The sequence below is a fragment of the Salmo trutta genome, chromosome 27 (genome assembly GCF_901001165.1).
Source record: "Salmo trutta chromosome 27, fSalTru1.1, whole genome shotgun sequence".
NCBI lineage: Eukaryota > Metazoa > Chordata > Actinopteri > Salmoniformes > Salmonidae > Salmo > Salmo trutta.
Window position 1 is genome coordinate 19,117,010 of NC_042983.1, and position 61,176 is coordinate 19,178,185.

Genomic DNA, 61,176 nt, shown 5'->3' on the forward strand with positions numbered 1-61,176 from the left:
GAAAGTTGTACGTTGCTAGGCGGGATTTACTAGTCTGGCACAGAGCTGAGAGTTGCTAGGGTTGATTCATTAGAATCCCATCACTGTTACAAATACCACACTATGGACTCGGCGGGACAGTGGAAAAAACAGGCTACAGTTCCCATCCCTCCAAATATAATATTTATCACTGGAGGGAGGTACAGACAAAATGACAGTGATGGAAAGAGAAATGTGTATGGGAGAGAAGAAGAGAGGGAGGGGGGAGTGTGTTTGTGAGAGAGGTGCTGGGTCCTCGGCCAAAGCAGCAATCACCTCTTGCACCTCATTGAGCCACAGAATGACAGGGTGTAAGATTGGGTCACAGCGGGGGACTGTGCCCGCCTGACTGCCCTAACTGGGCCCTATAGCCTCTTCCACTACAGCACAAACTATCCAGAAGTGTTCCTTCTTCTAGGGGTGAAAAACAACATTTTCCTTTGGCAAAAACTATCTCTGGAGCAGCGGTGCAGACTCAGTAAGTGGACACTGCCTGGTATTTGCCTGAGTTTCACTGTCCCAAGCCAGACCGCTGAATTATTAAAAAAGAGCTGACTACTTCGATTCCAACCTGAAACTGTCCGAGGCATGGGGCTTACACACGCACACACACATACACAAACACACATGCACACACACATACACACATTGCTTACCAAATCATTTCTAGTTTTTAGCTGGTCTGACTGGTTAAAAGTTTAAAGTGCAATAAAGGTGAGTGTACCTGCAATGTGAAACATGTAAAGGCTAACTCAGTACCTGAGACATATGAGACAGAAACAGTTATGTCAGCATGTAAATCTTCAGGTTTGTGTCCTGTTTGGCAAACACTGCAGACAACCTGGAAAACATAGTTCTAATTTGCCATGTATGGTAGCGAGAACAACTGAGGAATTTGAGAGCATGTGCTTCACTCTGCTTGTACTTTAACACTGTGTAGTTCCGTTTACTGTATTCTCTCATGTACCTGTTCTATGGTCTGTGTGCTCCAAGGGCTATGTATTTTGAAAGGCAATCTAGATATCTGAATACAGAATCTCTGGATGATTCAGTATATCAGCTGTCAGTGGTTGAAGCAAATTCAAATGGATTCACCTCCCCTCACATATAGTTTCTCTCTAGTCATCGTGCCCCTCAGTCTAAGCTGTTGTAGCTGGATATAAATGATCTGGCGAAGGGCAGGGGATGTGAGAGAGAGAAGCTCTGTATGTCTATCTGTCTGTCTGTGTCTGAGTGAGGGAGTCAAGTGGTGGGTCCAGTGTCAGTGCGATCCATTGGGGTTGACCACCTCAAAGACTACTGATGTCAGGGGACCCTCAGAGAACCCTCCTGGACTGAGAGAGTTATTCTTCTCCCCTCCTCTTCACTCCCCTCTCTCTTTAACTAGAAAGAGACCTGCCCTGTATGTGCCCCCAGAAAAGACACAAACAGCATCACAAAAGAGAGGGAGTCATGGGAGAGAAAGAGAGAGTGGGTGATAGAGCGAGGGGCTGTGTGGGGTATTGGCGAGGTGGAGGTGAATAACTATTAGCATTCCCCTTTGGTTAACCCTGCGCTGTGTGAAATATCACCACGATGAGCACTCTTCATTGAAGAAGCCCCGCGCTGACAAGCCAAGAGGAGGGTGCCTTTTGAACAGGGTCCAGGGGTTGCCATGGCAATGCCTGTCAACCGGGAAGTCCTTCACAGGAGGAGGTAGTCCAGAGAAAGAGAGAGAGAGAGAGAGAGAGAGAGAGAGAGAGAGAGGCAGTGAGTGAGCGAGGTAGTAGAGAGGGACTGCCCACAACATATTGGGCTTACATGCATCACGGAGAAGATAGAACTTTGAGAGCTGTGTTGTTCCCTGGGATTCTTTATCAGAGGTGAGTAGCCTAAACTTTTCCCATGCTGAGGCAGTAGGATGAAATAACTTTAGATACACTTGTCAACATAGTTACTGTGTAAAATATCTGGCTAACTATGTGATCATGGGGCTGTGGTAGGTTCTGCTTTGCTCTGTTTTTATTGAAGGGTTGAGTAACCTGCCTGTTTGCCTATCTACTCCGGGCTTACTTGCTTGCTTCACAGGATTAGTGCAGCAGACTTTCCCAGGAATTTGTCAGTGTTTATTTTTTAAAGAGACTCTCAGCAAACCGAGAGGATGGCCACACAGCGAGATCCAGTACAGTATAGTGTACCTGAAGTTACGGCTGTCTCATTCTGACAGAAGAAGGCTATTTTATTCTGCTACCCTCAGTGATGAGGTCTGTGCTGTGAACTGTCCTGGAGAAACAGTCTTAGTTGTGGTTTGTGAATGAATGGAGGAGAGGGCAGCTCTGATGCACCCCTGCCACATTACAGGAACACAGAGGGTGGGAATGAGAGAAGGGGGCTGTGTTATTATGGTCATTAATCACTGCTCTATCCATGGGTTTGGGTATACTGTACTGTAATCATGGGGGCTACCTTATTAACGGTGTGGAAATAGATATCCCTGTCAGGGACAATGCCCTAGGACACTGCCCTTAACACAGGGCTCCTTGGCCCTCTGGCTCCAGACATGTTCACCCTTCATCTTGGGGCTTATTGTGGATATCGGGATGATTTCTATACCCTGCACTGATCCTCTTTGAGCTCTCCTGATATCTCTTGCTCCATCACTACAGCCTATACTTACTCCGCTTTGCATATATACAAAAAGCTACCCATATGGCTGTGTGAGTGTTTTTGTGTGCACTGTGATGGCATATTTGCCTACACTGTGTAAGGTTGTGATTGTTCTTTTGTAGTTGTGTAAGGGCTGAACTACCTTGCATAGCACTGCGTGAGCTCTAATGTGAGTACAGGAACCTCCCTGAAATCTCCAATCCCTCTCTAGTTCAGCAGTCATATTATTATTGGCCCCCTCAAAGTGAGGCTGTGTAGTGTCTCTATTGACAAGTAACACGGAAGCCCTGGCTCCCCCAAGCAGAAGGCTGAGGGGAGGGAGCACCATACAAGGAGGCAGAATAGTTTCTTTCTGATAAATGTGTGTATCCCTCAATAAGCGCATGTAATAAACAGGACGGGTCCAGGTCCTTGTATGGTCTATGGCAATGTGTTCACATGTGCCAAGTTGTAGTCTGGAGACAAGGCAGGAGTGTGTGATTAACCTTTGGAGAACATCTTTATAATAACAAGCTGATGATGAGTCACCCCTCAGGTTTTTGAAAAAGATCAGATTGTTTGTGATTATCCTCTAACATCCTGTTCAAGTAAAAACATACTAATGATCATTTCAGGTTTATTGCTTTCTTACATAATTTATCCCCTGGAATTTACTACATTGTGTGAGATTATGTGATAAGGCATTACCTGCCTCCCACTCATCTGGAGAGTAGTAGTGGAAGGCCAGACATGAGTATGTTGTTTCCCCCTAAAAATGAGGTATCTCCTTTAAAGGATAGAGATGAAGGGATGTTGTGCGGCCTGATATTAAGGAAAGGCCAGAAGTTTTTAGGACCTGTATTCCACTACAAACAAAATCACCACCTTAAGCAAACATGTCTGTGTTTTGGTCTGTGTCCTTATTAGTTTAACTCTGAGCAGGACTTCTCATGGCTGGGAACGACATTATGGAGCCAATGATTAACCTGCTCTTTCTGCTCAGCACAGCCCTACACACAGAAACCAATGGAGGAGGCCAGTCATAGAAACACAATCAATAGAGAGGATGTCACTAGTTTTGTTAGTTGTGTGCACTTTTTTAAGGGTCAAATCGAGTTATCCATAAAGTGACTTTGCACACCAATTCACTATACTGAAGCTAGGATACTACCTTGTACTGTACTTTTTGGTAATACAGCTCATTATGATGGATTTATGTCACATAACATGTCAAATGTTTGTATCACTGTACCAATTGTTGAGTTCCGCCCATTCTCTTTCAAGCTGAAACATACTTCCATGATATTTGGTATGAGGACAATATAAGGGAAAGTTTTGCTATTGTTACTTCACCTGGCCTTAGACACTCCCTCTACACAGGCGGGGCTCTGGCAGGCTGCCTGTTGTGGTGGATACTGTTGGTAGCAGAGGTTCTACAACTCATAATGTGTCATTTGTGGCTGTCCTGACAACCATACTTCCTGGGATAACAATGCAGTGGAGGAGGAGATTAGAGCTGGACCCAGTCACAGAAAACCTCCTACCACAGACAGGAGGAGGAAAGGTCTGGGTGACAATGCATTGAGAAACATAGAGTGCCAAGATCATCCTGATTCAACACTTGACTCTAAAACAGTGCTGGTGAGAGAAATCCTGTTGTGAAACACTTTCTTGTAATAACAGTTATTTTTTGGGCTTCCAGATTAGAGTTAATATATAAAAAGTTTCCCTGTAAATTATCGGCGAAGATGAAAGCTAATATAGTCATGGCTTTGTTGTAAGTTCTATTTCAAATAATTGCTCGGTCATTCAGTATGGGTAGCGTTGGGCGTGGTCAATAAGGAACTCATTTCACGAAAAGCCGTAGACAGACAGGAGCGACAGCCAATAGGGGGACCCCGCTCCTTTCTAACGCGCTGTTGCTCCATCTCACCTCACTTTGGTTCTTCCTTATGAGGTCAAAATACTTCTGAATACTCTCTTCAGGATCCGGCACTTCTCCGTTTTGGACTGTTTTGGCGCAGAATAAATTATATTTTGTTCCAGGCCACCCTATTGGAAAGGCGAGTCACTGCATTTTGCCAGTGCATCTCCATGTTCAGACTTGGGCATACGGTCACGCTCAAAAACGTGTCTCCGTTTATTGGGTTTGATGGCCTCCACCATATCAATAGTCCCGAAGAGTGGCTGACAATAAGAGAAATTCCGCAATTCCTGTTTGTACGTCTGTGTTGCCTTCGTCACCTCCACCACAAGATAAAAACATCCCTACCATCCCTACCATGAGTTTCGGCTCTCCGCCACTGGAGGGATCCCTTGATCTTAGTCAAAGGCACTCCCCTAGGGGTAGTGTCTGCAAGGAAAGGGTATGATGACAGACACATCTGTCACAGGGCAGAGCAGTGAATGGATTGTGGCCTCCACAACTCCGTGTTACTCACATAAACTACCTTGAGTTGCTTACAGTGCTTCTGTATATTGGAAGCTTCAGCCCTTTGTAGTGGCCCAAATATGGGAGAAATACTGTAAGGACGGCCGTCCCTAGATCTCTTCGCATCGCGTAGAAACGCACACTACAAGTTGTTATTTTCAATGGAAAATGACAATGTGCCACTAGGGGTGGATGCGCTAGCGTACCCATGGCCAAGGGGACAGCTTTACATGTTCACCCCTCTCAGTCTGTACCTCCCCACTCTAGCCAGAGTTAGGGAACAGAGGTTGTCTCTTATCCTGGTAGCCCCCCGATGGCCAGGACGGCTGTGGTTAGCGGAGATTATTTTACACCGTGAGATTTTCCATCCTCATCTAGACACCCTGGCACTCGGACCTGTCCCGTGAGAGGATGAATCTTAATGCGACAGGCCTACTGCTTAGGGTCGTTGAAATTATTCAAAGCACTTGGGCCCCTTCTACATGCTCACTGTATGATATCAAGTTGTGTGTGTTTGAGAGATGGTGCGAGCAGGAACGGGCCATTCCCTTTCAGTGTTCTGTTTCAGAGGTACTTTGCTTACTGGAGGGGCTTCTGGACAGGGAGAAGGCTTACTCCACTGTTAAAGTCTATCTGGCCTCCATCTCTCCCCGCCATATACTGTAGACTTCAACAACGATACAGTGGGAAAACATCCCCTTATCTGTCATTTTATGAAGGGTGCACGTTACTTACCCGTTGTCCAAACAGCTAGTCCCAACTTGGGACCTATCTGTTGTACTTGAGGCTATGTCTCAGTCGTTGTTCGAGCCACTGGAAAGTGTAGATATGAGACTTCTCTCGTTCAAAACTGTCTTACTTTTAGCCATTAAATCCGCAAAGCGAGCGGTAGAGCTGCACACACTGTCAGTTCACCGCTCTTGCCTGAGTTTTCCCACGGGGATATCCAAGGTTAACTAGAAACCTAACCCCTCTTTTGTACCAAATGTTAGTAGAGCTTATCATTGCCATACTTTGGAGCTATCAGCTTTTCACCCTGCACCCTTTTCCTCTCTGGAGGAAGAGCGGCTCCGCTGTTTGTGTCCAGCAGTGGAGGCTCGTGGGAGGAGCTATAGGAGGATGAGCTCATTGTAATGGCTGGAATGGAATAAAGGAACAGAGTAAAAAATGTGGTTTCCATATGTTTGATGTGTTTGATATTGTTCCAGTTACTACATTCTAACCATTACAATGAGCCCGTCCTCCTATAGCTCCTCCCACCAGCCTCCACTGGTGTCCAGTAAAGGCTTTACTACGAGAGCCCTGAGAAAAGCGACTAGCTCTTTTTCTCTTGGGCACTCTCCCAAGCAGGGAGGCCCATTTCTCACCAGTGTTCATCACATTGGACACAGTGACTGAGTTCATCAGGAATTGTATAGGGGATGTTGTTCCCACTGTGACTATTAAAATCTACCCAAACCAAAAACCTTGGATAGATGGCAGTATTCGCGCTAAACTGAAAGCACAGACCACCTCATAACCATAGCATGGGAATATGGTTGAATACCAACAGTGTAGTGATTCTCTCCGTAAGGCAATCGAACAGGCAGACTGTCAGGACAGAGACATAGTGGAGTCACAATTCAACGGCTCAGACACGAGTGGACACTGTCGTCTTGCTCCGGACAAGCTAAACACCTTCTTCGCCCACTTTGAGGATAACACAGTGCCACCGACACCCCTGCTCCCAAGGACTGGGGGCTCTCCTTCTCCGTGATAGTTCCAAAGTAAGACATTTAAGCGTGTTAACTCTCGCAAGGTGGCCGGCCCAGACGGCATCCCTAGCCATGTCCCCTGACCATGCGCAGACCAGCTGGCTGGAGTGTTTACAGACAAATTCAATCTCTCCTTATCCCAGTCTGCTGTCCCCACTTGCTTCAAGATGTCCACCATTGTTCCTGTACCCAAGAAAGCAAAGGTAACTGAACTAAATGACTATCACCCCGTAGCACTCACTTCTGTCATCATGAATTGCTTTGAGAGACTAGTTAAGGATCATATCACCTCCATCTTACCTGACACCCTAGACCTACTTCAATTTGCATACCGCCCTTATAGATCCACAGACGATGGAATCGCCATCGCACTCACACTGCCCTATCCCATCTGGACAAGAGGAATACCTATGTGCGAATGCTGTTCATTGACTATAGCTCAGCCTTCAACACCATAGTACCCTCCAAGCTCATCATTAAGCTCTGGGCCGTGGGTCTGAACCCCACCCTGTGCAACTGGGTCCTGGACTTCCTGACGGGCCGCCCCCAGGTGGTGAAGGTAGGAAACAACACCTCCACTACTATCATCGTCTGGTACGGCAACTAAACTGCCCGCAAACGCAGGGCTCTCCAGAGGGTGGTGCGGTCTACACATTGCCTGCCCTTCAGCACACCTACAGTACTCGATGTCACAGGAAGGCCAAAAAGATCATCAAGGACATCAACCACCCAAGCCACAGTCTGTTCACCCCGCTATCATCCAGAAGGTGAGGTCAGTACAGGTGTATCAAAGCTGGGACCAAGAGACTGAAAGACAGCTTCTATCTCAAGGCCATCAGATTGTTAAATAGCCATCGCTGGCCGGCTACAACCCGGTTACTCAACCCTGCACCTTAGAGGCTGTTGCCCTATGTACATAGAAATGGAATCACTGGTCACTTTAAAAATGGAAGACTATTCACTTTAATAATGTTTGCATACTGTTTTTCTCATTTCATACGTATATATTGTATTCTACTGTATTTTAGTCAATGCCACTCCGACATTGCTCGTCCTAATATTTATATATTTCTTAATTCCAATACAATTTGACTTGATAGCGGATGCTATTATAAATGCTTATAAAAGCAAGGGTGTATCATCCCTAAGGGCTCATTCCACCAGAGGTATGGGTGCGTCATGGGCGCTGTTCAAAGGCATCTCTGTGCAAGACATCTGCAATTTAGCATGTTGGGGCACTGTCCATACCATCATGAGGTTCTATCGACTGGACGTCACTGCACCCTCTTTGGCACGTACGTTGCTTAGTTTTGGGGCCTCTGAGGGTTGATTAGCTGGTTTTGGAGAGTATACCAATGCTACTTGAGTTGGCCATATCCCATACTGAGTGACCAAATTATTATTTGAAATGATTTACTTAACGTAATCCTTGTTCTATGATTTATATGTGTGAGGTCTGTCTACGACACACATTGTATGATAGGAGTTCCTTATTGACCACATCCATTGAAGGCTTAACCCATAGTGAGTGACCTCACTCATATTGTCATAGAACCGGGGTTACGTACAGGAACCCTACGTTATTGGGTCGGTCCCTTGATCTTCCTCGACTACACACATCTATTGATGTGACCTATGGACTGTATTTGAGCATCTCCTTTCTATTCAGTTACGCTGGTTGCTATTCTGGGCCGTGAGGGAAAAGTCCCATAGATTTCCTGGGAGTCAGCAGCAGGGTGTGGTGAAGTTCAGTGACCCCATGCTGACTAACACTATTCTGACTCACTACACAATTATCCACTGTCCCTGTAACTAACACCAGCTCCATCTTCCTCTCTCTCTCTCTCTCTCTCTCTGCAGAGTAGTATGTTGTCTCAACACAATCTAATTAGTCTACATGTCTCTACTGATCTGTCTCTGGATCTAACATCTGAGTTTGTGAACAACTACACTACATGACCAAAAGTATGGGGACACTTGCTCGTCGATCGTCTCATTCCAAAATCAGGGGCATTAATATGGGGTTGTTCTTCCCTTTGCTGCTATAACAGCCTCCACTTTTCTGTGAAGGCTTTCCACATTGCCTCGGGGACTTGCTTCCATTCAGTCACAAGAGCATTAGTGAGGTCAAATCAAATGTTATTGGTCATATACATATGGTTAGCAGATGTTATTGCGAGTGTAGCAAAATGGTCTGGCACTGATGTTGGGCGATTAGGTCTGGCTCGCAGTCAGTGTTCTAATTCATCTCAAAGGTGTTCGATGGGCTTGAAGTCAGGGCTCTGTGCAGGCCAGTCAAATTCTTCCACACCGATCTCGACAAAACATTTCTGTATGGACCTCGCTTTGTGCATGGGGGCATTGTCATGCTAAAACAGGAAAGGGCCTTCCCCCAAACTTTTGCCACAAAGTTGGAAGCACAGAATCGTCTAGAATGTAATTGTATGCTGTAGCGTTAAGATTTTCCTTCACCGGAACTATATCAAAGTAAATGTTTTTTTGTCATATGTGCCGAATACAATAAGTGTAGACCTTACCGTGAATGCAGTTCAAGAAATAGAGTTACTTACTAAATAAGTAATATTTACTAAATGAACCAAAGTAAAAAAATATGTATCAAAAAGTAACACAACAAAATTACATAACAATAACGAGGCTATATACAGGGGTATCGGTACCGAGTCAATGTGTGGGGGTACAGGTTAATCAAGGTCATTTGTAAAGTGACAATGCATAGATAATAAACAGCGAGTACCAGCAGTGTCAATGTAAATAGTCCGGGTGGCCATTTGATTAATTGTTAGCAGTCTTATGGTTTGGGGGTAGAAGCTGTTAAGGAGCCTTTTGGCCCTAGACTTGGCGCTCCAGTACCGCTTGCCATGCAATAGCAGAGAAAACAGTCTATGACTTGGGTGAATGGAGTCTTTGACAATTTTTTGGGCCTTCCTCTGACACTGCCTAGTATATAGGTCCTGGATGTCAGGAAGCTTGGCCCCAGTGATGTACTGAGCCGTATGCACTATCCTCTGTAGCACCTTACGGTCAGAGGCCGAGCAGTTTCCATACCAGGCGGTGATGTAACCGGTCAGGATGCTCTCGATGGTGCAGCTGTATAACCTTTTGAGGATCTGGGGACCCATGCCAAATCTTTTCAGTCTCCTGAGGGGGAATAGATGTTGTCGTGCCCTCTTCACAACTGTCTTGGTGTGTTTGGACCATGATAGTTCGTTGGTGATGTGGACACCAAGGATCTTGAAACTCTCGACCCGCTCCACTTCAGCCCATCGATGTTAATGGGGGCCTGTTCGGCCCTCCTTTTCCTATAATCCACGATTAGCTCCTTTGTCTTGCTCACATTGAGGGAGAGGTTGTTGTCTTGGCACCACACTGCCAGGTCTCTGACCTCCTCCCTATAAGCTGTCTCATCATTGTCGGTGATCAGGTCTACCACTGTTGTTTCGTCAGCAAACTTAATGATGGTGTTGGAGTCGTGCTTGGCCATGCAGAGAGTGTGATAACACAGTCCTCCGGAACAGCTGGTGCTCTCATGCATGCTTCAGTGTTGCTTGACTCGAAGCGAGCATAAAAGGCATTTAGTTCATCTGGTAGGTTCACATCACTGGACAGCTCGCAGCTGGGTTTCCCTTTATAGTCCGTAATATTTTTCAGGCCCAGCCACATCCAATGAGTATCAGAGCCAGTGTAGTATGATTCAATCTTAGTCCTGTATTGACGCTTTGCCTGTTTGATGGTTTGTCTGAGGGCATAGCGGGATTTCTTATAAGCGTCCGGATTAGTGTCCCGCTCCTTGAAAGCGGCAGCGCTAGCCTTTAGCTCGGTGCGGATGTAGGGAAAATATATTGCATTTGTGACAAATGTCCAAGGTGAATAGAGCACTCCAAACTATATGTGACTTAATCATGGTATCCAGAGTACAATAAATATCTCAGAAGTCAAGTTAACAGACCTTTTTTCGTTTGGGAAAAAGTCCGTCCTCCGTCCTCTCCCCTCCTCGATAGCCTCCTTTTGGCGTGGAAGCTTAAGTGTATCCTACCTGAGTCCTTCAAAGAAGAATTTTGAAATTTGCCATCAGCTTGTTTTTTCGAAAACATTTAAAAATGATATGTTACTTATTCTGTTATCTATAACATTTCTTGCACTAGCTACATTTGTTTTTATCACTTGAAACATTTATTTTGGGATTCCACCCTGTAAACACAATTTGCCTGATGGTGTGCGATTGGAGAAGGAGAGTCTTATTTTATACAATCCCATTTTTGTCCAATTTCCCTCTCCTCACCACCTCTCCTTGATTACCTTTGACCTTTTTTTCAAAAAGAGGCTAGAAAGGACTGAGGAGAGAGGATGCAGGAGTTGAGCAAATCCAATTGCAAAAAGGCCTTGACATTCCTCTCTCATCTCCTCTCCTGTCCAGGCCTTCTACTTAATCCAGCCCTGATCTAGGATTTTCAACCCTATATATGGTTAAAACCAGACATTATGAGCATTGCAGATATTTATTACTCATATACTGCATATTGCATTTAGATGAGTAAAATTGTGTCTTTTTATTTAATTATTCTTTTGTTTACTGTTGGAGGAATCCCATCCATGGTGTTTGCACACTTGTAATCAGTTAAGAATGTGTGGGGTGTTCAAAGTAAACGTATTCCAGCAAGCAGCAAGGTTCTGGAGCAGGATTTTTCACCAGATATCACAGCTGATTTTACCTTATTAGGTTGGATTGTGTTTGGCACTCTAGGAGTGGGAATGTGTTCAGCTCTGGCTGATTTCTGAGTATTTAGTCCTCCATCCTCCATTAGGGAATGAGAACGGTGGAGGCCAAATGCACAGACACAGAGAAAAGCATACGGTGGAGATACTTTAAGCTATGGTTTTTATTTTAAATGTTAATGTTGCGTTGCCAAAGATACTAAAAGACCTAGGCTGGAATTCTATGAAAGCAATATTGTTACTGCCACAATTGGAAGTGCATTTGAAGTAATGTGGTAAATCAGGCAATGTTAAAGACATGCCACACTGGATTCAGACGTCAGTTCAACGTCTAGTTTTGATTTACAACTAATGTGAATTCCACGGGGAAAAAAGTTGGGTGAACAAAAGACGAAATGCCCTTAAATGTAAGACTTTTTGCTAATCCAATCAGTTTTCCACAGTGATACAATGTCATCACAGATTTTTGGGGTTGAGATTATGTGGAAACAATGTTGATTCAACCAGTTTTTGCCCAGTTGGGCTCTGGTATTTTGGTGACTAAGAAAGTATTTTTTAAACCTTCTGCTTTGGGCTGGATGTGTCAATGTGTAGTTTACATTTTTTTATTTTTTTATTTCACCTTTATTTAACCAGATAGGCTAGTTGAGAACAAGTTCTCATTTACCACTGCGATATGGCCAAGATAAAGCAAAGTAGTTTGACACATAAAACAACACAGAGTTACACATGGAATAAACAAACATACAGTCAATAATACAGTAGAAAAGTCTATATACAGTGTGTGCAAATGAGGTAAGATAAGGGAGGTAAGGCAATAAAATAGGCCATAGTGGCGAGGTAATTACAATATAACAATTATACACTGGAGTGACAGATGTGCAGAAGATGAATGTGCAATTAGAGATACTGGGGTGCAAAGGAACAAAATAAATAAATAAATACAGTATGGGGATGAGGTAGTTGGATGGGTTATTTACAGATGGGCTATATACAGGTACAATGATCTGTGAGCTGCTCTGACAGCTGGTGCTTGAGGTTAGTGAGGGAAATATGAGTCTCCAGCTTCAGTGATTTTTGCAGTTCGTTCCAGTCATTGGCAGCAGAGAACTGGAAGGAAAGGCGGCCAAAGGAGGAATTGGCTTTGGGGGTGACCAGTGAAATATACCTGCTGGAGCGCATGCTACGGGTGGGTGCTGCTATGGTGACCAGTGAACTGAGATAAGGTGGGGCTTTACCTAGCAAAGACTTGTAGATGACCTGGAGCCAGTGGGTTTGGCGACGAGTATGAAGCAAGGGCCAGCCAACGAGAGCGTACAGGTCGCAGTGGTGGATAGTATATATATGCATAATCTATGAGCAGAATTACTGTCTTACCTCAAAACCCATAAAATCCCTAGTTTGAAAGCGACAGTTTCTTGAAACTGTGCCATGCCATTTTCCCTACATTTGCCCCCACGTGGGCCAGTCCCCTAGCAATGCGAATTCTAGCTAATGAGCTTCAGCCCCTTGCATTTGAGTGACAGCTAGCAAGAGGCTTGCCCACTGGTATCCAAGGAGGTTGCAGGGCGGGCCTAACGTCTCAGTGGACACAGCAGAGAGAGCAAGAGATCAATGACGTGGTGCACATATCTGCACATATGTGACAGTCGCAGTTTTCGGGGACCACTTTTGGCTTGTCAGTGCTACTTTCAGAACTACTGGCTAAAAAGTATACAAAAGTACCGGAGAATATCTTTAAATGAGACTTTTCTCATAAAAGCATGCATTTTTGCAGTGCATGAGTTACATGTGCCTATGCAGTATCCAGTGGGGGTGGGTGTGCCACAGTGGCTGTTTGACTTGATCCCTCCCTCAGAGCAGATGTTGTAGTGGTGTTTGGTTGTGAACTGAGAGGATGTTTGTCTTCAACTGTTTTCTTTCAAAGTCTGTAACAAAGTCTGCATGTTGATCCCATTCTTTATTGATCATGATTAGATACAGTATGTCTCTCCTGCGATAACACAATTTATAATATTTATACATGAAAAGAAGAAACAAAAGACAGCCCTATTACTCCAGCGATTGACGTTAAGACCTGAATGGCAGCAGTGTTTGGAACAAAAAGGAGCTCAGTTGTTTGCCATTTTGGAGTATTAGATTAAACAGTCCTCCATTGTGGAATGACTGTTTGTCTAAAATGTCAATGAATCTGAGAGATGGGATCTCAGAGTGAATGTCAAAACACAGAGCATCACAAAAAACCAGCCCTGAGGGTCATAATAACCACAGAGTTTCGAGAAACCAACATGATGTCAAACATCTATAGTGCTGCCTGCCGTAAAGGCCATTGGAAGTGTGAATATTTATGTTGAAATACCACAGATACAACAACCAGAAGGCCGAACTAATTTACACTGTTGGAAAATTTGATATACTGGTACAGTGTCCCTCACATAAACATCATAGATAATGATCCCCCGTTTCCCTTATTTTCCCTCTTATGTAATCTGGTTTATCCGGAAGTGAGGAGTCAGAAAGAGTAACATCGTTGTCTGGAACCAGGAACACTGATTGGCTCTCTCTGCTACATTGGGTCCTGTGTTGTACTACTGTTTACACACAGAGTGCATATATCTGTCTTTGAGCACTGACCATAATGATTACAGTCTCTAATGTTCAGTTACACGGGCCACATGGAAAACCCATCAACCCAAATACTGTTGGACAGCTCTCAACCTTACCTGGCCAAGGCCCAAATTGGAGAAAGTTAACCTTTAGAATCATGTATCAATTCTCAAGTCCCATAGTATCAGTTGTAGAGGTTTTCAGGTCTTGAGTTTCCATGCCAACCCTGTTATTATGTATGTTTTGAGCCACTGTAGAGGAGAGGTGCCTCCAACGAGAGTGCCTATCTCCTTCATGTAGAAACAGCTGTCCTATTAGGATTTTCCAAGGTGCCGGTGATTAGGACCTGACTTCAGTCTGACATTGCTCACTTTCTCGTTTAGGGAGACTTGTGACTCATTGTGATTGTTTTGAATGGCCTCTGCTGTGGTAACAGGGAAAGGAGGATAACACAAACTTTCCACTTTCAGAATGCCTGGACAGTGGGTTTATGGAACCTCAGTCAACTCTGCTCAGGAAAGTTTTGATTTATGGCAGAAAAGGTTGTTTGGCAGATGACTGATGACCTAGAGATTAAATGGTAAATCTTCCACTGAAAAAGATGTCCTCAATCCCATAGAGACACAGCAAAGGACGTTACACATGAACGTATAGCATAGAAGACATGCAACGTTTTCTAGACGCTAATGCTATTTTCATCTGGAATGAGTTCACTCATCTTTAGAGAACACATTCTGTGTTGAATGCATGCCTGCTCTTCTGCCGGGAAGTGTATCAAAGTTCAGATCTCTGGGAGTGATTCTCAGCATGCATTACGAATTAACCAATAACTGTTGGATGGAGTGAGAAAGTGGAAAAGCTGTTTGTTGCTGGAAATACACTGTGCTAAAAACATTAGGAACACCTTCCTAATACCGAGTTGCACTCCCTTTTGCCCTCAGAACAGCCTAAATTCATTAGGGCATGGACTCTACAAGGTGTCGAAAGCGTTCCACAGGGATGCTGGCCCATGTTGACTCCAACGCTTCTCCCAGTTGTGTCAAGTAGGCTGGATGTCCTTTGGGTGGTGGACCATTCTTGATACACATGGGAAACTGTTGAGCGTGAAAAACCCAGCAGCGTTGCAGTTCTTGACACACTCATACCTGTCACGCCTGCTCCCACTCCTCCCCCCTGGCGCTCGAGGGTGCCAGGCTCCCCAGCATTACGCACTCCTGCCACCATCAGTACGCACACCTGCCTTTCCCCGTCACTCGCATCAGTGTATTATTGGACTCACCTGGACTCAATCACCTGTTTATTACCTCCCCTATATTTGTCAGTTCCCCATCTCTTTCCCCCGCTGCTTCATTGATTGTCGAATGTTGTTGTTTTGCCCGTGTGCTGACGCTGCGCCTGTCTTGTTTCATGTCTGTTCCTTCTTAAATGTTGACTCCCCGTACCTGCTTCTCATCTCCGGCGTCAGTCCTTACAATACCGGTACACCTGGTACCTACTACCATACGCCGTTCAAAAGCACTTCAATCTTTTGTCTTGCCCATTCACATAATCCATGTCTTATTTGTCTCAAGACTTGAAAATCCTTATTTAACCTGTCTCCTTCCCTTCATCTACACTGATTGAAGTGGACTGAACAGGTGACATCAATAAGGGATCATAGCTTTCACCTGGATTCACCTGGTTGAATGACATTCTAAGTTGCTTTCATTATTGCATCTCCTGAGCTTTATGGTCAGTTCCCTATCAGTTTTCAATACTTCGACCCAGCTCAGAAGCATAATGCAATTGTCTCTGGATTAAGAGGGAAATGACCATGAATCTATTTGTCTCCTTTGGGGATGAAAGAGAATATGCTGCCGTGATGTGATTGTTCTCTGCGTGTGAATAAGCATGACATCAAATATTGGTCATGATCTAACCTTTTATGTGTGTTTTGTTTATCTCAGGTGGATACTTTGGCATCTGCACAAAGACTTGGACGTCAGAGACTATCCAGGACCATAACAGATGACATGAAGTCTCAGGTACAGGCATTTTGGCATGCTCCCTAACTCACAAATAATTCAAAATGTAAGACCACAGGAAGAGAGCTAGATCCTTAGTAGAATTGAATTCTATGAAATAATATATTCAGGCAGACCCAAAGCATTGAAGGTTTGCTAGAGATGTTAAAAACAAAAAGATTTTGCTCTGTTAGAGACAATAATTCTTATCTTTGAAGTCTGCCTTAGCAGAGTTGGCATGAACAGCACACAGAGGGAGGCCTTTTAAATATGCTAAACAACAAGAAAAAACACTAACACGTACAAGGTAGAATGAAAATAACAGCTATTTATGGACGGGCTAGAATTTCCATGAAAATGCCCTAGTCCTGGCTCCACAAGGCAGCTCTCTGATTTAACTAGATACAGTTTCACCCTGTGTGAAAGGCACAGGAACTTCCCATGACCCCCAGAGTCCACACTGGAGAGCTCAAACCCCCCCCCCCATGCATTCAAACACGCAGGAGTTGGATAGGATTGGTGGTATTGGGCAGCAAAGGGGGGGGGGGCGGACCTGCTACGGAAAGGAAGAGAGCAGGGGAGGGCTTTGGGAGCATCGCTAATGGTGGTGCACTTTCACTGTGGTCAACATCAGCAACCCCTTTCCGACCCCCTCGGCCTGGGACATGCACCCTGGTTGGAGAATACGCAGCCCAGCTGAATGGATGGTTCATGGGTTTATAATGTGCCTCTCCTATTTCAGCCCCCTGATTTAGGTCCTGAATGGGTCTTTTCTCCAGCCTCTGCAAGGAAGATGATGAAGTGGATGGAACAGAACTTCCTTCTGCTACTCTGCTTTAGTTAAATTCTAGGCCTTTTCACCAGGAGAGAGAGAGAGACAGACAGACAAATAAACATTCACAGAGAGACAGAAGGGTGAAGTGATCATCTCAACATGACATGACCCACTGACAACATGACATGGCTGTATTTAGATATAGTGTTCTACTGTCTCTCCTGTAGCATCGTGTGGAAGTCCGGGACCATCTGAACGGCTCTTGTATCGTCTTCTCTGATGATGGTTCCTCCTCCAGTCAGCAGCATCACCTGTCCTCTCCAGACCTGACCCAGGAGGTGGTGGTCATCTCCCCGGGGCTCCCCACCCTCCCTCTCAGCCCCTTCCGTTCCACAAGACTGCCACCTGTGGAGCAAATTAAGGTAAGCACCACTCTCAAGGAGATACAACTGGTTATTGTAGCACTGCAATGATAACAGCAGTTTGTCTGAGGTTACTGGTTGGGTTAGGGTTAGAGACCACATGTCATATTCATCAGACAGCTGCTTCTCCCTGTGGCATTGTCTAGTATCACAGGTTCAATGTTATGCCACTGGACTGGAATGTACTGGATATTGATAGAGGTCCTGTCTTTGTGTTGAATAATGTAATATATGCTAATGTATCCTGCACTACACACTAAGTTGTTGTTCATTTTCCATGTGACTGCGACAATAGTCACAGTCAAATGCTCTCCAACTAAGGCTGATATTGGACTGACTGGGTTTCCATCCTAGGTCTCAGAGGTCAATGGGAGTGGCCCTCTTACTGACCCCCTTCATTTTGGATCATACTATGGCCCTGCTCAATCAAATGGTAAGATTAGAATTGTCTTGAAATTATAATATAGAGCATCACAGTTTGAGTTTGATTTAAATATGTAACTTTTTGGGCAAACCGACCAAATTCACAAAGAAATGGTTTGTTATAAATCTGTCATTCTCATGGAAATCAAGTCTAAGAAGCGGTAGATTGGTTCTATGTGCGCTTTTTCTATGCTTCCAGTTCTTACGTCTACACGTTCCGCTAGCGGAACGTCTGCTCCAATATCCAATGATGGGCGGGGCGCGAAATACAAACTCCTCTAAAATCTGAAAACTTCCATTTTTCAAACATATGACGCTTTTACAGCTATTTAAAGACAAGACTCTCCTTTATCTAACCACACTGTCCGATTTCAAAAAGGCTTTACAGCGAAAGCAAAACATTAGATTATGTCAGCAGAGTACCCAGCCAGAAATAATCAGACACCCATTTTTCAAGCTAGCATATCATGTCACATAAACCCAAACCATAGCTAAATGCAGCACTAACCTTTTATTATCTTCATCAGATGACACACCTAGGACATTATGTTATACAATACATGCATGTCTGTTCAATCAAGTTCATATTTATATCAAAAACCAGCTTTTTACATTAGCATGTGACGTTCAGAACTAGCATTCCCACCGAACACTTCCGGTGATTTTACTAAATTACGATAAACGTTCACAAAAAGCATAACAATTATTTTAAGAATTATAGATACAGAACTCCTCTATGCACTCGATATGTCCGATTTTAAAATAGCTTTTCGGATGAAGCACATTTTGCAATAATCTAAGTACATAGCCCAGCCATCACGGGCTAGCTATTTAGACACCCAACCAGTTTAGCCTTCACCAAAATCACATTTCCTATAAGAAAAATGTTCTTACCTTGCTTGTTCTTCGTCAGAATCCACTGCCAGGACTTCTACTTCAATAACAAATGTAGGTTTGGTCCCAAATAATCCATCGTTATGTTCCATCAAGACGTTTTGTTCGTGCGTTCTAGACACTATCCCAACGCTAAATCTCGGCCACGAGCATGACGCAGAATTTGACAAAACATTTCTAAATATTCCATTACCGTACTTCAAAGCATGTCAACCGCTGTTTAAAACCAATTTTTATGCAATTTATCTCGTAGAAAAGCGATAATATTCCGACCGGGAATCTGCATGTCTGTATACTGAGGGAAAAACCGAAAGCCGGGGGCGGGGCGGGTCGCGAGCGTAAGGCTTAGTCCACTGAGTGACCACTTAGCTTTTGCTCTCCCTTGTTTCAGCCAGGGCTTTGAATTACGTCATTCCTGTTTTTCCCGGGCTCTGAGACTTCATTGGAGACGTGGGAAGTGTCACGTAACAGCAGAGATCCCTTGTAATAGATAGAGAGAATCAACAAGGGCAAGAAATGTTCAAACAGGGTACTTCCTGAACAGAAGCATCTCAGGTTTTTGCCTGCCATAGGAGTTCTGTTATACTCACAGACACCATTCAAACAGTTTCAGAAACTGTGGAGTGTTTTCTCTCCAAAGCTAATAATTATATGCATATTCTAGTTTCTGGGCAGGACTAATAATCAGATTAAATCGGGTAAGTTTTTTATCCAGCCGTGAAAGTACTGCCCCCTAGCCATAAGAGGTTAACTTTCGTTTTTGAGTCGTTTAATTTCGGTTTTGTACACCAGCTTCAAACTGTTGAAAATACAATATTTTTGTTTATGGAAAATATACAGTACCAGTCAAAAGTTTGGACACACCTACTCATTCAAGGGTTTTTCTTTATTTTTTACTATTTTCTACATTGTAGAATAACAGTGAAGACATCAAAACTGTGAAATAACACATACGGAATCGTGTAGTAAGTCAAAAAGTGTTAAACAAATCAAAATATATTTTAGATTTAGATTCTTCAAAGTAGCCACCCTTTGCCTTCATGACATCTTTGCACACTCTTGGCATTCTCTCAACCAGCGTCATGAGGAATGCTTTTCCAACAGTCTTGAAGGAGTTCCCACATATGCTGAGCAGTTGTTGACTGCTTTTTCTTAACTCAGCATTCCAACTCATCCCAAAACCATCTCAATTGGTTTGAGGCCGGGTGATTGGGGAGGCCAGGTCATCTGATGCAGCACCATCTCTCCTTCTTGGTCAAATAGCCCTTACACAGCCAGTGTAACCGATGTGAAATGGCTAGTTAGTTAGCGGTGGTGCGCGCTAATAGCGTTTCAATCGGTGACGTCACTCTCTCTGAGACTTGAAGTAGGGTTTCCCCTTGCGTTGCAAGGGCCGTGGCTCTTGTGGCGCGATGGGTAACGATGCTTCGGTGGGTGTCAGTTGTTGATGTGTGCAAGGGTCCCTGGTTCGAGACCGGGTTGGGGCGAAGAGAGAGACGGAACCTACACTGTTACACCAGGAGGTGTGTTTTGGGTCATTGTCTCTATTTTGTTAGGTCAGGGTGTGGGGTGGGCATTCTATGTGTTATATTTCTATGTTGTCTTTTTCTTTGATTGGCCTAGTATGGCTTCCAATCAGAGGCAGCTGTCTATTGTTGTCTCTGATTGGGAATCATACTTAGGCAGCCCTTTTTCCCTCCTTCAGTGTGGGATCTTGTTTTTGTACAGCTTAGTTAGCCTGCAGAACGTGATGTTCGTTTTACGTTGTTTATTGTTTTGATTTAGTGTTCTGAGTTAAAATAAAAATTTGAACATGAGCACTCACAACGCTGCACCTTGGTCTCCTCATTACGACGATCGTCACAAAAGATCCCATCACAAAAGGACCAAGCAGCGTGGTCAGGAGACATGGACCTGGGAAGACATCCTGGATGGCAAGGGATCCTGGACATGGGAGGAGATCCAGGCTGGATGGGATTGCCTCCCATGGGAACAGGTGGAGGCAGCGAGAGGCAACCCCAAACATTTGTTTTGGGGGGGGCACACGGGGAGATTGTCAGGGTTCAGACCTGAGCCAACTCCCCGTGCTTACCGTGGGGAGAGTAGGACTGGTCAGGCACTGGGTTATGCGATAATGCGCACGGTGTCTCCAGTGCGCAGCCACAGCCCGGTGCGCTCTGTGCAAGCTCCCCGCAGTGGCCGTGCTAGAGTTGGCATTCAGCCAGGAAGGATTGTGCCGGCTCAGCGTTCCTGGTCTCCGGTGCGTTTCTTCGGACCAGGTTATCCTGCACCAGCTCTCGCACGGTATCTCCAGTTCGCCAGCACAAACCAGTTCGGCCTGTTCCAATGCCCCGCGCTTGTCGGGCTACGGGGGGGATCCAGCCAGGACAGGTTGTGCCAGCCATAAGCTCCAGACCTCCAGTGCGCCTCCACGGCCCAGTATATCCTGCGCCAGTTCTACGCATTGTGTCGCCAGTGCGCCTTCACAGCCCAGTTCGTCCTGTGCCAGCACCCAGCACTTGCCGGACTAAAGTAAGCATCCAGCCAGAGTGGGTTGTGCCAGCCCTAAGCTCCAGACCTCCAGTGCGCCTCCACGGCCCAGTATACCCTGTGCCTGCTCTGCGCACCCGGTCTCCAGTGCGTCTCCCCAGTCCGGTGAGACGTGTTCCAGCTCCACGTAAGAAGCCTCCAGTATTGATCCATGGCACGAAGCCTCCAGTATTGATCCATGGCACGAAGCCTCCAGTATTGATCCATGGCACGAAGCCTCCAGTGATGATCCATGGCACGAAGCCTCCAGTGATGATCCATGGCCCGGAGCCTCCAGTGATGATCCATGGCAAGAAGCCTGTAGGGATGATCCATGGCCCGGAGCCTGTAGGGATGATCCATTGCACAAAGCCTCCAGTGATGATCCATTGCACAAAGCCTCCAGTGATGATCCATGGCCCGGAGCCTCCAGTGATGATCCATGGCAAGAAGCCTGTAGGGATGATCCATGGCAAGAAGCCTGTAGGGATGATCCATGGCACGAAGCCTCCAGTGATAATCCATGGCCCGGAGCCTCCAGTGATGAATCATGGCACAAAGCCTCCAGTGCTGATCCATGGCGCGGAGCCTGCAGTGATGATCCATGGCATGGAGCCTGCAGCGACGGTCCCCAGTCCGGAACCTTCTGAGATGGCCTACAGTCCGGAACCTTCTGAGATTGCCTACAGTCCGGAACCTCCTGAGACGGCCTACAGTCCGGAACCTCCTGAGATGGTGGTATGCAGCCCGGAGCCTCCGGCAGCGGCCCGGAGCCTCCGGCGGCGGCCTGCAGCCCGGAGCCTCCGGCGATGATCTACGGTCAGGTTCCTCCAACGATCCACAGTCCGGTGGCACAAAAGCGGAGGGATCAGTGGGCGGAGCGGGGGCTACCCCCCGAACCGGAGCCGCCACCATGGGTAGATGCCCACCCGGACCCTCCCCTATAGGTTCAGGTTTGCGGCTGGGAGTCCGCACCTTTGGAGGGGGGTACTGTCACGCCCTAACCTGAGAGAGATGTTTTATTTCTCTATTTTGTTAGAATGCCCACCCCACACCCTGACCTATGTGTTATATTTCTTTGTTGTCTTTTTCTCTGATTGGCCTAGTATGGTTTCCAATCAGAGGCAGCTGTCTATCATTGTCTCTGATTGGGAATCATACTTAGGCAGCCCTTTTTCCCTCCTTCAGTGTGGGATCTTGTTTTTGTACAGCTTAGTTAGCCTGCAGAACGTGATGTTCATTTTACGTTGTTTTATTGTTTTGATTTAGTGTTCTGAGTTAAAATAAAATTTGAACATGAGCACTCACCACGCTGCACCTTGGTCTCCTCATTACGACGATCGTCACACCCACTAAGCGCAAACCAGGTGGGATGACATATCGCTACAGAATACTGTGGTAGCCATGCTGGTTAAGTGTGCCTTGAATTCTAAATAAATTACACAGTGTCACCAGCAAAGCACGCTCACACCATTATACCTCCTCCTCCATACTTCACGGTGGAAAGCACACATGCGGAGATCATCCGTTCACCTACTCTCCGTCTCACAAAGACACAGCGGTTGGAAACCAAAAATCTCAAATCAGACCAAAAGACAGATTTCCACCGGTCTAATGTCCGTTGGCCGTGTTTCTCTTCTTCTTATTGGTGTCCTTTTAGTAGTGGTATCTTTGCAGCAATTCGACCATGAAGGCCTGATTCACGCCTGATTCACGCAGTCTCCTCTGAACAGTTGATGTTGAGATGTGTCTGTTACTTGAACTCTGTGAAGCATTTATTTGGGCTGCAATCTGAGGTGCAGTTAACTCTAAGGAACTTCTCCTCTACAGCAGAGGTAACTCTGGCTCTTCCTTTCCTGTGGCGGTCCTCATGAGAGCCAGTCTCATCATAGTGCTTGATGGTTTCTGCTACTGAACTTGAAGAAACTTTAGAAGTTCTTGAAATTTTCCGCATTGACTGACCTGTAAAGTAATGTTGTAAAGTAATGATGGACTGTCGTTTCTCGTTGCTTATTTGAGCTGTTCTTGCCATAATATGGAATTGGTCTTTTAGCAAATAGGACTATCTTCTGTATACCACCCCTACCTTGTCACAACACAACTGATTGGCTCAAACGCACACCTGTTAATTGAAATGCATTCCAGGTGACTATCTCATGAAGCTGGTTGAGAGAATGTCAAGAGTGTGCAAAGCTGTCATTAAGGCAAAGGGTGGCTACTTTGAAGAATCTAAAATATAACATATATTTTGATTTGTTTAACACTTTTTTGGGGGTTACTACATGATTCCATGTGCTATTTAATAGTTTTGATGTATTCACTATTATTCTACAATGTAGAAAATAGTAAAAATAAAGAAAAACCCTTGAATGAGTAGGTGTGTCCAAACTTCTGACTGGTACTGTATTTCACAGCGGTTTAGATGGTACAATGATTCTCTACACTAGACTTGCTTGTTTTGTCAGATAAACTGAAGTTAGGCAAACTATTAGAATTTTAGCAACCAGGAAATGGCGGAGTGATTTCTGCATAGTGTATCTTAAACGAATGTGCAAGTTTTATGGGATCTTTGGTGAAAGTAGTACCCTCAAGGGAGACATGACTAATACTGTATGTGATGTAGTCTCTTCCCAGTGTTTAGGCCAAGTAGAGCATGGGTTGAATCTTGTGCTAAAAGATTTTTTCATAACTCTGTGTTTCATGTGTCAAAGCTTTATGTACCACTGAAGGACATATCTTTTTTTTATAACCAGCTTCAACCAAGCCTTCACAATCATGTTATCACCCTAAAATGAATGATATGATGTGGGGTATTAACCACAAAATTAACAACAGTGTTTCATGAATGAAATCAAACTCCATTTCACAGTGGCACTCTGTGGCCACCCAGTGGCAATGACGGTGACGACAGCTTGAATGTTCATACTGTTACTCAGCTGAAATGTAGAAGAAGAATGAGGACAGTTTAAACTGCCTTTGATAACAGACCTGTGCTGTCCTCTCTCTCTGTAACAGGGGGTCTGTTTAATGGAGTCCAGACCAGGGGCTCTTCCACTCTGCCGCGGAGGGCTGCTACGAGGGAGGAGCGCCTTATCAAATTCTCTGGGATCGGCCCAGTGGATGAGACAGGGATGCCCATCGCCTCCAGATCAGTGAGATAAACATAGTGTACAGCAGCATTCATCAGTGGAGCTCAAGAGTCACTATACACATATGGTCCTATGACCCAGAGTCTTTCCTAAATTGGTCACTCACGCAGAAAAAACTACTTGGTCTGCTCCTAGTTGTCATTTACGTGGAGCCAAAATGTTCTAATTTATGTACTCTGAAACTTCTAAGTCTACAAACTTCTGTGTCTACAAATATGTTTTTGTCATGTTCCCTTCTTTTCTCACACCAGAGTGTGAACCAGCCCAAAGACTGGTACAGGAGCATGTTCAGACAGATCCACAAGAAGCCAGAAGGTATGACCCCTCCTCCCTCGCCCCTTCTCTCACACACACCAGCCCACACAGACAATTCCTTTCTGTCAATGTCAGCCTCCAGAAAGCTGATCCAGAGTGCAGATTATTCCAAGGAGAGGAGAGAACGCTCAAGCCATTTTGATATCTATACCCAGTTATTTCAACTTCTCTACATATGGAACTCCATCCTACATCTTTCATTCCGGTCCTCATCTCCAGTTGTATATCAGTAGTCTATTCCTTTATACCGGTCCTCATCTCCAGTTGTATATCAGTAGTCTATTCCTTTATACCGGTCCTCATCTCCAGTTGTATATCAGTAGTCTATTCCTTTATACCGGTCCTCATCTCCAGTTGTATATCAGTAGTCTATTCCTTTATACCGGTCCTCATCTCCAGTTGTATATCAGTAGTCTATTCCTTTATACCGGTCCTCATCTCCAGTTGTATATCAGTAGTCTATTCCTTTATACCGGTCCTCATCTCCAGTTGTATATCAGTAGTCTATTCCTTTATACCGGTCCTCATCTCCAGTTGTATATCAGTAGTCTATTCCTTTATACCGGTCCTCATCTCCAGTTGTATATCAGTAGTCTATTCCTTTATACCGGTCCTCATCTCCAGTTGTATATCAGTAGTCTATTCCTTTATACCGGTCCTCATCTCCAGTTGTATATCAGTAGTCTATTCCTTTATACCGGTCCTCATCTCCAGTTGTATATCAGTAGTCTATTCCTTTATACCGGTCCTCATCTCCAGTTGTATATCAGTAGTCTATTCCTTTATACCGGTCCTCATCTCCAGTTGTATATCAGTAGTCTATTCCTTTATACCGGTCCTCATCTCCAGTTGTATATCAGTAGTCTATTCCTTTATACCGGTCCTCATCTCCAGTTGTATATCAGTAGTCTATTCCTTTATACCGGTCCTCATCTCCAGTTGTATATCAGTAGTCTATTCCTTTATACCGGTCCTCATCTCCAGTTGTATATCAGTAGTCTATTCCTTTATACCGGTCCTCATCTCCAGTTGTATATCAGTAGTCTATTCCTTTATACCGGTCCTCATCTCCAGTTGTATATCAGTAGTCTATTCCTTTATACCGGTCCTCATCTCCAGTTGTATATCAGTAGTCTATTCCTTTATACCGGTCCTCATCTCCAGTTGTATATCAGTAGTCTATTCCTTTATACCGGTCCTCATCTCCAGTTGTATATCAGTAGTCTATTCCTTTATACCGGTCCTCATCTCCAGTTGTATATCAGTAGTCTATTCCTTTATACCGGTCCTCATCTCCAGTTGTATATCAGTAGTCTATTCCTTTATACCGGTCCTCATCTCCAGTTGTATATCAGTAGTCTATTCCTTTATACCGGTCCTCATCTCCAGTTGTATATCAGTAGTCTATTCCTTTATACCGGTCCTCATCTCCAGTTGTATATCAGTAGTCTATTCCTTTATACCGGTCCTCATCTCCAGTTGTATATCAGTAGTCTATTCCTTTATACCGGTCCTCATCTCCAGTTGTATATCAGTAGTCTATTCCTTTATACCGGTCCTCATCTCCAGTTGTATATCAGTAGTCTATTCCTTTATACCGGTCCTTATCGCCAGTTGTATATCAGTAGTCTATTCCTTTATGGATCTTGGTTTAAAACTGATTCTCAGGTGTCAACACTCTCCAGGCAGTTGGCTTTTAAACCCCAACAGGTATCACAGTCACTGATCTTTCCTCAGAGGCCCAGTCCCACCACTGTGGGAGTGTAATATTGTGTCTGATCAGGCACCAACCTGATTCTTTTGGCAGACCACAGAAAATATTTGCACTACTCACATATCAAAGATAATGGCATTGGAATGCAACAACTGAATAGAATATAGCATCATAATGATGAGTTAAAGGTTTGAGATGATCACAAATCAACAGAGCAAATGGGTGGATGTTCCTCATCTACATGACCTTGTCACGTATACTCCCGCTCCGGCGCTCGAGTTCATCAGGCTGCTCATTATTATGCACACCTGTCACCATTGTTACACACGTCGGCGCATCAACAGACTCACCTGGACTCAATCACCTGCCTGATTACCTCTGATGTCACTCCCTATGGTTCTTTTTCTAGGTGTTATTGTTTCTGTTCCATTGTTTCATGTCTGAACACTACTCATGTTTCTTGTTTGTTCCTTATGTTATTTATTATTAAAAGTCACTCCCTGAACTTGTTTCCCGACTCCCAGCGTACGTTACAGACCTCCTCTCAATGGGGGAAGGGCTTACTATGATTACTGTTATCTAAATCCCTGTTTCTCTTTGCTGTCTTTGCCCATTTGATAGAAACTGACGAGGACTCTGAGCGATGGTCTGCTGAAAGTGAGTGCAGTGGAAATATCAGGTTTCATGTTCTGAACTGTAACAAATCTACTCTATTTAGATGACCAGTATTTCCTAACACTCATTTCTACTGATCTTAAGGGAGCCGGGCCCTCGCTGCTGACTCAGCCAGTGGGCAGGAGACTCTAACCCATATGGACAATTATGGAGCCCTCCCTGATTGGTGAGACTGAGAGACTGATGAAGACGACTGGGCGAGTTCATGTTCAACCTCCTTATTTAAAACAACAGTAGAATTCCTGTTGAGAATGTTAAGATGTGTTTGTTTCTACTACTGTATAACCATGACTAAGTTCACAGTACATCAGATGCATGTGATCAGTCATTGTGAAACATGAGGTACATGCAACTTTTGGCAACCTGGTAATTGGGTGAATGGCTATATGTGTGAATTCCAACACAGTCCAAAGGCAAGGAGTTGGGGGAGAGACAAGTTTGGATCTGTTCCTACAGGCACTGACAATGAATCCATGATTTAAGTTGTTTGCGTGTATGTTGGGGATTGTGTTTCAGGAGTGAGCTGGGGGTTAAAGATAAGCTTTCAGACCGATGGGGGCACCCTCCACAGCCCAGGAGCATATTTGACTTTGAGCCTGGACAGAGCACCACATCAGAGGTCCAGAGCCAGGTAAAGCCTCGCACTCTTTTTACTATAACATGCAGCATTTCTACACCTAGGAATTTGGATGGCACCTGGACATAGTGTTTGTGTTGAACGGTAGCACTGTTGCACATATTTTCTTGGAGTTAGATTAAAAATTCCTGATTGTAAAACAACTTGTTCTTCATTTAAGTTTTCAAAAGATTTGTGGCTTAGCCTCAGAACTATTGTTGTGAGTTTTTCTATGTGCTGTATTAACTAGTGTGGGGGTGGGCTGCCCTCGAGCTACTTGTGACAGCGTTCACCTAATCTTTTTCCTATGAGGATTAGTTTGTGTCAATACCCTGGAATGCTTCTCAGCTGAGAGCACAATGAAAATAAGCCTCCAGGTGTTTTTATGTTAATTTTCAATGTATGTAATGTTGTCTCAAGCTGGAGCAGCCTACTACTTTTAATGATCTAATGAATTCAATCAGTCAAGCATTCTCACGCCAGGTAATTAGGAACTTGTTAATGCGGTCATTGGTACAATGGCACACCCACACCAGGTGTATTTCCAGTTTCCTTCTTAATAATTGCGAGAATTTTTTGGAACAAGCAAAATAACATGAAGAAAGTGTTTGTTTACCATGAACTGCCGTGAACTACCGGCTGGTCAACAGTGTTAGTATTGCTGTTTGTGATGCATGTGTTCCCTGGGTAACTTATTATCTAACTAAAATAAATAAGGTAACTCTTAACTGCCCATACATGTTTGTGTGTGTGTGTGTGGGAGTGTGAGGCCCTGTGAGTACTGAATGTCTGTTAAAATACCTTGAATGATTTAGAGTGGACTGTGTTTGTCTGGGCTGAAGTTTTGAATGGCTCTTGTCACCACGTCCTAGATCTGGTGCAAATTGAGCCTGGCGTCTCATAATGGGAAGAAAATAAAGCTTTGTTTCCCATCTGCCACAGTAGAGTCCCCCACGGGGCCAGGCGTCTTGTGATACTGATTATGCCTGTTAACCTCTTGTGGTGTGTAATGCTTCACAGCATGGAGGCTTATTGCATTTCCTCAGGAGGTCATAGCCTGGACTCCTCTAGATTAGGTAAAAGTTAACTCACTGATACAGGGTCAGATATTTTTTCTGGACCCAGGTTTTTTCTTTTCTTTTTCGGAGCTTAAAGGTCCCGAAGCTACTCTGGCGAAAGGTGCTTGTTTTTCTTTCATGCGGCCACAACTCAATAGTGCCGGCCAAAAAATATGTACTTTGATTGAAACAAAACACAGGTATGCTACAGTTAACACCATCTGCTCTAAAATTCGGCCACTGTACACAATTTGAAACAACACTGTACATAACTAAAATGATGTAAATGCATATTCCCATGTAACTGATTGAAATCAAATGGTTGGCATGCAGACGCTGCATGGATGTGCATGGACATTTCACTGGTAAAACTTGAACAACTATCATTCTCGATTGACAGTGAAAAATGGGAAAGGAGGGAGACCACACAAATGTGCCCATAAAGTAGAGGTAAAGAAACACATGAGCAGAACGTGATACAGATCTTTCCAGGGAGGCGGGACAGGGCGGGAGGGGGATGAAACAGGGCGGTTATCTATGGATCCGCAGCCACGGCCTATTTTTAATCCCCCTAATGGTTAAAATGAAGATTGGCGGTACAGTAGTGTAATCTGATCCTCGATCTGTGGTTAGGTACATCTTCTACCTCCAGTGACTTCTCTCCTTAGACCAGGCCTGCCTGTGTACAGAGAATCACACAATCAGAGAACACAGACCATATCAATTGCTGCACTCCTAAGTGAAAGCAGGCCTGTGATTCCGGTGATAACTACTGACTGAGAGAATACTTTGGCTATAACTGGATCTCACTCTGCCAAGGTATTTCAAGGAACATGAAAAAGGGTTAGGAAGTTGACGTTTTTTTTAGAGTGTAGCTTGATGCAATTCTTTCTGGTGTCAGTAACTGGGACAAACAGTATGTCTTCTTAATGAGGGAATGAGTTCTGTTTCGTCTGGGTATTAAATTGTTGATGTGGATTAAGTGTAAACGAAGTGACCCAGTTGGATGAAATTCTAGGGCTGTAAGTAACCTACAAGGATGTAACCTCTACAGTCGTTTACTGTTTGATACGTCTACTATAACCAACTGACCAAATCTCTGTTCTCCCTGTCTGACTGTGTGTTCAAAGTCTTTATGTTTGTGTTTCCCCGCCTCAGGGTCAGCCGGTGCAGAAGCCCCAGCTGCCTCCACTACAGCGGTCCCAGCAGCTGCCCCAGCACAGACCCACAGAGGAACCCTGGTCCCCCATAGAGAAGCCGTCTAAGCCATCCGCCTTCGAGGTGAGTGCTCACAGTGATATGATAGCTGTCATAACCTTGACCATGATGGCCAAGTGCAATGATTGTTTTAATGAGCTAGCAAAGAATAAGGAAAATTTAGCATGGACAGATATAATCTTACCAGGATTATACAACTATGGGGCCAACAATGTCTTAGATAATTACTTTATTCAGTGGTACACTACATGACCAAAAGTATGTGGACACCTGCTCGTCGAACTTATCATTCCAGAATCATGTGCATTAATATGGAGTTGGTCCCCCCTTTGCTGCTATAACAGCCTCCACTCTTCTGGGAAGGCTTTCCACTAGATGTTGGAACATTGCTGCAGGGACTTGCTTCCATTCAGCCACAAGAGCATTATTGAGGTCGGGCACTGATGTTGGGCCATTAGGCCTGGCTCACTGTCGGCCTTCCAATTTGAGGTCAGAGCTCTGTGTAGGCCAGTCATGTTTTTACACACCGATCTCGACAAACCATTTCTGTTTGGACCTCACTTTGTGCAAAAAAGGGCCTTCCCCAAACACAAAGTTGGAAGCACAGAATCATCTAAAATGTCATTGTATGCTGTAGCACAGGGGTAATCAAGTACTATTTGAGAAGGTCCAATCACAGAAATTTCCTTGGTGGCAAAGGTCCGGATAGATAATGTAATTTATCGGCGTAATAACAAACCCACACCTCGCAACCCATACGACCCCAAACTGTTCACATCCCTCTTGTTGGCAGAGAGAAAATGTTGCCGTTGTAAAGCTAATTTCTTGCAATACTACACATTTTGCATTGGGCAGAGATTTTTTTGTTGCTGTTTTAAAGCTAATTTCCTGCAATTCTATGCATTCTTCCATGTCTTATGCGTGTTTATATACCAGCGTTTGAAACACCGACCGACTAAAAAAAAATATACAGTACCAGTCAAATGTTTGGACACATCTACTCATTTTCTTTATTTTTACTATTTTCTACATTGTAGAATAATAGTGAAGACAACTATGAAATAACACATATGGAATCAATTAGTAACCAAAATAGTTTTATATTTCAGATTCTTCAAAGTAGCCACCCCTTGCCTTGATGACAGCTTTGCACAGTCTTAGAATTCTCACAACCAGCTTCATGAAGTAGTCACCTGGAATGCATTTCAATTAACAGGTGTGCCTTGTTAAAAGTTAATTTGTGGAATTTCTTTCCTCAATGTGTTTGAGCAAGTCAGTTGTGTTGTGACAAGGTAGGGGTGGTATACAGAAGATGACCCTATTTGGTAAAAGACCAAGTCCATAATATGGCAAGAACAGCTCAAATAAGCAAGGAGAAACGACAGTCCATCATTACTTTAAGACATGAAGGTCAGTCAATGCGGAACATTTCAAGAACTTTGAAAGTTTCTTCAAGTTCAGTAGCAGAAATCAACAAGAGCTATGATGAAACTGGCTCTCACGATGACCGCCACAGAAAAGGAATACCCAGAGTTACCTCTGCTGCAGAGGATAAGTTCATTAGAGTTAAATGCACCTCAGATTGCAGCCCAAATAAATGCTTCACGGAGTTCAAGTAAGAGACACATCAACTGTTCAGAGGAGACTGTGTGAATCAAGCCTTCATGGTTGAATTGTTGGAAAGAAACCATTACTAAAGGACACCAATAAGAAGAAGAGACTTGCTTGGTCCAAGAAACATGAGCAATGGACATTAGATCGGTGGAAATCTGTAATTTGGTCTGATTAGTTCAAATTTGAGATTTTTGATTCACCGCTGTGTCTTTGAGACGTGGAGTAGGTGAACGGATTATATCTGCATGTTTAGATCCCAACATGAAGCATGGAGGAGGTGTGATGGTGCGGGGGTGCTTTGCTGGTGACACTGCCTGTGATTTATTTAGAATTCAAGGCACACTTAACCAGCATGGCTAACACAGCATTCTGCAGCAATACGCCATCCCATCTGGTTTGCACATAGTGGGACTATCATATGTTTTCAACAGGACAATGACCCAACACACCTCCTGGCTGTGTAAGGGCTATTTGACCAAGAAGGAGAGTGATGGTGCTGCATCAGATGACCTGGGCTCCACAATCACCCAATTGAGATGGTTTGGGATGAGTTGGACCACAGAGTGAAGGAAAAGAAGCCAACAAGTGCTCAGCATACTCCTTCAAGACTGTTGGAAAATCATTCCAGGTGTTGTTGAGAGAATGCCAAGAGGGTGCAAAGCTGTCATCATGGATTAGTGGCTACTTTGAAGAATCCAAAATCAAATATATATTTTGATTTGTTTAACATTTTGTTGGTTACTACATGATTCCATATATGTTATTTCATCGTTTTGATGTCTTCACTATTATTCTACAATGTCGAAAATAGTAAAAATTAAGAAAAACCCTTTAATGAGTAGGTGTGTCCAAACTTTGACTGGTACTATATATATCTTTTTGTATACTTTATTTTGGGACCTGCGGTCCGTATTGACCCAGTTCCGGATCTGGTCCACAGTCCGTCAGTTGATTATGGAGGCTGTAGCATTAAGAGTTCCCTTCACTGGACTAAATATGCCAAGCCCACACCATGAAAAACAGCCCCAGACCATTATTCCTCCTCCACCAAACTTTACAGTTGGCACTATGCATTCGAGCAGGTAGCGTTCTCCTGGCGTCCGCCAAATTCAGATTCGTCCGTCGGACTGCCAGATGATGAAGTGTGATTCATCACTCCACTGCTCCAGACGACGCTTGGGATTGCGCATGGTGATCTTAGGCTTGTGTGCGGATGCTTGGCCATGGAAACCCATTTCATGAAGCTCCCGACAAACAGTTATTGTGCTGACGTTGCTTCCAGAGACAGTTTGGAACTCGGTAGTGAGTGTTGCAACCGACGACAGATGATTTTTATGAGCTACGCGCTTCAGCACTCAGAGGTCCCATTCTGTGAGCTCAGTGACATTGAAAGTCCCTGAGCTCTTCATTAAGGCCAGTGTTTGTTTATGGAGATTGCATGGCTGTGTGCTCGTTTTTTATACACCTGTCAGCAACGGGTGTGGCTAAAATAGTCGAACCCTCAAATTTGAAGGGGTGTCCACATACATTTGTGTATATACATTGCTCAAAAAAATAAAGGGAACACTTAAACAACACAATGTAACTCCAAGTCAATCACACTTCTGTGAAATCAAACTGTCCACTTAGGAAGCAACACTGATTGACAATAAATTGCACATGCTGTTGTGCAAATGGAATAGACAACAGGTGGAAATTATAGGCAATTAGCAAGACACCCCAATAAAGGAGTGGTTCTGCAGGTGGGGACCACAGACCACTTCTCAGTTCCTATGCTTCCTGGCTGATGTTTTTGTCACTATTGAATGCTGGTGGTGCTTTCACTCTAGTGGTAGCATGAGACGGAGTCTACAACCCACACAAGTGGCTCAGGTAGTGCAGCTCATCCAGGATGGCACATCAATGTGAGCTGTGGCAAGAAGGTTTGCTGTGTCTGTCAGCGTAGTGTCCAGAGCATGGAGGCGCTACCAGGAGACAGGCCAGTACATCAGGAGACGTGGAGGAGGCCGTAGGAGGGCAACAACCCAGCAGCAGGACCGCTACCTCCGCCTTTGTGCAAGGAGGAGCAGGAGGAGCACTGCCAGAGCCCTGCAAAATGACCTCCAGCAGGCCACAAATGTGCATGTGTCTGCTCAAACGGTCAGAAACAGACTCCATGAGGGTGGTATGAGGGCCCGACGTCTACAGGTGGGGGTTGAGCTTACAGCCCAACACCGTGCAGGACATTTGGCATTTGCCAGAGAATTCGCCACTGGCGCCCTGTGCTCTTCACAGATGAAAGCAGGTTCACACTGAACACATGTGACAGACGTGACAGAGTCTGGAGACGCCGTGGAGAACATTCTGCTGCCTGCAACATCCTCCAGCATGACCGGTTTGGCGGTGAGTCAGTCATGGTGTGGGGTGGCATTTCTTTGGGGGGCCGCACTCCATGTGCTCGCCAGAGGTAGGCTGACTGCCATTAGGTACCGAGATGAGATCCTCAGACCCCTTGTGAGAACATATGCTGGTGCGGTTGGCCCTGGGTTCCTCCTAATGCAAGACAATGCTAGACCTCATGTGGCTGGAGTGTGTCAGCAGTTCCTGCAAGAGGAAGGCATTGATGCTAAGGACTGGCTAACCGTTCCCCAGACCTGAATCCAATTGAGCACATCGGGGACATCATGTCTCGCTCCATCCACCAACGCCACGTTGCACCACAGACTGTCCAGGAGTTGGTGGATGCTTTAGTCCAGGTCTGGGAGGAGATCCCTCAGGAGACCATCCGCCGCCTCATCAGGAGCATGCCCAGGCATTGTAGGGAGGTCATACAGGCACGTGGAGGCCACACACACACTACTGAGCCTCATTTTGACTTGTTTTAAGGACATTACATCAAAGTTGGATCAGCCTGTAGTGTGGTTTTCCACTTTAATTTTGAGTGTGACTCCAAATCCAGACCTTCGTGGGTTGATAAATTGGATTTCCATTGATTATTTTTGTGTGATTTTGTTGTCAGCACATTCAACAATGTAAAGAAAAAAGTATTTAATAAGATTATTTCATTCATTCAGATCTAGGATGTGTTATTTTAGTGTTCCCTTTATTTTTTTGAGCAGTGTATATAGTGTATCATTTGACTCATTTAATTCCTTCCAACCACTGCGCTGCATTGGCCAGGAGTCTCTGCTCTCTGAGCTGAGCTGTTTTGAGGCTGAGCTGGACTCGGACATCCAGGGTCTGGAGAGAAGACTTTCCCAGAAGAAGCAGACACGACGAGGCCAGGGTGAGGTACTGAGGCCCTTCTTGTGACTCTGCTGAAGCAACACTCCTCCCTGCTACCCTGCCTGTAACCCTCTCTCACTCCGCTAGCAATGAGGTCTGGTTACTTGCATGCATAAGTCAATATCTTAAATCCATGTTATCATAAACAGGGCTTATCCAAAGACAGCATCATAACTTTTCTTTGTTGCAGTACAGTAATAAGACTTCCCCAATGCTCTACCAGAACCTTCACCTAGTTTCAATTGACTAGTCTATATCTGTTGTTGATGATGATAGTCCCTTCCAGCTATGGAGTATCTCCCCTCCTGAGAACTGTTTGAGACAGACAACCCTGCATGCCATCCCTGACACTGCCCTCTGACCTTATTCACGCCCCCAGGACATGCCTGCCTGCCTTGCACTTAGATGTGTCTGACTCAAATCACATGCCTCCAAACCCCCCACAAATCTAAATCTGCTTGTAAATCCAACAAGCATTTGTTTGTTTCTACTGACAGCGAGAGGGAAAAATCAGAGGTTCAGTTGTAGCACTACTTGTATGCGTTTGGTGCTGAATTCAAGGATTTGATTTCACTCTTCAAATGTTGACGCTGATTCTCTTCACAACCTTAATTTGCACCTCATCTAATCATCAGCTGTATGTGGTTGTTACTCCTCAATCAAAGATACCACAGATAAAAAATATCATTATCAATCTTATTATTGTATTCAAAGGAGTGTAGGACCCAGGGGAGTTCTGTCTTCCTCTGGCTCCTTTGGGAGTGGTAACCACCTCTGCTCTGTATCTGTGAGATTTCCTTCAAGAGAGAACAGCCTTTAATGTGATCTCTGCTTCCAGGGTGCCAGGAATGCTAATCCAGGAACTGCTGCAGGGACAGGGACAACACGGAACAACAGGTGAGTTATGGGTCGGGTCTGCACAAAGTTGTGGCTCTGTGTGTTGGTGTGATTGTACATACAATGGTTTTTATCCCAAACAGTAAAACGATGTCTCAAGTTGTACAGGGTAGGTCATTGGTTGTAGCTGTATCACTTTCCTGTTGTGAAATATGTGCAGGGATTGTTGTTGATACAGGAAACAGTTATTATACTGTTCATTGTTGTATACTGCTCCTATAGTTACTGATGTGTGTCCTCAAAACCATGTATTTCACACACCATTATTTGATTTGCTCTGACAAATCTGTTCATAACAGAGGGCATATTTACTCCGCAAATATTTTAGCCTCTCTCAAATCATTCTTCTACTTTTTTTCATCCAGAAATATTTTTGGGTGGACAAAGATCTGCCAGTTGGTCTCTGACAGGAATTGTGCTTTGTTTTCGGACCATAAAAGTATTTTATTGTCCCACAAAGGCAACACATTTCTGACACCTCATACCACTTGGCTATGAGTAACAAATCCACCTGTTGTTTCTATAAGATCCACGTCAATGGCATATAGACTTTTACTGTGTCTGTGCACTGGCAGATTGGTCATTGAAGAGTCTATAGACCATGGCTTGATAACCAGTGCAGGCAGATGAAGCAAGTCTCAAACTACAATTCAAATTATTGCAGTCAATACATTTTTGCAGGCATGAGAAATAACCGCTCTACAGTGATTTGGAACAACAGTTTCTAAAAGATAATCCAATTCAGAATCTTGTGACTTTCTAAAGATATCCTTCAGAATGATCCCAAATTTCGCTGTCAATGGACAGCATGGAGCCAGTGTGAGCTGCAGAGGGAGATAACACCAGGACAAGACAGGTTAAGGGATGAGTCCCTGGCCTAACTCCCACGTTCTTATTCTTGTCCATCTCACTGCTGTTGCCATAAATGAGTCTTTACAGTCGTTGGTTCCCTAGTAGTTAAGACATGAGAACTTGACAAAGTAACTATACTCTTGCTGCCTAGACACTTATAGATTACTTAAGTTGAGCTATATACCTTTAACAAGTTGCAGTCCAATATTTGTCAGTTACCTCGCTTAATACATTCTTGGACAGTTTTTCTCCTAGTTGTTTGCTAAACTGAGCTCATGTTTTGGCCCAGCGACCTAATGCACATTCTCAGATATGTTTGTTTTAATAATGACACTGATTTGCTCACGCTGTTATGTTTTGGATGAAGTTTCCCTGTCATTTCAACATGGTAATAATGTCAGTGATTATGATGACTAAAAGTTCTCTCCAAAGACAGAAGGTCCCCAGAGTCTCCTCTCTCATGCTTGAGTCATCTGATTCTGCATCTGTTTCATCTTTATTTGATCTTTACATGCAAACCAGCAGCTGTGGCCAGAAGCCAAGTCTGCATGACAAATGTGTCTACTGCAGCACACAGCACTCTGTCCCCTCATATTGTGTGGAGCTCCACCATGTGGGCTGTTAAGATTTGGAAAAATCTCATTGACAGGAGTTTGTGGGAGCAAACAATCGTAAAGTAAACATGCTATCTTTTTTTGTGATTTTTTTTCTTTTTTCTTTTCCCCCCAGCTCCTTGACTGATGCAAAGCAACCTCTCCATCGTCCCATTGTCCCCACATCAGCTGTTGCTCAGAGGGCAGCCCTCAGTCCCACACATGGTAAGATTAGGAGTTGATCCTGGATCCAAGCATTCAGAAAGAGTGGTGCAATGGCTAGGCCACTCAAATCAAATTTGATTGGTCACATACACGAGATTAGCAGATGTTATTGCAGGTGTAGCGAAATGCTTGTGCTTCTAGCTCCGACAGTGCAGTAATATCTAACAAGTAATATCTAACAAATGAAACATATACCCAATACACACATCTAAGTAGGAATTAAGACTACAGTATATACATATGGATGAGCGATGTCAGAGCGGAACGGACTAAGATATAGAATACAGTATATAAATATAGATGAGTAATGTGAGATATGTAAACATTATTAAGTGAATGAGATACCGTAGAATAGTATAGAAAACAGTGCACCCTCTGCTGTTTCCTGAAGTCCACGATCATCTCCTTTTGTTTTGTTGACGTTGAGTGAGAGGTTGTTTTCCAGGCACCACACTCCCAGAGCCCTCACCTCCTCCCTGTAGGCTGTCTCGTCATTGTTGGTAATCAAGCCTACTAGTGTTTTGTTATCTGCAAACTTGATGATTGAGTTGGAGGCGTGCTTGGCCATGCAGTCATGGGTGAACAAGGAGTACAGGAGGGGGCTGAGCATGCACCCTTGTGGGGCCCCGTGTTGAGGATCAGCGGAGTGGAGGTGATGTTTCCTACCTTCACCACCTGGGGGCGGCCCGTCAGGAAGTCCAGGACCCAGTTGTACATGGTGGGGTTCAGACCCAGGGCCTTAAGCTTAATGATGAGCTTGGAGGGTACTATGCTGTTGAATGCTGAGCTATAGTCAATAAACAGCATTCTTACATAGGTATTCCTCTTGTCCAGATCGGATAGGCTAGTGTGCAGAGTGATGGCGATTGTGTCGTCTGTGGATCTATTGGGGCGATAAGCAAATTGACGTGGGTCTAGGGTGGCAGGTAAGGTAGAGGTAATATGATCCTTGACGCTCAACATGCAGTCTCAGTAAAATAATTCACTAAAGACTAGTAACAGTAGGTTGGGCATAATACTGCTATGTACTTGAATTCTGTTATAGGAATTGCTTAATTTAAAAGTGGGTAAAATACATAATGTAATGTATATACCGTAGTGTACTTTATATAATCTAATCAGTGAAAAGTCCATGGAAAAGCAGCCTCTACTAACGGAATACAGTAATTCAATACGGGACTATTGTTGAAGTATTTTGATTCCTTGTGATTTCCTGTAGTCTGTTACCTGATCTGTCTGAACGAATTTGATATGAATCTGATCTGTGTTAGAGAGAGGAGAGGTTTCTTACTTTTAGTATGGAAAGAACTGTAGTGTCAGGGTGGGGAGGAAGCACAAAAAATAGGAACTGCGGGCCAGAAGTCTTTAATTATAGATTAGCTTTATCCAACTGTTTTTCTTGGAGATTAGTCCAAGAGCCAGCCCAAAAGTTTGGCTTCTTTTAATAACCTTTACTGCAGTAGGCTAAATCAGGGTCACACAGAGTGTTTCTTGGTTGTCTTAAACAAATCTGGAAACAAAACAAAAAAGAAGACATCTGTACCGTGTCAGATATAGAGTTGAAATGTATTACATTTTGAGTTTACATCCCAATATTACACTTTATATACATCACCGATGACTGAAATATAACAAAACTGTTTGACATAGAACACTGGATGTTTTATTATGAAATCATGAGAAATTTTAATAACACTCCACCCTTGAGGCCACTAGGTCATTTGAATACAGGAAAAGGCTACAATAACATGCATTGAACAGGAGAGGGTCCGTTGAATGTTTACATATCTTCCCACTGGCTTGATATAATTATACTCTTAAAGAAACAAAAGCTGGATTGGTAGGCTTTACAAAATATACTGATAAACATTGTGATTCTGCTACAGGTCATGTAAAAGGACCCATGAGCACCAACATGTGAAGTTCATATGAGCATGTCAAATTGGATGTCAAATGAAAGCTAAGAGTCAATATTTTAGAGAAATTACGGCATATATACATTTTTTCCATTCCAAGAATTTGGAATAAGCAAAGGCTTTGATTTCTTGTCAAAGAAATGGAAAAGGGGTCTTAGAAAACATCTAACAAAAAAGTATTTCAAGGTACTAGATATACATCAAAACACAATAATTTTGAAGTAAAGACGACTGCCAACTAATACCAATACTTAGAATTAGTTTAGAATATTTTTTTGCCTTCTGTAAGTTTAAAAAACTTACAGAACCCCCTCTCTTTCCATTTACTGTAACAAGCATACTCACCCACTGAGCACCGACCAACACCGAACATCCATGGACATTGAAACGTAGTTGAAATTTGGTCAGTCCGTCCTGGCCTTGATTTTAACGTCAACAGACGTAATTTTTTGTCTTAATTTGCCCCAAACATAGATGTCCATGATTGGTTCAGATTTTGTCCGGACCAGACCAAATCTGAACCAATCATAGACGTCTGTGTTTCACAAGTTTGAACAGCACAGCACCGTACAGTAAAGAGAAGTTTAGTACAGAAAAGTAAAGTTTAGTACAGTACAATCCTGTACTGTAGAATAGAGTGAAGAGTACAGTACACAGTAGAGAACTAGAGTTGAGTACACTAATGTACTGAACTATACTCCACTTTACAGTACTGTATGAACTCTACACTACTCTACTGTTATGTGCAGTAGTTTTTGAAAAACACGGTCATATAAACAACTGAGGGAGATTTACCGAAATTCTGTAACCAAACGTATCTGCACAGTTCTTCCAGTATGTGTTTTTGTCAAATGTTAAGTGTAAATGGTTAAGTGTAGTCCTTGTGCATAGAGTTATATGGTTTGTTAAACTTTGAAATCAATGGTTTTTGTTTGGCATACATTTTAAATAAAACATCTGAGTCTCAGTGCCATTCGGTTACCGTGCAATGCCCTACACCAGTTTGACCCATCTGTCTTGTTTCCTCACTAACCCCTGTTTTTCTCTCCACCTCCTCATGCTGTTGTACAGTAGAACACCTCTCCCCTGCACCTGAAGCCATGGAGTTCCCACCCAAGAGATTGGAGAAGCAGGTAAATGTATTTCTCTTTCTTGGTTATTGGGATATCCAACCTCTATAGGTAACTGTGTTGTACACAACGTCAGAACGTTTTGGAAAAGGAGCGATCATATTTAAGGAGTGAGGTTCCTCGCAGTAGGCTTTTGTGCTTTGTAAGGATTCTGTATTTATGAACATACTTTTGGCCATGTAGTGTATGTGGATACCTGCTCATTGAACATCTCATTCCAAAATCATGGGCAATAATACCCCCTTTGCTGCTATAACAGCCTTCACTCTTCTGGGAAGGCTTTCCACTAAATGTTGGAACATTGCTGCGGGGACTTGCTTCCGTTCAGCCACAAGAGCATTAGTGAGGTTGAGCACTGATGTTGGGCGATTAGGCCTGGATCACAGTCGGCCTTCCAATTCATTCCAAAGGTGTTCAATGGGGTTGAGGTCAGGGCTCTGTGCAGGCCAGTCAAATTATTTCACACCGACCTTGACAAACCATTTCTGTATGGACGTCGCTTTGAGCACGGGGGAATTGTCATGCTGAAACAGGAAAGGGCCTTCCCCAAACTGTTGACACAAAGTTGGAAGCACAGAATCGTCTAGAATGCCCTTGTATGCTGTAGCATTAAGATTTCCCTTCACTGGAACTAAGGGGCCTAGCCCGAACCATGAAAAACAGCCCCATACCATTTATTTCTCATCCACCAAACTTTACAGTTGGCACTATGCATTCGGGCAGGTAGCGTTCTTCTGGCATCTGCCAAACCCAGATTTGTCCATCGGACTGCCAGATGGTGAAGTGCGATTCCTCACTCCAGAGAACGTATTTCCACTGCTCCAGAGTCCAATGGCAGCGAGCTTTACACAACTCTAGCCGACAGTTGGCATTGCGCATGGTGATCTTAGGCTTGTGTGCAGCTCCTTGGCCACAGCAACCCACTTCATGAAGCTCCTGACAAACAGTGATTGTGCTGACGTTGCTTCCATAGGCAGTTTGGATTTCGGTAGTGAGTGTTGCAACAGAGGACAGGGGATTTTTACTTGCTTCAGTACTTGGAAGTCCCGTTCTGTGAGCCCTACCACTTCACGGCTGAGCCATTATTGCTCCTAGAGGTTTCCACTTCACAATAACAGCACTTACAGTTGACCAGGGCAGCTTTAGCAGGGCAGAAATGTTACAAACTGACTTGTTGGAAAGGTGGCATCCTATGACAGTGTCTATGGAGATTGCATGGCGGCATGGTCGATTTTTATACACTTGTCAGCAACGGGACTGGCTGAAATAGCTGAATCAACTAATTTGAAGGGGTATTATACTTTTGTATAATGTGACTGATTTTAATTCCTTCCAACCACTGTGTTGCATTGGCCAGGAGTGTGCTCTATGAGCTGAGTTGTTTTGAGGCTGAGCTGGACATCCAGGGCCATTTAATATATATATATTTTTTCATTTTTACCTTTATTTAACTAGGCAAGTCAGTTAAGAACAAATTCTTATTTTCAATGACGGCCTAGGAACAGTGGGTTAATTGCAGATTTTTACCTTGGGGATTCGATCTTGCAACCTTTCGGTTACTAGTCCAACGCTCTAACCACTAGGCTACCAGCCGCCATGTAGTATATTGTTTTATTGTCTGTTATCTGAACTTGCCCTGATTAGGATCTTGCTATAACTATCAACAACTGTAAGGAGAAAGATGCCTGTGCCCTTGTGAAAAGCAAACTTCCTTTCCATCTTGCCGATAAACTGTTTTGTGTTTATGTAGATGAAAGCAGCACGAGCCAAGTTCACTTTCCAGGCTCAGTCACCCAAGTGAGTTATAATGCCTACTGATCGCCTGCAAACCATTTGCTCTCCCACACATCCGTTGAACAATATTGTCAGTAAAAAGAAGCACACATTGTAATTATATCACATTTAGGACGGCCAAATGTAACTGTACTAAACCGTTTTTCTCAGCAAGCCCAAAAACGTAAATGTTAATACAGAGTTACTAGAAACAAACCCTTCTAACAGAGGATTACAAAAAAGCAGAACTCTTCCTTTAATCTAATGGATGTCCATCGTGCCATAGTTTGACCTTTTTTTTCCTCCTCTTCCTAGGGAACTGTCTCTACAGAAGGGGGACATAGTTTACATCCACAGGCAGGTAGACGCCAACTGGTTTGAAGGAGAGCATCATGGAAGAGCCGGTATCTTCCCCACAACCTATGTGGAGGTTGGTGTGAATCCATCGAACTTCTGAGCATGGATCTTATATGAAGTGCTCCACATGTCATTCTGAATCTTACCGTCTCTCATTTCTGCCCCCAGATTGTTCCTCCTACAGAGAAGCCCACGCCCATCAAGTCTCCAACAATCCAGGTGCTGGACTATGGAGAGGCAGTGGCTCTGTTCTCCTTCAATGCAGACCTGCCTGTTGAGCTGTCCTTCCGCAAAGTGAGCATCCTACGATGTACTCTTTAGGACGTTGATTCTCATTTTCAATCTTTAATAATTTACAGTATTGTACCTATACCGTATTTCTCACATTGCATGGGTTTAATTCACTGAGATTCCCTGCAACATTGACACAGAGTTTCCCCTACAAAACCACTTCCCCAGCAGTGGTGGAAAGGGTAGTGGTTCCCATAGACTTCCAGTCAACGAGCCAACGACTATCCATTTAAAAGTGTGTCTCGGCAGAAATATACAGTGCCTTTGGAAAGTATTCAGACCCCTTGACTTTTCCACATTTTGTTAAGTTACAGCCTTATTCTAAAATTGATATTTTTTCTCAACAATCTACACATAATACCCAATAATGACAAAGAGAAAACAGATTTTTTGACATTTTGCACTAATAAATCATAATAATAATAACCTTTCAGTGTTTACATAGGTATTCAGACCCTTTGCTACGAGACTTAAAGTTGAGTAAAGGTCCATCCTGTTTTCATTGATCATCCTTGAGATGTTTCTACAACTTGATTGGAGTCCATCTGTGGTAAATTCAATTGATTGGACATGATTTGGAAAGGCACATGCCTGTCTATATAAGGTCTCACAGTTGGCACTGCATGTCAGGAAAAAAAACAAGGTATAAGGTCGAAGGAATTGTCCGTAGAGCTCCGAGACAGCATTGTGTCGGGGGAGAAGGGCCTTGGTTAGGGAAGTGACAAAGAACCAGATAGTCACTCTGACAGAGCTCCAGAGTTCCTCTGTGGAAATGGGAGAACCTTCCAGAAAGACAACCATCTCTGCAGCACTCTCCCAATCAGGCCTTTATGATAGGGTGGCCAGACGGAAGCCACTCCTCAGTAAAATGCACATGACAGCCTGCTTGGAGTTTGCCAAAGGGCACCTAAAGACTCTCAGACCATGAGAAACAAGATTCTCTGGTCTGATGAAACCAAGATTAAACTCTTTAGCCTGAAGCCAAGCGTCACGCTTGGAGGAAACCTGGCACCATCCGTCCTTGCACCATCCATTTTTGCTTTGTCATTATGCAATATTGTGTGTAGATTGATGAGGGAAAAATACAATTTAATACATTTCAGAATAAGGCTGTAAGGTAATAAAATGTGGAAATCATCTACGGGTCTGAATACTTTTCAAAGGCACTGTATATATACAAAACATTAACATTTCTTTCAGCAGTGGCAACAGTTTAGCAGTGGTAGGACACCACTACTAAATTGATAAAGGGGAAACACTGGACGACTACTGTACCTGATATCTGAATGATACTTATGTCTTGAACCATATCTGTCCTCCAATCTCTTGTCTAAGGGCGAGGTGATCTGTGTGACCAGGCGTGTGGATGACAGGTGGCTGGAGGGCCGGATCCCAGGGACCAGCCGGAGTGGCATCTTCCCCACCAACTACGTCCAGGTTAACAAGTTACCCCGCACCAAATCATCCTCTGATGACTACCCTGCATGTCCCATGTCACCCACATCCCCAGAGCCAATGAGTCCAGGACGCCCTCTACACTCACCTTGTTCGCCTTTGACCCGCTCGCCTCTGAGTCTGACCCCCCCGTCCCGCAGCCCTGAGCCAGGATATTCCCCCCTGAAGCCGTCCTCACCCATACCCCATGGGACGGTAGCTTCCCATTCACGTTCATCCCCCCAGCCCTCCCTATCCAAAAAAGCACCCAATCCCTGGCCACACCCCACTTCTGGGCCTGCATTCCCCACCACCCAGAACAACCACTGGGGAGGAGCACACCCGGCTTTGCACAACTCCATTGGCAGAGCTGTTTCACCATCCAATCAGATATCACCATCTGCCCACAGGGGAGGAGCAGCCCCGACCAATATCCGCAAACCACAAACGACCAACAATGCTGGCTCAACAGTGATGCAGCACCAACCGTGAGTAACAAAATCTAATCAATCAAAATGTGATTTTATAATACGTAATTGAGGTAGTGTCTCTCATTCTTCATTGCCACAGTCTATTCATCTTGCCCAAAATCAAATCCAAAACCCTGGCCTGTGCTCTCTCACTCAGATACAAAGCAGTTTACAACTACAGACCACAGAACAAAGATGAGCTGGAACTGAGAGAGGGGGACATAGTACAAGTGATGGAGAAGTGTGATGATGGCTGGTTTGTAGGTAAGGAATTTACACAAACCTTACATTCAGAAGACAAATGAAGTGCGCCCTCTATTGGGCATCACATGACATTACAAGTATGACTTCAGATGACTGGGTTTAATTTTCATACAGTATTTGTAAAGTGTACAGTATGAGAGAACAACCTTTTACTTTATTATGTGCTCTGCTCTTTCCTTAGGTACGTCAAAAAGGACACATGCCTTTGGGACTTTCCCAGGGAACTATGTGACACCAGTGTAACTGCTTCACTCTGCCTGTCCACTCCACAACCACTTGGGTGGTGGACATATTTAGACCAGCTTGCTTTAACCAGCACATCACATCACTCCAGCAGCCATATGATCAATCCCTGACCCCAACACCCCATGTCCTCCCCCTTTCACCAACCTGGTTAAGTCAGGTCTGCATGTTCACGTCGGCCAGTGTGGCGATGGAGGCTGGAAGACTGTGTTGTTTTGACACCTCACCCCCAGCATGTGTGTTCCATCACTGAATAGACTTGGAGTTTTCACAGACACTGCTTGATTCGGATAGAATGAATGCTGATGATGATACTGTTCCAGGTGTAAAGAAATAACTTTGTCTTTATTGACTACAATCATTTATTATGGTGACAACTCAAATGACATTCCTTCAGTACATTTAAGCTACTGCTTTTATACAGCAATGGACCTCCTGCTATCCTCTTACGGAGTGTTCTCCTTAGCACACACCTGCTCCTCTTTGTCACCCAAGTGCCATCGCAGACACAAATGCCAGAGAGTATAATTAGTGTGACATTCTCTATAACGTAATGACATCATGAATGTTGCCTTTGAAATGTCTTCCTCCACTTTGATTTCAGATCTATAAAAACGTCCTGTGTGTGTCCAAGGCTCCACCACAACACTGATATGACCGGCCAATATACATGAAGGGATCACTTACTCTATTATTTTGAACAATGCCATCAAAGATTTGTTGCTTAGTTTTGTTAAAAACAATTGTTAAAGCCTGTATAAGTACTGTATGCAGCAGAGCAGACAATGTATTCAGGTCCTTCAGTGTGTTATTGTTAGCTACTTATGTATTTAACAAAGCACACAAGTAATGATTCAGCCATTTGTGCAGTTTGTATTTCTGTTGAGAACAGGAAGTGTTGAGTGTCAAAGTGGAAGTTGAATAAAATGGAAGAGAAGAGGAGGTATCTTTATAAAATCTGTTGACATAACCCCCAAGTGAATGCAACATGGAAAGTCTTGACAAAACCGAAGTGGAGTAACATCAATTGTATCAATTCAGTGGAACCTCTGCCATATTTAGGCCATGACCCATGGGATAACAAAAAGAGATGCCTCAATTTGCTTCACTTTGGAGCACAGATCTTTTCTAAAACAAGAATCCTACAACAAACCCACAATGGTGTTCAAACATTTCAGAAGGACAGAACAGTAAAATTGACCCGTAGATTGATTCCTAGGGCTACTGTACATTTGATTTGGTAGCTAATTTCCACTGAAAACTGTTTGTTTACTACTGTTTCTATAATCTGCCGTTTCTATAAACAAATTTGCTTTTACATATAAATTAAAAGAGCTAATCGGAGGTGTGCATACAGTACAAGTGTAACCAATGGAAAATATAATATGGTAAGCAATTAAGCAGTCCTTTCATTTATTAACTTTTATAAACCCCTATTATGATGTTGCCAACTGAAATGTTTCTCTGCTTTGTTCATTCTTACCATTGTAAAACTGCAACATACCTTTTCTAGCAACAAAATGTACTGGGTTTTAACTATGTATCAGATAACAAATATAATATATTTCCTTTAATACCAAGCAATTTCTCATTATCTATTATATACACTATGTAGTTCAAATAAACCATACAGAATGATAATAAAACTGTTTTGATGTGTAACTCAAATTGATTCCCAAGTTGTTTGACATTAGTGAAGTAGCCTAACCTAGGCCTACCTCTATTTAGTTCATAAACATGAGTTCACAGTTCAAACCCAGGATGGCGTGGAAGCTCATAACTGGAGGAGTATCATAGAGATATATAGACAGATAGATAGAGGACCTTAGCTGGATATAACCCGTTTTAGCATGGACATTGCCATTGAGGGCTTCCACCATTTTAAAGTTGTCATCTGGGTGGGGATTCCTATGGGCTGGGAACAATCAGCCAGTGATCAGAGCATTGGGTTCTTCAAATTGTGTTGCCTATGGTTTGTCAACGGCTTTAAGCTATATCACCACCATCTAGTGGTTACAATAAATTAATGATTCAGGACTGCAGGTGGTAATAATCACCAATATTAGCTTTATGCTTTTTTCAAACAAAATAACATTTACTACTTTAAAATGGAGATTCCTGTCACAGAAGCCATAAAGGCACAAATACAAAGATGAGTCCTCTATCTCTATGAGGACTGTCTATTTTATTGCAAAGTGTGTCCAGAGAGGAAGAGGTGAGAGGGTTTACTCTGCCCAAGATCTGTCCACAATAAGCAAATCATTCATTATTAATCAAGAGAGGCGTTTTTGTATGGGGGGCAATGAGAGAGTGTCAAATCTAGTCAAGATAAAAATGAATTGCTATTTTGATACGTGAGACTTATTTGATATAATATACGTTTTGAAATGGTTAGGTTGCTAGGGGTGTATTGATATGTGTGATGCACATTACATCCTGGCAACTTTGAGAAAAAATACTTCATATCGGAGTTGTCCCTGTTGAAATTCGAGACGGTCTATGCATATTCATTAGGCTAGCATAACATCTCACTCTCCGTTGAATACATGCGGTTGATGTTAACGCCCCTAATAGAATATTGAAAAACGTATTCAAACAACGAGATGTATCCATCAATCCAAACAAAGGAACAGGCGGGACTTTGACGGCCCACCATTTCGCTCTGTGGACAACGAATCCATTGTTAGGATGGAGACACAAGCATCTCGTCATTATATCCCGTATCTCTGGTGTGATGATGAGCCCAGAGGCGCACTTGACTATGGCACCATTTCCTCTTCTTGCGTTGTGAAAGACAGTTGGACATTCTCTGATAAAATATGTAGAATACTTTATGCCCTACACTGAAAACATGTTGAGTGATTTTCATTTCAGTTATTTTGCAGACACTCTTATCTAGAGCAACTTACAGAAAGTAGTAAGTGCAAACATTTTCATATTTGTTCATACTGCTCACTGGTGAGAAACACACCCACAACCCTGCCGTTGCAAGTGCCATGTGCTACCACCTGAGCCACACCGGATTTGCAACCTTTGTTGCCATTAATGTCCATTAGTTGATTAAGCCTACATGCATTGATTGCAAATGCTGTTTTCAGTGGTGTTTTTGCATGTAAATCTTGTTGGGGCAAACCACAAAAAATGTTTTTAGATGCGTGCCAGCAAAGCCACTACACAACACTAAACAATACATTAATTGCACTATAACGGTGACAAACGGTGCCCACATGGCCTACATAAAGCTGTCCCAATAGCAGAGCTTTCTTTTCAGCACCATGGAGTGAATCCTTACAGTAACACTGCCACACCTGGCTATCTCCAGAGCCTTGTGTGGAAGCGAAACAGTTCATTCAGCCTCATTTACTGCCTTTTAAAAAACATAGCTGATATGGCTGACTTACTCAAATAAATGTTGTTTCTGTTGACAATTGAGATGTGCAAACTATGGCATAAGGGGACGACAAGCGAATAAGAGGCAATCCGTAATTTCGACATAAATGAGCGAGCTAGGATGGACGTAGTCAATATAACTATTTGCTCAGCACTTTTGAAAGGTACAGCGACAGAATTCAGAACATTGGCCGTTCTTACATTATTCTCCCTGTAGACCAAGTCAGAACCGTAGGATAAATAAAGAAGGCATATAAGCAGACAACAAAAGCTCTTACAATATTCAATGATTACATTTCTTTAAAGGCTACATGTGCACCAAATTATTAGGGTGAGGCATATGGGCTACTAACAGTTTACTACACCCACTTAGTATTACATTCTTATCTACAGTATACATATCTCCCTGGCATATTGCATAATTTATGCAGCTGCATACAATACATTTTTTGACTCACCTTGTTGTCCTGTACTCACTTGAACTGGAAGGTGTTGCGGCGGTCCTTCGTGGGCAATTTCTGTCATGAAACTTTGTCATCAAAGTCTGGCAATCCCGGGATTTATGGTGCTTTCAAGACAACTGGGATCTCTGAAAAAAACAAGGTCAAATCATGAAGTCAGTGATCTTCAGGTTGGAGCTGTAGAAAAGAGGCCCGAGTTCCTGACTTGGAATTCCGAGTTAGATGACCATATTTTCCCAGTCGGAGCTTGTTTTTTTCTGAGTTCCCAGTTGTCTTGAACTCACTGAAGTCTGAGATTTTCCAGTTCCGAGTTTCCAGTTGTTTTGAACACTGCAGAAGTCATGCTGGATTGACAGCATGGCCAATGTATTCAACCTTTTATGGCCCATGATGTTGAATGTTTATCCTTTTAAGCTTGGAAAAGAGACCCTTAAACCCAGACTTGGACAGATAGGGCAGCCGTGCTTCTAGCTCCTAAGCAACTTTGCACCATTTTTTTTGTATGTGTTATTTCTTACATTCTTAGCCCAGAAATGATTTTGTATTATTACATATAACCTGAAATAACTTCAGGATATCAGAGCTGCAGCATTAGCAGCATTACAACCAGGAATACGAATTTCCCGAATTGGATCCTTTGTTTGTACACCCCAGGGAAATGTAACTATTCCAGAGGCTGATCCAAAACACCGCTGGCAGAGAAGAGGTATTTGGAGTAGACTTCTAGTCCGACTCAGGAGGCACGCACACCATCCACCGCTTCTGAGTACATTACTTGCTAATATTCAGTCTCTGGATAATAAAGTAGACGAGCTCAGGGCGAGAATCTCCTTCCAGAGCGACATCAGGGATTGTTACATACTCTGCTTCACGGAAACATGGCTCTGTCGGGATATACTGTTTGTGTCCGAACAGCCAGTTGGGCTCCAGTTCATCGCGCAGACAGGAATAAAGATCTCTCCGGGAACAAGAAGGGCGGAGGTGTTTGTTTCATGATTAACTACTCATGGTGTGATTGTGATAACATACAGAAACTCAAGTCCTTTTGTTCACCTGACCTAGAATACCTCATAATCAAATTCCGAACATATTACCTCCCAAGAGAATTCTCTTCGGTTATAGTCACAGCCGTGTATATTCCCCCTCAAACTGATACCACGATGGCCCTCAAAGAACTACAAACTGGAAATCACATATCCTGAAGCCGCATTTATTGTAGCCAGGGATTTTAACAAAGGTAATCTGAGGAAAACGCTACCAAAGTTCTACCAGCACATTGACTGTAACATTCGCTCAGAGAAAACATTGGACCACTGCCACTCAACTTTTCGAAATGCCTACAAGGCCCTCCCCCACCATCCCTTCGGCAAATCTGATCACGACTCCATTTTCAAATCAAATCAAAGTTTATTTGTCACGTGCCCTGAATACAACAGGTTCACCTTACAGTGAAATGCTTACTTACAGGCTTTAACCAATAGTGAAAAAGGTACTAGGTGAACAATTGCCAAGTAAAGAAATAAAAACAACAGTAAAAAGACAGTGAAAAACAGTAGCGAGGCTATATACAGTAGCGAGGCTACATACAGACACCGGTTAGTCAGGCTGATTGAGGTAGTATGTACATGTAGATATGGTTAAAGTGACAATGCATATATGATGAACAGAGAGTAGCAGTAGCGTAAAGAAGGGTTGACGGGTGGTGGATGGTGGGACAAAATGCAGATAGCCTGGTTAGCCAATGTGCGGGAGCGCTGGTTGGTCGGGCCAATTGAGGTAGTATGTACATATGTACATGAATGTATAGTTAAAGTGACTGCGCATATATGATAAACAGAGAGAAGCAGCAGCGTAAAAGATGGGTTGGGGGGAGCCTATAGGCTGTCTCGTTGTTGTCGGTGATCAGGCCTACCACTGTTGTGTTGTCTGCAAACTTAATGATGGTGTTGGAGTTGTACCTGGCCATGCAGTCGTGGGTGAACAGGGAGTACAGGAGGGGACTGAGCAAGCACCCCTGGGGGGCTCCAGTGTTTAGGATCAGCGTGGCAGATGTGTTTCTACCTACCCTCACCACCTGGGGGCGGCCCGTCAGGAAGTCCAGTATCCAGTTGCAGAGGGAGGTGTTTAGTCCCAGGATCCTTAGCTTAGTGATGAGCTTTGAGGGGACTATGGTGTTGAACGCTGAGCTGTAGTCAATGAATAGTTTCTCACATAAGTGTTCCTTTTGTCCAGGTGGGAAAGGGCAGGGGGAGTGCAATAGAGATTGCATCATCTGTGGATCTGTTTGGGCGGTATGCAAATTGGAGTGGGTCTAGGGTTTCTGAGATAATGGTGTTGATCTGAGCCATTACCAGCCTTTCAAAGCACTTCATGGCTACGGACGTGAGTGCTACGGGTCTGTAGTCATTTAGGCAGGTTTCTTTTGTGTTCTTGGGCACAGGGACTATGGTGGTCTGCTTGAATCATGTTGGTATTACAGACTCAATCAGGGACATGTTGAAAATGTCAGTGAAGACATCTGCCAGTTGGTCAGCACATGCCCAGAGCACACATCCTGGTAATCCGTCTGGCCCCGCAGCCTTGTGTGTGTTGACCTGTTTAAAGGTCTTACTCACGTTGGCTATGGAGAGCGTGATCACACAGTCGTCCAGAACAGCTGATGATCTCATGCATGCCTCGGTGTTGCTTGCCTCAAAGCAAGCATAGAAGTGATTTAGCTCATCTGGTAGGCTCGTGTCACTGGGCAGCTCGCGGCTGTGCTTCCCTTTGTAGTCTGTAATAGTTTGCAAGCCCTGCCACATAAGACGAGTGTCGGAGCCGGTGTAGTATGATTCAATCTTAGCCCTGTATTGACGCTTTGCCTGTTTGATGGTTCGTCGCAGGGCATAGCAGTATTTCTTGTAAGCTTCAGGGTTAGAGTCCCGCACCTTGAACGTGGCAGCTCTGCCCTTTAGCTCAGTGTGAATGTTTCCTGTAATCCATGGCTTCTGGTTGGGGTATGTACGTACAGTCACTGTAGGGACGACGTCCTCGATGCACTTATTGATGAAGCCAGTTACTCCTCCCTTTCTATAGGCAGAAACTCAAACAGGAAGTACCTGTGCTACAGAATATTCAATGGTGGTCTGACCAATCGGAATCCATGCTTCAAGATTGTTTTGATCACATGGACTGAGATATGTTCTGGGTAGCCTCTGAGAATAATATCAACCATGGTAAGGTGACTGGGAATATTGCTGAATACAAACCGTGTAGTTATTCCCTCTGTAAGGCAATCAAACAGTCAAAATGTCAGTATAGAGACAAAGTGGATTTGCATTTCAACGGCTCAGACACGAGACGTATGTGGCAGGGTCTACAGACAAGAAACTGATGTCTTGCTTCCGGACAAGCTAAACACCTTTAATTCGCCTGCTTTGAGGATAACCCAGTGCCACCAATGTGGCCAGCTACTAAGGACTGTGGGCTCTCCTTCTCTGTGGCCGATCTGAGTAAGACATTTAAGCGTGTTAACACTCACAAGGCTGCCGGTCCAGAGAGCATCCCTAGCCCTTCAGAGCATGCGCAGACCAGCTGGCTGGAGTGTTAACAGTCATATTCAATCGCTCCCTATCCCAGTCTGTTGTCCCCACATGCTTCAAGATGGCCACCATTGTTCCTGTACCCAAGATAGCAAAGGTAACTGAACTAAATTACTATCGCCCCGTAGCACTCACCTCTGTCATCATGAAGTGCTTTGAGAGACTAGTTAAGGATCATATCACCTCTACCTTACCTGACACCCCTAGACCCACTTCAATTTGCTTACCGCCCCAATATATTCACAGACAATGCAATCGCCGTCGCACTGCACACTGCCCTATCCGATCTGGACAAGAGGAATGCCTATGTAAGAACGCTGTTCATTGCCTATAGCTCAGCATTCAACACCATAGTACCCTACAAACTCATCATTAAGTTTGAGGCCCTGGGTCTGAACCCCGCCCTGTGCAATTGGGTCCTGGACTTCCTGATGGGTCATCCCCTAGTTGGTAAAGGTAGGAAACAACACCTCCACTTCGCGCTGATCCTCAACACTGGGGACCCACAAGTGAGCGCGCTCAGCCCCCTCCTGTACTCCCTGTTCACCCATGACGGCGTGGCCAAGCACACCTCCAACTCAATCATCAAGTTTGCAGACAACACAACAGTATTAGGCCTGATTACCAACAATGACGAGACAGCCTACAGGGAGGAGGTGAGTGCCCTGGGAGTGTGGTGCCAGGAAAATAACCTCTCACTCAACGTCAACAAAACAAAGGGGCTGATCGTGGACTTCAGGAAACAGTAGAGGGAGCACCACCCTATCCACATCGACGGGACCGCAGTGGAGAAGGGGGAAAGCTTGAGCAGGCATGAGCCTCGGCGTATACATCACTGACAAACTGAAATGGTCCACCCACACAGACAGTGTGGTGAAGAACCTCAGGAGGCTGAAGAAATTTGGCTTGGCACCTAAAACCCTCACAAACTTTTACAGATGCACAATTGAGAGCATCCTGTCGGGTGGTATCACCGCCTGGTACGGCATCTGCACTGCCCGCAACCGCAGGGCTCTCTAGAGGGTGGTGCAGTCTGCCGAAAGGATCACTGGGGGTGCAAATTACCTTCCTTCCAGGACAACAACCACCTGAGCCACTGCCTGTTCACCCTGCTATCATCCAGAAGGTGAGGTCAGTACAGGTGCATCAAAGCTGGGACCGAGAGACTGAAAAACCGCTTCTATCTCAAGGCCATCAGACTGTTAAATAGCCATCACTAGCACATTAGAGGCTGCTGCCTAAATACATAGACTTGAAATCACCTGCCACTTTAATAATGGAACACTAGACACTTTAATAATTTTTTACATATTTTGCATTACTCATCTCATATGTATATACCGTTTTCTATTCTACTGTATTTTTGTCTAAGCCGCTCCAACATTGCTCTTCCAAATATTTATACATTCTTAATTCCATTCCTATACTTTAGATGTGTGTATTGTGTATTGTGTGCATTTTTTTTATTCTCATTTTTTTTATATATATATATATATATATATATATATATATGTGTATATCTTTTTTAACCTTTATTTAACTTGGCAAGTCAGTTAAGAACAAATTCTTATTTACAATGACGGCCTACCCCGGCAAAACCGCGAACGACCATGGGCCAATTGTGTGCCGCCCTGTGGGACTCCCAATCACAGCTGGATGTGATACAGCCGAACCAGGGACTGTAGTGACGCCTCTTGCACTGTGATGCAGTGCCTTAGACCACTGCGCCACTCAGGAGTATTGTGTGTATTGTTGTGGAATTGTTACATATTATTGCACTGTTGGAGCTAGAAACACAAGCATTTCACTACACCCGCAATAACATCTGCTAAACATGTGTATGTGACCAATACAACTCTTGCAGTTAGCCACTGATTCCTTCCAAACCTCTCATTGATGAATTTATTGTGTAATGTTTAGTGTACTAGGGGGTAACTAGCTCCATGGGGTAACCCCCCCCCCCCCCCTCTGTAATTCATAGTAAGACCACAAGATGTCACATAATTATTTTCCCAACACTTTCCCTGGCTAACACTGCTCTTGCTCAACTAAAAATGTCCTATGTGTCATCACTACTTTTGGAAAAATTTCAACAACGATTTTGTGGTTAATTGATTAAAAAAATTGACATTTTGAAAATACATTCCAGTGAAGTAGACAAGTAGACAAGCTTTGAGATAAATAATCCACTTGTAAAATAGTAATACACTGCGTGCACAATTATTAGGCAAATTGTATTCCTCGGGATTCATTTTATTGTTGAACAAACACAATGCTCTCAGTCAATCCAAAATGTTATTGAACCTCAAACCTGAATGTTTAACAAAGGAAAAGTGAGTTTTGTCTTTCTCAGGGAAATATATAAATGTGCACAATTATTAGGCAACTATTAGTGTGCAGAAGTATTAGGCAACTAAATTACAAAAATAATTTCTCTCAACTCACTTGTTTATTCTCAATTTTTAGAGTAAGTGTAACAGATAAGTAACACAAAATGAAAATTATATAACATTTTTGGCCTTTCAAAAATATTCAGTGACCAATATAGCCACCCTTATTTTCAATAACTGCCATGAGCCTTCCATCCATGGAGTCTGTCAGTTTCTTGATCTGTTCACGATCAATGTTCGCTGAAGCAGCAACCACTGCCTCCCAAATGCTGTTCAAAAATGTGTATTGTCTTCCATCACTGTAAATCTCACGTTTGAGAAGGGCCCACAAGTTCTCAATAGGATTTAAGTCAGGTGAGGAAGGGGGCCAGGTCATGATTCAGGCATCTTTGAGGCCCTTGCTGGCTATCCAAGCAGTGGAGTACTTGGATGCATGTGATGGAGCATTGTCCTGCATAAAGATCATGGCCTTCTAGAATGCTGAGGACTTCTTCCTGTACCACTGTTTGACGAAAGAATCTTCCAGAAACTGGCAGTAGGTTTGGGAGTTGAGTTTCAGTCCATCTTCAACCCGAAAAGGTCCAACTACCTCATCCTCAATGATAGCAGCCCATACCAGTACCCCTCCTTCACCTTGCTGGCACCTGACTCAAAGTGGTGCCCTGTGTCCATTACTGATCCAGCCACGGGCCCATCCATTTGGTCCATCAAGAGTCACTTTCATTTAATCTGTCCATAAAACGTTTGAAAAATCTGTCTTCAGGTATTTCTTTGCCCAATCTTGACGCTTCAACTTGTGAATCTTATTCAGTGGGGGTCTTGTTTCAGTCTTCTTGACCTTGGCCATGTCTCTGAGCACTTGACACCTTGTACTTCTGAACACTCCAGGTAGGTTGCAGTTCTGGAATACGGTGGCACTGGAGGATAATGGGTTCCTGGTAGTTTGACGTTTAATTCTTCTCAAGTCTTTTGCAGTTAATTTGCGCCTTTTCTTCCCCAATGCGTTTTTTGCGCCCCAGTTGACTATTCGCAACAGAACGTTTGAATGTCCGGTGGTCACACCTCAATAGTTTAGCTATTTAAAGAGTGTCGTATCCGTCTGAAAGGCATTTTACATTTTTGGTTTTTAGTGTCAGTTAAATTTCTTTTTTGGCCCATTTTACCTGAGGTAATGAGGCTGGCTAATAATTATGCACACCTTGATATAAGGTGTTATTCACTTTCGCCACACCCTCCCTCATTACACAAATACATATCACCTGAAAATGATTAAATCCAATAAGCATTCAAGTTTATATGGTTTGGAGTTCGAAAATGTAAATAAAAACAATGATAAGATCAGAATACTCACTTGCCTAATAATTGTGCACGCAGTGTATGTTGGATGAGTGTAATGGGGGCAACTCGCCCCCACTTACCAGGGGGTAACAGGCTGCTGGGGGCTAGTTGCCTCTTTATGGTTGTGAATGTGTTTCTACCTGTCATTTAGACTATGACTAGCCCAGTTAGCGCTAGTTTATGCTAACTTGCTAGCTAGCAAATTCACTAGCAGTAAATGCTAGCCAGCTAGCATAAGCTGCTAGGAGTGCTAGCTAGCAACCTTAACTACCAGATCGTCTGATGTAAAATACATTAAAAAGATAATGTAACTTAATTGCAGTTGTAAATGTTTCCACTAGTGACTGATAGCTTTAGAGTTAATGTGACTTCATAGCCTTTTAGCTGTTTTACACAGCATTTTATGTCATATAGCTAGATAGCTTGCTACGTTTAAGAGAGAGCTTTTCAATTGGCATCTCTCCCCGTTTTCAGTCACAGGTGGGGACTGGATTAGGTGTGAGCAGTGCAGGAGAAGGGCTCATGAGTTGTGCTCCAATTTTACTGGGGGCAACTTTATTTGTGACCTATGTACAAATTAGAATTGGGCAATAGCAGAGCATAAGAGAGTTGCCACATCAATGTTGCACTAAATTAATTAGTGAAGTTATTGTTATTAAATGTTATATTACAATGTTAATGTTATTATTTAAATTCCATTCCAATATTATATTCCAATTAATATATTTTTTGATGAATAAAAAATATCTATTGAAAATCTTTTGCTGCTGAATGTCATTTTACAGAATTTAAAATCTTGTATTATATATTATATATACAGTACCAGTCAAAAGTTTGGACACACCTACTCATTCAAGGGTCTTTCTTTATTTTTACTATTTTCTACGATGTAGAATAATAGTGAAGACATCAATATTATGAAATAACACATATGGAATCATGTAGTAACTAAAAAAAGTGTTAAACAAATCAAAATATATTTTATATTTGAGATCCTTCAAAGTAGCCACCCTTTGCCTTGATGACAGCTTTGCACTCTTGGTATTCTCTCAACCAGCTTCACCTGGAATGCTTTTCCAACAGTCTTGAAGGAGTACCCACATATGCTGAGCACTTGTTGGCTTCTTTTCCTTCACTCTGTGGTCCAACTCATACCAAACCCTCTCAATTGGGTTTTTGTGGAGTCCAGGTCATCTGATGCAGCACCATCAGTCTCCTTGGTCAAATAGCCCTTACACAGCTTGGAGGTGTGTTGGGTCATTGTCCTGTTGAAAACACATGATAGTCCCACTAAGTACAAACCAGATGGGATGGCTTATTGCTGCAGAATGCTGTGGTAGCCATGCTGGTTAAGTATGGCTAGCCTGCTTTTCCTTCACTCTGTGGTCCAACTCATCCCAAACCGTCTCAATTGAGTTAAGGTTGGGTGATTGTGGAGTAATTTATAAACGTTGTGTAGGCACAAAAGAAAGCGTATGCCACTTTCTAAGCAAACTTTGGGATTTATAAAAAACGAACTTGACGGGAGAATGTGCTGTCCTCCACGGACACTTTGACCCATATGTACGCACATAACCTGGGGAAATGAGAAACTGCGACTCTGATGGCAGAAGGATGAAACTCAAGAACTCTTTGAAATTGATACCATTGTATAATTTTTTTTGAAATATTACCTCTCACGTATTATATATGAAGAGTTCCCTGGCGTGCACAAAAAAAACATGATTTAGGATATTAAATACAAACGGAGATATCTGTTTTTGCAAAATAACCACTCAAATATGTTGTACAGTTTAATCAGGAATCATATGTAAATGGATCTGTAATTATTAAACAATACTTGCATGTTATGACATTTATTCTCATAAATAATAAGGTGAACAGTAAGACAAATTACGTTTAAACTGATGCCGTGTTCGATGCCTCAGTCGGGCACATACGAGTGTACAGTTTCATATATTGTTATCACATGTTCGTTGCGCAGAACTGTCAATGTGATAATGGCCCTGTCATTGTCAGTTACAATCAGGGTAATTACCACACTTGAAGGTGTTACGCAATTGGGTAGCTTTGGCAATCAAATGGATGGGTATAAAAAGGCATGCAATTACAATGCGTAATGACGCACAATGGTTGCTTTGGCATTGTTGGAATATTTGAATGGAAGAATTCGGAGAGAGCGAATTTTCAGAGACCAGCAAGATTTACTGGCCAATGATGAGGAGTGGCTTATGAGCCGGTTCCGATTACCAAGATCTGTTCTTTTGGATCTCTGTGCTGTAGTGGGCCCAGCTTTACAGAGAAGCACCCGCAGAAACCAAGCCGTGCTTGTCCCACATCAACTCCTTGGCAACCTCGTTAATAGCGTCGATGGTGTCTCTTTGCGTTTGGAGGACTGCATCTGTGAGGACACAGCCGCTGGAGGGTTGTGATGCACGAGGTGCAGTGGAGACACCGGGGCTGGGCGCAATCAGCTCCTGCTCAGCTTCAGCACCACCGACCCCGCTGGAACACGCAGCGGCTAAAAACAATAGAAAATGTAAATTGTTTGTACATGTTTAAACAACTTGAATGCATTTGGTTTACCCTTTTCTAACGAGGGAATACTAATTACATACTTGGATCATCCCGTGCGTCTTGCATGTCCGTGTCCCCCTCCACCTCCGTCGCTACTCCACTCAGGAGGGATTCCCCTTTCCCCCGCCCGTGGCACAAACCCTTTGCCTGTGTAAGGCTATGTGCCTTTTGGCCTCTACTTTTGTGTCGGACCACGTCTTTTTTATTTCTGAGAGGGTCCGACCTTCTGAGCCAGCAGCATTCACAGCGTCCGCCACATGCTGCCACTAATGCCTTTTTGGCATTTGTAATGCCCACACTGTGTCCAAAAATAAATAAATTCTTGCTTCAACCTCCCCTACAAGAACTTCCATTTCACACTGGGTGAAATGTATTTTTTAGCCTTTCTGTCGGGATTTGCCGTCACTGTCTTCGTGCAGTCAGTATGGCCGAATATTAATTAGGGGCGTTTCACTGACAATTTATAGGCAACTATGGGCGTTAAAAGGGTGGGACAAGACGCTCGCTCACGTGCGCCACATTTCATGTTGATTGTGATTTATAAAGGGAAACCTGCGTGGGACGTGCGTGCTGTTATAAATCAGAATATTTTTGTGCATAAGCACTTTCTGTGTTTTGTCCGTACGCTACCTTTTGACGTGAATCCTCCGCACAGTTTTGTAAATGAGACCCCTGCTCATCTGATGCAGCACTCCATCACTCTCCTTCTTGGTCAAATAGCCCTTACACAGCCTGGAGGTGTGTTGGGTCATTGTTCTGTTGAAAAATAAATTATAGTCCCACTAAGTGCAAACCAGATGAATGCTGTGGTAGCCATGCAGGTTAAGTGTGCCTTGAATTATATATAAATCACTGACAAAGCACACCCACACCTGCTCCTCCATGCTTCACGGTAGATCTACACATGCAGATATCATCCGTTCACCTACTCTGCGTCTCACAAAGAAACGGCTGTTGGAACCAAAATTCGAACAATGGGACTCATCAGACCAAAGGACAGATCTCCACTGATCTAATGTCCATTGCTCGTGTTTCTTGGGCCAAGTAAGTCTCCTCTTTTTGGTGTTCTTTAGTAGTTTCTTTGCAGCAATTTGACCATGAAGGTCTGATTCAAGCAGTCTCTTCTGAACAGTTGATGTTCAGATGTATCTGTTACTAGAACTCAGTGAAGCATTTATTTGGGCTGCAATTTCTGAGGCTGGTAACTCTAATGAACTTATCCTCTGCAGCAGAGGTAACTCTGGGTCTTCATTTCCTGTGGCGGTCCTCATGAGAGCCAGTTACATCATAGCGCTTGATGGATTTTTAAAAAATGTTCGGGATTGACTGACACAGAACCCAAACCGGCTGTGCGCATGCGCCACCGTACATACATTTATTTTGTCCCCCCACACCAAACGTGATCACGACACGCAGGTTAAAATATCAAAACAAACTCTGAACCAATTATATTAATTTGGGGACAGGTTGAAAAGCATTAAAGATTTATGGCAATTTAGCTAGCTAGCTTGCACTTGCTAGCTAATTTGTCCTGGGATATAAACATTGAGTTGTTATTTTACCTGTAATGCACAAGGTCCTCTACTCCACCAATTAATCCACACATAAAATGATCAACCGAATCGTTTCCAGTCATCTCTCCTCCTTCCAGGCTTTTTCTTCTCTTGACTTTATATTGCGATTGGCAACTTTCATAAATTAGGTTCATTACCGCCACTGAAATATTTTGTCTTTCAGTCACCCACGTGGGTATAACCAATGAGGAGATGGCACATGGGTACCTGCTTCTATAAACCAATGAGGAGATGGGAGAGGCAGGACTTGCAGCGTGATTCTATTTTAGCCCTTGGCAACGCAGACGCTCGTTGGCTTGCGTGAGCAGTGTGGGTGCAATAATTGTATAATATAGATTTCTAAATTTATTTTGCAACGCTCGCACACGATGCGAGCGGTGTAGTCAGCCTGGAACTTTCATGTCTTAAAGTAACGATGGACTGTCATTTCTCTTTGCTGTTCTTGCCATAATATGGACTTGGTCTTTTACCAAATAGGGCTATCATCTGTATACCACCCCTACCTTGTCACAACACAACTGATTGGGTCAAATGCATTAAGGAAAGACATTTCACAAATTAACTTTCAACAAGGCACACCTG

The 61,176-nt window shown here is 43.7% G+C and overlaps 1 protein-coding gene across 1 annotated transcript; it reads left to right on the forward strand.

The window, feature by feature from the left end:
• Positions 1-449: 449 nt before the first annotated feature.
• On the forward strand, positions 450-46,951 carry LOC115164522 (vinexin). The gene is made up of 20 exons (XM_029717080.1): positions 450-496; positions 16,116-16,193; positions 17,175-17,369; positions 17,724-17,802; positions 24,231-24,367; positions 24,616-24,679; positions 27,015-27,050; positions 27,153-27,234; positions 27,585-27,699; positions 29,901-30,023; positions 34,734-34,844; positions 35,677-35,735; positions 37,317-37,405; positions 40,393-40,454; positions 42,202-42,248; positions 42,540-42,654; positions 42,750-42,875; positions 44,208-44,794; positions 44,934-45,040; positions 45,222-46,951. Exons 2-20 carry the CDS (start codon positions 16,182-16,184, stop codon positions 45,281-45,283), a joined length of 2,208 nt encoding a protein of 735 aa, XP_029572940.1. The 5' UTR covers positions 450-496; positions 16,116-16,181; the 3' UTR covers positions 45,284-46,951.
• The last annotated feature ends 14,225 nt before the right edge of the window (positions 46,952-61,176 follow it).

What these genes read in the sequence shown, in the direction of transcription:
- LOC115164522 (XM_029717080.1), top strand. An exon ending in CATCAGAGGTCCAGAGCCAG is followed by an intron (nt 27,700 to 29,900) that starts GTAAAGCCTCGC and finishes TCCCCGCCTCAG; the next exon opens with GGTCAGCCGGTGCAGAAGCC. An exon ending in CTAAGCCATCCGCCTTCGAG is followed by an intron (nt 30,024 to 34,733) that starts GTGAGTGCTCAC and finishes TGCATTGGCCAG; the next exon opens with GAGTCTCTGCTCTCTGAGCT.